The sequence below is a fragment of the Styela clava genome, chromosome 14 (assembly GCF_964204865.1).
Source record: "Styela clava chromosome 14, kaStyClav1.hap1.2, whole genome shotgun sequence".
In the NCBI taxonomy this organism is placed as follows: domain Eukaryota; kingdom Metazoa; phylum Chordata; class Ascidiacea; order Stolidobranchia; family Styelidae; genus Styela; species Styela clava.
In genome coordinates, this window is record NC_135263.1 from 12,323,636 (window position 1) to 12,384,583 (window position 60,948).

At 33.8% G+C, this 60,948-nt stretch overlaps 3 protein-coding genes across 7 annotated transcripts; all 3 read right to left on the minus strand.

Annotated features, from left to right (window-relative positions):
* Positions 1 to 1,909: 1,909 nt before the first annotated feature.
* Positions 1,910 to 6,539, minus strand: LOC120340630 (glutathione peroxidase 3-like). Its single transcript, XM_039408936.2, has 5 exons — positions 6,249 to 6,539; positions 5,807 to 5,959; positions 4,859 to 5,062; positions 4,057 to 4,181; positions 1,910 to 2,299 (listed from the first exon to the last, which is right to left on the minus strand). Exons 2-5 carry the CDS (start codon positions 5,846 to 5,848, stop codon positions 2,218 to 2,220), a joined length of 453 nt encoding a protein of 150 aa, XP_039264870.2. The 5' UTR covers positions 5,849 to 5,959; positions 6,249 to 6,539; the 3' UTR covers positions 1,910 to 2,217.
* A 3,520-nt stretch (positions 6,540 to 10,059) lies between these two features.
* Positions 10,060 to 13,542, minus strand: LOC120340631 (glutathione peroxidase 3-like). The gene is made up of 5 exons (XM_039408937.2): positions 13,324 to 13,542; positions 12,895 to 13,044; positions 11,939 to 12,142; positions 11,462 to 11,586; positions 10,060 to 10,440 (listed from the first exon to the last, which is right to left on the minus strand). Exons 3-5 carry the CDS (start codon positions 12,086 to 12,088, stop codon positions 10,326 to 10,328), a joined length of 390 nt encoding a protein of 129 aa, XP_039264871.2. The 5' UTR covers positions 12,089 to 12,142; positions 12,895 to 13,044; positions 13,324 to 13,542; the 3' UTR covers positions 10,060 to 10,325.
* A 6,755-nt stretch (positions 13,543 to 20,297) lies between these two features.
* LOC120340606 (SEC14-like protein 1) lies at positions 20,298 to 44,825 on the minus strand. Of its 5 annotated transcripts, none has more exons than XM_039408909.2 (20): positions 44,628 to 44,825; positions 44,071 to 44,220; positions 42,014 to 42,145; positions 41,463 to 41,591; positions 39,940 to 40,101; positions 39,424 to 39,517; positions 38,812 to 38,921; positions 31,872 to 31,979; positions 31,308 to 31,389; positions 31,133 to 31,221; positions 30,318 to 30,388; positions 29,780 to 29,797; positions 26,000 to 26,187; positions 25,241 to 25,359; positions 24,855 to 24,986; positions 24,559 to 24,661; positions 24,051 to 24,124; positions 23,659 to 23,742; positions 23,243 to 23,418; positions 20,298 to 22,878 (listed from the first exon to the last, which is right to left on the minus strand). In XM_039408909.2, the coding sequence occupies exons 1-20, from the start codon at positions 44,688 to 44,690 to the stop codon at positions 22,785 to 22,787; spliced, it is 2,178 nt and encodes a 725-aa protein (XP_039264843.1). In that variant the 5' UTR covers positions 44,691 to 44,825; the 3' UTR covers positions 20,298 to 22,784. The 5 variants fall into 5 exon arrangements, with proteins under 5 accessions (XP_039264843.1, XP_039264841.1, XP_039264842.1 ...); XM_039408907.2 differs by having other exon boundaries at positions 29,759 to 29,797; XM_039408908.2 differs by having other exon boundaries at positions 29,780 to 29,800.
* Between the last annotated feature and the right edge of the window lie 16,123 nt (positions 44,826 to 60,948).

A 60,948-nucleotide genomic window follows, 5' to 3' on the forward strand; every position in this document is an offset into this window, starting at 1 on the left:
AATACACAAATAAAAGTGAATGCGCAATAGTATGTTCAATGAGCAGCAATCAACAATGAGTATATATCCTCACTGATTAAAAAAATCTAACTGGAGGTGCATGAACTAGTTGAAACCATAAGGGATAAGTAAATATGTAATTTCGGCAAATGGGCAACTACGTGCCGTACTGAATGGTGACCGTACATTTGAACCCACGTACATTTGAACCCGTGTGTATATCCACGGGTTTAATCTATATGCGGGTGCTAAAACCCATGGGTTAGGGTTAGTATGGGTTCAACTATCCGAAAAACAAAAAAATACCATAGGTGCAATAGCATACAGGTGCAATTGTCATGGGTTCAAATGTAATGGAACCGTACTGAATTAATAATTTCGTAGTATTTGACAAAGGCTGGCTTTCCCACATGTACTTAACAGTGCGATGACCGGGTGTAATATACAACAATAGTATTTACCTTACCTTTTTCCGATTTCTTTTTACCTTAACTTTCCAAAATATCATTAAAATCGACAACAACTGTCAAAGCAGGCACGAACACCATTCGTGCTACGCCTTGAAAGCAGCACACATGCGCTCGTTTTCGTCTCGTCAAGTATGTGCATTGGAGCGTGCTATCGAATACGATCTTCGGACAAAAATGCCGGAGTTGCGCATCATGTTGTTTAATGTCATTGCCTTAATGTACATACTATAAGGTCTTTCGATCGAGTAGTTTCGTTCAATCAACCATAACATTTGTTCGAAATAAAAATTGTTCGTTTTTGTTACTTTTCCGCGTATCAATAGTATTTGAAACTTTCCGTCCTAAAATAAATTTACTCTCTGTAATATCGGTTCTTGAATATCGATATGACAAACTGTCACAATTAAATTGACGTGTATGTATTGGAGTCTGATAGAAAGCTTCGGGATAACCTACGTGTGCCTCCGTAAACTATGCAGAACAGAAAAAGGTTTTTAAAAACTTATGCTATGTGGAAGTTACTTCCAGCTGCCTATTTCCATGGCCGAGTTGGTTTCATTCGATGCGCGATAGCGATCGAGACTAGAGCTAAGATCTGAAGCTCGACCAGGCCGAGTCGGGCCTAGATGTCAATCATTACGTTCGGATCGGGAGGGCTTCTCTATCGCTGACTTTTAAATATATGTTTATAAAAAAAATATATACTATAACTGTATACACTGTGCTAAACTCTTGCAACGACAATTCAAAGAACTCCTACATAAAATGTGAAATTTCGGGTTTGCTTCGGGCCTGCAAATCCAGTTAATTAGTCGGGCTCGGGTCGGTTTTAATATCCATGGGCCTGGGTCGGGCCGGAATTTTCAGGCCCGATCTTACCCCTGATCGAGACTTGCAGCTTTCGGCACGCTCGCAAATGAGTGTTGAAGGGTTTGTTGGCTGTCACTGGCACCTTCACTTATGAGCAGAGCTGTGGTGGAGTCGGATTTTAACGGATTGTTTTTCAATTGATATCAGAGCAAGAGCTTCAAACTACCCGGAATAGGAATTTCAAAATTCTAATGATGCTAATCGAAGTCAATATATCTGGCGGAAACTCTAGAACATTTGAGGAGATGGGAAATGGAGATGTAACGGAAGCTTGAATATGTCATACGTATACGCAGAAGTTTCTGTGATTTTCTCAGAGTTGCGAACTAGTCGCTTTTTTTGTATTACTCTGGATCGGAATTAAAACTTTTGTCAGCCAGCAGTCAGTTGTTTGATATTTGACCTGGATTTGAAGTCGACTGAATATTTTTTCCGACTTCCCACCCATGCTTTTTAGTGAGTTTTCTTTACCTACCAATCAGTTCTTCGTGCTGAATACCTATTTCAAAACGACATAATCACTGCGACTTCTCAATGCATCAATACGATAGAATAAAACAAAATGGATCTTTACTCTCCAATAGAATTTTATTCAGACAAGTATATCGTACAATTACGTTCAGCACCACAATGTAAATTGCGTTCGAATGCACAAGAACACAATTTTCATTGTTGTCAGAATCCAGCCAGTGTATAACACTTTCAGCAAGAATCTTCATAATGATGAGAAACATAAAGTTTCGATATCGAGCCTATTGAACAACAATATCAAATGAGAAATTTACAAATATCTTTGAAAATAATATGTCAATCACCGACCCCTTGTATTTCATGATAAAAATATTTATACGGTATTGTAAAGCAAGGAAGGAATGATTCAAGTAGGCGTGTCTTCGGCAAGAAGTTCGTTGATGTAACTCTCTATGGAAATAGGTGAGACTCCTGGAGCAAATCGATATCTGCAAAATGTGAAAAAGCCGAATGTCAGATGAAGCAAAATATGAAAAAGATAGAACATTTTGCCTTAACATATTTCTAACAAAGTTTGTTCGATGTACTGAAGTCAAAAACAACAATCGGTGCTCCCGAAGTATGCGAACCAAGATGGCGGACATCGGAACGTAACATGGGTAACAGGTTAGGGTTAGGCGATAATTTTTTTCCAATTTTCCTTATTTTAGTCCTATTATCAGTTTGAAGACTAGCCAAGAGCCTCCCGTAGTATTTATACCTAAAATTATGGCCTAACCCTAACCTAGTACTAGGGATGGGACGAGTCCGGCATTACAGAGATTCGACGAATCCGAGTAATAGGTCAAGGACTCGAATCGAATCCTCCGAGTCCGTGACGTCATAATGTAAAAGTAGAAAAACACGTTTTTGACCATATTACAGCATCGCGCGCTCACAAACATACGTCGTAGCTCATATTTTTTGCCTAATGGTTCCGCAGATAGCTGTTGGATCAATTTAAAAATATATTTTTATTTTTTTTTTGGCGACCATAATACAAACGTAAACGTGGGTCAATGTGCGCCTTGGCTGTGAACTGGATTTCCAGCCCACCACCTTGCGTCAATTCTGGGCGGCTTTAAAAATTCTCACATGTCAATATAAAAAATAAAAAGCTTTTGACTACAATGCTTCCCATAATTCCAGATATTTCAAGCCTTAAATTTACTATGTGGCGTGCGCAAATGGTAGAGAGATGCCACTCGTCGTCAATACATTGATTTCAATTTAGTAGTTCATGTAAACGTTCTAAAACGCTCCATGCTTTCCATTGCTCCCTTATTATAGAAAGGATTGCACGTAATAAACTCGATTTAAAAGAGGTATCGATGAGATTCCCCATTGAGTTGATCCAGAGCATGCTTCATTTTTACGCGAATCAAAAACTCAAAAATATTGCGCTAACACATATTTTATTGTCTATCAAAAAGAATGGATAGTTTGAAGGCGACTGGCACAACATCATTGTTATAAGCGATCAATAGTTTTTAACATGCGTTATATTATCTGGATATCTGTTGTCGCTTTTATTAGGAGTGTTTATAGTACACGTGAGGGATATTTTTACAGATTTAACCTTGAATTTTAACTCGTTAAGGTATGTAGTGAGATTTATAGAGGCAACAGTACAAATATAGGCGTAAATTAGTAAAAACAGAATTGATTATCGACTCGGTAAAAATGACGTGGACTCGGAATCGAATCCGAGTCCAAAAAATGCGTGGATTCGACTCGAATCCAAGTCCGGATCCGAATCCCGGCCCATCCCTACCTAGTACACATATTACATTCCGATGTCCGCCATCTTGGTTCGCATACTTCGGGAGCCCCCAACAATCTATTTTGTGGTCGTCCCGAGAACAGATTGTATTCCCTACGCAAATATGCGATATAACGCAAACCGCAAAACTGGTAATGATGCATGACATGGCTTAGCATTACGTATAGTCGACTTAAATTTCTATGAAACACAACAAGAAAAGTCGCAAAATTTTCCAATAGTTCTTTACATCCTGGAGTTAAATTTTGAAATGAGCAATTTTATTAAGATAATGACTGGCTAACTTTGTTAAACTGATTACCATATTTTGAATTCTAAAAAAAAATTCGGGTTGGGTATAGTGCCGTAAATATCTGGAGGTGGTACTAATTACCGATATGCTGTGCTCTGATTATATATATTAATTTTTTTATATACACATACCTTGGTTTTCCAGTTTTATCAATTAGAAATTTTCCGAAATTCCAGGTAATGTCGCCAATTACAATTGGAGACCAGTATATACCATCTTTCGACCCAATTTTGCTCTTGACAGGTGGACATGTATCCTATAAAAGGAACATATTAATATGCAGATAACAATCTTAATATATCTTAATGTTATTTCATATGCGAGGGTTGATACACCACGCAACATGTAGACAAGGGCTCCCATTAATCACTTTTATTGGTGCCGATGAACACGAAATTACGGTCAAGACAGATTGTCATTTGTGAAGAAAAGTTATCACGATGAAAATCATTCAGCCAAAATTGGCAATAAGATTTAGATACAGCGTAGCTATATTAACAATTGAATTCATGATTGCAAATCGATATTGTGTTTCTAAAAGATATATTAGATCTTTTGTACAATGTCGCTCTAAAAGAACACCCCCGCCAACCCTTAAATAAGAAAATTAGTAATTATCCAGTTAGGGTTAGACATACAGATTGCGCTGAAAATTCACATTTTCAAATCATTTCTATCCCTAATCCCAACTAGATAATTACTAATTTGATATTTTAAAAACGTGGCGGGGGTGTTTTTCTCAAATCTCACACTTTTGTATTAGTGGTGGGGTCTTTATACAAAAGATCCGTTAATTTTAAAGTAGCAAATTGAAATGTAAACAATATCCGCCGTAAACAATATATTCTCACGACAAGAGGTTGCTACTATCTTCAGACACCTATTTCTGGGCACTAGTCCTACGAAAGATACGAGAGTAAAGGTGCAACTAACCTTCAAAAAGGTGAACAGTGGGTGTTCGTTATCTCCATTGACATCGATTTTATCCATAATTTTAAACTGGGAGTTAGGAGTCCAACCCTTTCCAGGTCTCACGTATTTATAACAATTGAGTATTTCATTAGGACGTCCCGGTTCTTGCATACCAAACTGATTACAGGGAAATCCAACGGTGATGACATTTCTGTTGTTAAATTTCTGAAACAGAATTATTGTCAGAGGCAATGACTTGACTAGTAGGAAAGACTTGGTGGCGGAGACATTTTTTCGGTATGATTTTATAGGTATTTCGAACTTTTTTTCATTTGCTGTTATCAAATGTCTGAAGTGTCCGAAAATGTCCAATTTTTATCTACATTGAATGGAAGAAATCTGAATTTTCCAATATATCAAAGTATACTTGCAACCGCGTAACAGTGGTTAACTTATTTTCGACTCATTTCAAATAGGTTATACATTTACATCCATATGTTTTTCCGCAATCAAAAAGTAGTTACACCAGAGATATTAAACAAGAGAGCAAGCAAGAAGCAATATTCAAATGTGTGAACGTGAACAGTCAGTATGAACAAAATCTTCAACGATTTTTATCCTAACAAAAACGTGAACAACGGCGGCAATGTAGTAAAACGAACCTTATTTAGGTTTGAAAAACCAGCGACAATATCTCGCAGTAGTTACCAACGATTTCTCGATGCTCAAAAATGACATCCAAACAACATCTACTGTATACACGAAAATTTGAAAGCCAAACAATTTCCCACTTTCGGGTTCCAAAATGTACTCTATCCATTAAGTCGTAAATAGTGAAGTTAAATGAATTGAATAGAGTTGAAGCTTAACAAACAAAATTGTTCATCGTTTTTTTTTAAAACATAAACAAACGTCAACGAAGAGAAATACTGGTAAAGTAATTAGAGACAGAAAAAATAATCTTCTTACTTCTAAAAGTGCATTCTGACCCCCAAGCTGGGTCGATGTCATTCCTCAGAAGCACGCGGTGTTAGTTATCAACACCACATTGCCCAAAAGAAGACGTAAAGGATATACTGTCTCCCCATCCAATTCCTTCACATTGAAATCATATATCGTCCTCTAGATATAAAATGAATTGCAAAGTTTTTAATTGGTGCATTCACAGTGCTACTAAAATAATAATAACAAAACGATCCATATGTGCAGTTCGTTTCCAATAACAGAGTGCGGAAATAGATGCTTTTTATTTAGGTTGTTCCTACATTACGGCATTGGTTTTATTATTCAGTTATGATTTCATTAAAATCGCATTACCCCTCATTCATAAGTACCTCCGTTAAAACGTTAAAGATTAAGTGAGTTCCGTGGTCTAAGTAAAACATATAAAATATTTATTAAATAAACTCACACTTTGCGAATCGGCGCACTTAGACATCTCCATTGCGTACACGAGACTGATAAACCCGAACAACAGCGACAGCATCGTGCTGCGCGTCATGACGCCTTCAATAAATTGCCACAATCTGCAATTAATAAATACAACACGAACTCAATTACTTTCCGTTCGTTGAAAGCAGTTTGAAGTCGACAGCTACAAATTTCATCTTAATCTATCTAATGAACTGAATTAACAGACTTTGCGCTTCATTTTGTTCGCAAACTAATACTTCCTTGATTGCATGAATGTGGCACAAACAGAAAAGACTTAGCCCGATTTTGACAATATGGATGCTTATTGCGTATTATGGGTTTTGAGTCTGTTGGAATGAACGGTCACGTTTCGCTAACAATGCGTTTCACTTTGTTGAGGATGAATCTAGCGCGCCGTTGTGAATGCTAGATAACTCAATACATAAATAATTACATGAGGCCAAAGACTTGGGAGAGAGAGTGACAACTGATTTTAATCAACTGGTTAGGTGTTTATCCAATGAAATGCTTACACTTATCACATATTTATTACTAAGAGAGGCTCTGCTTGATCAAATTGCTTTCATGACAAGTGATCGGCCCAAGCCAACAAAACGGGTCACGGGACCAACTGAAATGAAACTTTACAGCACTAGGGTTCGTAAAGACCATTATAGTGTTAAAACTGCTACTATGGCGTCATAATCTTTTTTAACAATAATAACTCCACGCCCCCAACCAAATGGCCAATTTATGTTGTGAAGAGAAAAAAAATTCGTTTTTTTAATATAGCAGAGTCTTGAATTTTTACCAATCAATTTATAGCTCATATGCCTACTCAAGGTCCAAAAGGCATGTAGCCATAAGCCGTTCAACACCCGTGCTTTTTTTACTGAGAATTTTAAGTATTACTATTATTGTTATTAGAATTTAGAGAATTAAACCAGACTGCAAAATTAATATAATTTTCTGTGATATTATTTTAGGCGAATTATTCCAGTATGTTTACATTGTTCTCAGAATATTTCGGCTAATTTGCCAATGCCGATACCAAACGAGTACGAGTATATTCCGAAAATTAAAACAGTCAAAGCTTGCTTTATGATGGGCATATATATTTATAATGGCGGTCACTGGCACCTTCACTTTTGAGCAGACCAGTGGTATAGTTGAATTTTGACTTGTTTTTTGAACTGATATTGGAGCCGGAGCTTCAAACTACCCGGAGTAGAAAATTCAACTTTTAATGATACTAATCGAAGTCAATTTATCTGACGGAAACTCAAAAACCATTGAACTGATTTGCAATGGAAATATAAAAAAAGCTTGCATATATGTCATACGTTTCTGTGATTTTCTCGCCAAAGTCAATTTTTTTGTTAGTCTGATATCGGAGTGAGAACTTTTTGTTAGTCAGTTTTATAAATGACTTAATTTGAAGTCGACTGAAAATTTTCCCAACTTCTCGCCCATGCTTTTTAGTGAGTTTTCTTAATTCACCTATCAGTTCTTCATGCTGAATGCTTATATAAAACGACCTAATCACTGCCACTTATCGATGTATCAATATGATAGAATAAAACAAAATGGATCTTCACCTTCTAGTAAAATTTATTTAGACAAGTATATCATATAATTACGTTCAGCATCACAATTCATATTAGGTTCGAATGCACAAGAACGCAATTTTTTATTTTTGTCAGAATCCAGCCAGTGTATAACACTTTCAGCAAGAATCGTCATAATCATGAGAAACATAAAGTTTCGATATCAAGCCTATTGAACAACAATATCAAACGGGATATTTACAAATATCTTTGAAAATAATATGTCAATCACCGGCCCCTTGTATTTTTTGATAAAATATTTATACGGTATTGTAAATCAAGGAAGGAACGATTCCTGTAGGCGTGTCTTCGGCAAGAAGTTCGTTAATGTAACTCTCTATGGAAATAGGAGAGACTCCTGGAGCAAATCGATATGTGTAAAATGCGAAAAGTCGAATTTCAGATGAAGCAAAATAGGAAATAGATAGAGCATTTTGCCCTAACAAAGCTCCGAGTGTTCGATGTACTGAAGTCAAAAACATCAATGTTTTTTGTGGTCGTCTCGAGAACATATGGTATTCCCTATGCAAATAAGCGATATAATGCAAACCGCAAAACTGCCAATGATGCATGACATGGCTTAGCATGGCGAATAGTCGACTCGAATTTCTACAAACAACAACACGAAAATTCGCGAAATTTATTTCCTATGGTGTTTAGTTCAAAAGAATATCACTAACTGCATTGGTAAGGATCCAATAAATGTGAAAAATAATTGTACCAAGATTGCTGATTATGCAAATTTGACAATGATAAATTCGGAATCAGTTTTTGATCAAAATATATTGTTCACGATTTTATTGCAAATTCAATGTCATCCAAAAAGTGAGCACTTGATACTGTTTTTTTTATGATATCTCAGAGTAGAATTTGGACATCGAACTCACATAAATGACATTTGATAACGGAATCGGGTTTCACTAAATTACTTACATAGGGTCGAAGCACACTGCATATCTCTTGCAGCAGAGCGATCATAAAACTCTCTATTATTGAATATTTCTTGCGATACCGGAATAAGATCACGCGAAGTTGCTTTGTATCCATTCATTGTGACGTAACAAGCTAAAATTATAACCCCCTCACGCCAAACGTCAGTCTGCGGTTAATCGGTTAATTTTACCTGGTTACCTGTTAAAGTGTTTTTATCTGAAATTCCCAGCCTTAGGTAATCAACCATAACATTCCTTCGAAATAATAATTATTCGTTTTTGTTACATCCCAACCTATGATATTTGCAACTTTCCGTCGAAAAATATATTTACTGTAATATCTGAATTGGAATATCGATATGACAAACTGTCATAAATAAATTGACATGTATTGGAGTATGATATGAAGCTTCAAAAGAACCTATGTGTGCCCCAGTAAGCCACGAAAAACACAAAAGAGTCGAAAACTTATGCTATGTAGAAGTTACTTACGGCTGGCTATTACTATGTCCGTGTTGGCTTCATGTCTTGCTTCATTCCATAAGCGGTAGCGATCTCAAGACTTATAGCTTTTGGCACGCTTACAAATGGGAACTCCCGTAGTATGTTATTCAAGATGGCGGATACCGGAACGACGTACGTATACCAGGTTAGGCCATAATTTCAGGTACAAATAGTACGGAAGTCACTTGGCTAGTCCCCGAACTCGTAGTAGAACTAAAATAAGGAAAATGGGAATAAAAGTATGGCCTCACCGCAACCTGGTACACATACTACGCTCCGGTGTCCGCCATATTGTTTCCCATACGGGAGCACCTACAAATGAGTGTCGAAGGTAAGGGCCTAACTTCTGAGTGGAGTTGTGGTGAAGTCGAACTCTTGAGCCAGAGCTTCAAACTACTAGGAGTCGAAAATTCAAACTTCTAATAATGCTAATCGGAGTCAATATTTCTGGCGGGAACTCAAGAACCATTACAGGATTGGCAATGGAGTTATATAGGAAGCTTGTATAGGCCATAAGTACGCATTGGTCGTTGTGATTTTGTTCAGAATTGGAAGCCAACGTCGATTTTTCTATCACTCTGGAATCGAAGTCAGTTGTTTGATATTTGATTTGAAATCGAATGAATATTTTCTCCGACTTCCCAGCTCTGCTTTTTAGTGAGTTTTCTTTACCTAATCAGTTCTTCATGCTGAAATTATTTTAAAGACAACCTAATCACTGCGACTTGTTGATGTATCAATATGATAGAAAAAAACAGAATGTATCTTCACCTTCTAGTAACATTTTATTTAAACAAGCATATCGTATAATTACGTTTAGCATCACAATGTATATTACGTTCGAATGCACAAGAACGCAACTTTTCATTGTTGTCAGAATCCAGCCAGTGTATCACACTTTCAGCAAGAATCGTCATAATGATGAGAAACCTAAAAAGTTTCGATATTAAGCCTATTCACATGGGAAATTTAAAAATATCTTTGAAAATAATATGTCAATCACCGACCCCTTGTATTTCATGATACAGATATTTATACGGTATTGTAAAGCAAGGAAGGAACGATTCCTGTAGGCGTGTCTTCGGCAAGAAGTTCGTTGATGTAACTTTCTATGGAAATAGGAGAGACTCCTGGAGCAAATCGATATCTGTAAAATGTGAAAAAGCCGAATGTCAGATGAAGCAAAATATGAAATAGATAGAACAGGGTGGTCCAAACCCTGCCCGCGGGCCACACGTGGCCCGCCGCTTCATTATATGTGGCCCGCGTCACTTTCGGAGAGTAACCAAAAAATCGCATTTCGTGTTGTTTCGTCATAAAATTAATCAGAAAAATCTTTTGACATATTGTCATCACTAATGTCATTAAATAGTTTAATGGCTAGCTGGGGAAACTAGCAAAGTTGAATGATGTACTTGGCAGTCTATATTGTTATCTGGCTTTCTAACTTTTTGGTCGGGAATATATGCTAACAATATACGCATCATAGAAAACTAAAAATCGAATGGCTATGCCTGATAACTATGTGATTGCACAATAAAAGTGTTTGTTTTGTATTGCACTGTTTACCAATTCTTGGCACTATTGTGGCCCGCGAACAATGCAAAAATAATTTTGTGGCCCGCGGAGCCGACAACCTTGGACCACCCTGAGATAGAACATTTTGCCCTAACATATTCTTAACAAAGCTCAGAGTGTTAGATGCACTGGAGTCAAAAACATCAATGTATTTTGTGGTCGTCTCGAGAACAGATGCTATTCCCTATGCAAATAAGCGATATAATGCAAACCGCAAAACTGGTGATGATGCATGACATGGCTTAGCATTGCGTATAGTCGACTTAATTTTTTAGAAAGAACATCACGATAATTCTAGAAAATTTTCAATAATTCTTTACATTGAGTTTAATTGAGAATTGTAAGTCTGAACGTGCGTCTGGTTCAAGTTTAAAAAAAGCAATTTTATTGAGATCATTACTAAATTGCCATTTTGTAGGCTGCCAGCCACCCAGGGATGGCTAACTTTGTTAAATTAATCAAAATACTTCGAATTCTATACGAAAATTGTTTTGGGTTTGAATAGTGTACACCCGTAAATATCTAGAGGTGATACTAATTACCAATATGCTGTGCTCTGATTATATTATTTTTGTTTTATATACACATACCTTGGTTTTCCGGTTTTATCAATTAGAAATTTTCCGAAATTCCAGGTAATGTCGCCAATTATAATTGGAGTCCAGAATATACCATCTTTCGAACCAATTCTACTCTTGACAGGTGGACATGTATCCTAAAAAAGAAACGAATTCATATGGCATATGCAGATAACAATCAATATATCTTAATGTTATTTCATATGCGAATGTTGATACACCACGCAACATGTAAAAAAGTTTGTAGATAGCCCACAGCGTAGCTATTGACAATATTGTGGTATTATAAAGTATTTTGGATCTTTGTACAACGCCCCGCCAATGCCCAAAATAAGAAAATTAGTAATTATCCAGTTGGGGATAATTATTGAAATATTCGGATTCCGCTGTAAACAATATCTTCTCACGACAAGAGATTGGTGCTATCTTCAAACACCTATTTCTGGACACTAGTCTCAAGAAAGATACAAGAGTAAAAGTGCAACTAACCTTCAAAAAGGTGAACAGTGGGTGTTCTTTATCTCCATTGACATCGATTTTATCCATAATTTTAAACTGGGAGTTAGGAGTCCAGCCATTTCCAGGTCTCACGTATTTATAACAATTGAGTAATTCATCAGGACGTCCTGGTTCTTGCATACCAAATTGATTACAGGGGAATCCAACGGTGATGACATTTCTGCCGTTAAATTTCTGAAACAGAATTATTGTTAAGGGCCATGACTGGTAGGTAAGACCTGGTGGTGGGGATATTTTCTTGGTATGATTTTATGGTTGATTCGAGCTTTTTTCATTTACTGTCATTAAATGTCTGAAGTGTCCGAAAATTCAATTGTTACTCACATGGAAAGGCAGGAATTCAAATATCCGGTTCATTGGTTAAGTTATTTTTGTATCATTTTAAAATAAGTAATACATTTGCTCCCATATGTTTTTCCGCAATCAAGAAATAAGGACGCTACAGATATTAACAAGAGAACAAGTAATATTCAAATGTGTGAACGTACAGGCGGATTGGTCAATGTGAACAAAATCTTCAACTTTTTTTAACTCAACAAAACATGAACAAAGGCGGCTATGTAATAAAAACGATCCTTATTTAAGTTTGAAAAACGAGCGACAATATCTCCAAATAGTCACCAACGATTTCCCAATGCTCAAAAAATGACATCAAAATATTATCAACACAAAACAAAAATATGAAAGCCAAACAATTAACGCACTTATTGCCTGACGCCTATTCGGCGATACATTTCCCGCTTTCGTGTTCGAAAATGTACTCGATCCATTAAGTCGTAAATAGTTTAAAAAAAAAGTTAAATGAATTGAATAGAGTTGAAGATTAACAAAGGAGTTTGTTCTTCAATTTTGATTTAAACATAAACAAATTTTAAAGATGGGAAATACTGGTAAAGTAATTAGAGAAAAAAAAATAATCTTCTTACTTCCAAAAGTGCATTCTGACCCCTAAGTTGGGTCCATGTCAATCCTCAGAAGCATGCGGTGTTAGTTATCAACACCACATTGCCCAAAAGATGACGTAAAGAATATACTGTCCCATCCAATTCCTTCACATTGAAATCATATATCGTCTCCTAGATATCAAATGAATTGCGAAAATTTTAATTGGTGAATTAATAGTGCTACTAAAATAATAATACCAAAACGATATATGTGCAGCTCGTTTTCAATAACGAAGTTCAGAAATGATTGCTTTCATTTAGGTTGTTCCTACATTACGGCATTGGTTTTATTATTCAGTTATGATATCATTCAAATCGCATTACCACTCGTTCAAAAGTACCTCCGTTAAAACGTTAAACATTAAGTGAATTCCGTGGTCTAGGTAAAACATATAAAATAAATGAACTCACACTTTGCGAATCGGCGCACTTAGACATCTCCATTGCGTACCCGAGACTGACAAACCCGAACAGCAGCGACAGCATCGTGCTGCGCGTCATGGCTTTCTCAATATACTGCCACTCAATATCTGTAATTATTAATAAATACAACACAAATTCAATTACTTTCTGTTCGTTGGAAGCAGTTTGGAGACGACAGCTACAAATTTCATCTTTATCTGTCTACTGAACTGAATTAACAGACTCTGCGCTTCATTTTGTTCGCAAACCAATACTTCCTCAATTGCATAAATGTGGCACAGACAGGAAAGACTTGGCACGCTGTTGACAATATGGATGCTCATTGCGTATTATGGGTTTTAATACTGTTGGAATGAACGCTCACGTTTCGCTAACAATGCATTTCCCTTTGTTGAGTATGAATTTAGCGCGCCGTCGTGAATGCTGAATATATATCTCAATACTTAAATAATAATTACTTGAGGCCGAAGCGTTAGCCGTAGGCGAGAGAGTGACAACTGATTTTAATCTACTGGTTAAGTGTTTTATACAATGAAATGCTTACATGTAACACATGTTTATTACGAAGAGATGCTATTCTGCTTTATCAAATTGCTTACGTAAATGTTATAAGCAATCGGCTATCAGCCAACTAAAATGTTTACGACTTATTGGACACGTTAGTGGACATAACGATCGTTCAATATTATGTTGTTGTTGTTGTTGTTCTCATTTTTCTTGTTTTTTTGACACGATTTTAAAAAGTCGCTTTCTCTTTGATTACTGGACCAATTGCTTTGAAATTTTCAATAGTTAAAGATGGAATTTTTTTCTAGATGGCTATTACTTTTATTAATTTCAAATATTTCCGTGATCAGCGAACAGGTTCCGTTTCCGTGGTTAAGCCTGCTAGCAAGTTACCGTACCACAGTGAATTTCAGCGTAACGTGCCCATATATTTGAGCATAGATCTCTTGTTCGCACTAACGTTCCTAAAGCCCGATATAGTGTTAAAACTGCTATTATGGCGTCATAATTTTGTTCAATAATAATCACACGCCTCCCCAACCTAATGGCCTGAAACTATTTTCCTGATTTTCAGTCATAATCACCAGTCAACCTATAGCCTATACCTAAGGCCGAAAAGGCATGTGGCCATAAGCCGCTCAAAACCCGTGCGTTTTTACTGATAATTTTAATTATTACTATTATTGTTATGAAGTTAGAGAATGAAACCAGACCACAAATAAACAGAATTTTATAGGATATTATTTTAGTCGACTTATTCGGATATGTTCACATTGTTCATTTTTCAGAATTTTGGGTTAATTTGCCAATGACGATGTCAAACGAGTACACTCCGGTATTCGGAAATTTAAAACAGTCAAAGCTTGCTTTGTGATGGGCATATATATTTACAATGTTGAAAAAAAAAATTTCGTTCAATCACCCTGTACTGTTAGTAATGCTTTATTCAGAGAATTTAATTTATCGCACTTGTTATTGTTTTTATACAAATAAATACTCCCATTTATCTTGCAACACCGTGATTATTGTTTGTGAAAAATAATCAAAACTTCTGGCTTGTTACGCGATGTGGCGACTTTTTAAAAACTACATAGCAAATGTGATACATTTCAACTCTTTCCCAATACGGAGATCAACAATATTAGCGAACTCAGTGCAAATCTCGAAGGTGAAAACCGGGTTTATAATACGTTTGATACACAGGGAATGTCTTTTGTCTCTAGTCCAGTGTTTCCCAACCCGAGTCCGCGGTCTCAAATGAGTCCGCGGAGCGTTTGAATGAGTCCGCAACGAGCCAGAAATTCACTGCAGGCCGCAAACGTTTTTGCGATCACGATTTACGTTAGAATTTATATAAAACAAAGCAAGTTTATTCACATAACATTAATCGATTCAATAATTACTGGCTACTGAGTAGGGATGGGCATAAATTCGAATATTCAACTATTAGAATACCAATTTACTATTCGAAAATTTGGTAACAGGTGCGTCGATTAATCAAACGATTGGATTTCACAACTTGCGGATTTCCAACGAAAAGACGAGACGGCACACGCGTCGTCAGATACCACGGTGGTGTTTCTCGCGAGTTAGAACAACGGGGAATAAATTTTTAAAGGTGTCAATGGTGGCAACCCAAATTTTCTAAATTGAAAAGCTGCAATATTTATACTAAAAATAATACGGAGAACACCATAATTTTGTTTTATGATGATCCGCGACCGATTAAAAACGCTTTTTCAGACAATGAAAATCGCAAAATTTCGGGTGCTACCGTAGCATACGTACCAGGGCATTTCCCCTTAGGATTCTTTGCTTTATTGCCTCCACATTAGTACGTACAGTACTGGAGCGCCGTAAGTGTTGTACGAACAGCTCACATTTGTCGAATTCACAAAATTACGAATTAGAACAAAGTATAATCAGGCACTTTACCACGCATTTTTGTGTCCACGGATTATCGTGACATTTTCTGAGTGTTATTGCATTTATTTCGCCAACACAACCGAAGATTAAAATGCGACGCAGATCACAATTAATTTATTATTAAAGCAAGGCGATGAATATGTATTTTTGATTTACTAATATACTTTAAATATATTTTTAATAAGTACTAAATCAAGTTGTACTTTCTGGAAATTTATAGCAGTTAGCAGGCGATAACAAATTTGCAAAATCGTGAAAAATATGTATCAAAACTAAATATAATCGCGCGATATATTCTCAAATTGATATGTTCGCAGATTGCTATGCCATTTTAAAGAAGTAATGCTTTCATCCTGTCGTAAGTCGACACAACCGCGAGTTATCATGAACACAATTGAATAAAATAGAAAGACATTTCAAACTTTCGGCGTTGTCATGGATTGTCATTATTGGGCAACAGTAAATCCATTCATTATACACTAAAAAAGTCGGTTCTTTTAACGAACGCGTAATTGCAGAGAATTCCCGATTTTGAAATTCAATAAAATTCTGTTGTGTTTGGTTTTATTGCTTCTTCACACAGAGTGCGGTTGCAATAAACGCACATTGAGTCCACAAAGGTTTTCGTCGATGAGAAAATAGTCCGCGACCAAAAAAGGTTGGGAAACGCTGCAGTCTAGTCTATACGTTTCCGGTTCTTTTAATTTGCAATATGTCAAACGCAGAAGCAAGCACGACCCCGTAAAACTTTTGTGAGTGTTACCAGCAAAACACTCCCAGTCAACTGAATAGGACCAACATAAAATGTTTACCACTTTTCGGCACTGACGTTCGTAAAGTATAGTGCTAAAACTGCTAGCTACTATGGCGTCATGTTTTTTTTATTCAAAAATAATCACACGCACCACCCAATTGCCTTAGGCTCAATCTATTTGCTTGATTTCCAGTCGAAGTCACCAATCAATTTATGGCTCATAGGCCAACTTAGGGTCCAAAACACATGTAGCCTTAAGCCGTAGTAGTATATATATATTTACGGTACAACATCCGTGCGATTTTTTTCTGGGAATTTTAATTATTACCATTATTGTTATGAAGTTAGAGAATGAAACCAGACCACAAATAAACAGAATTTCATAGGACATTATTTTAGTCGACTTATTCCGATATGTTCACATTGTTCATTTTTCAGAATATTTTGGCTAATAATTTTGTCTTTTGTTTCTAAGTATAAGTATATTTGTCTCTAGTAGTCCATACCCTTCATCCAACTCCACTATCAAACAGTGAATCAGACAATCGTACAAGCTATCTCGCTTTGAAATATGAATCCAATCACGCCTTCACTAAGCATATATACATAATAGTTTCTAACATTTGGCATAAAGCAGCAGGCTACGAGAAATCTACCAAAACACACATTTCCGATTCTCGTTATTTTTTGCAATAGCTCGACCACAGAAGATAGCATGACCCCATAACGCTTTTGTACGCGTCGTTTTATTTTACTACTGCATAGAGAGGTGCTAGCTGTGGTATAGCATCGACTAAAAATTGATCTTTATCGTTAAAATGGGGCCCTGAACCTTTCATTGATTGTAAAGTTTAGCATTTCTATGGCGCAATACACAAGTCGCCCGTCTGAATTTGAAGCTTGTTTCATGGGTCACCAATGCTATTTTTTTCTGCGTGGAAGCTCGCTCCGCTGATTTCTTGATATGGATGGTAATCCGATGAAAACAATATATATGTTTCGTCCTCGGGCCACCGCAGGGGTTAGCAAGGTTTTCGGACAGGGGGCCAAAAGTTTTGCCCATCCAGACAGGCGGGCCATGCAAGTATGAAGTAAAAGTTACTTTTTATGGACAATATTTACGGTGTTACAAAAGCAAAAGTGGAAAACGATAAGCCCTATGCTAAAACCTAATTTGATCGCAATCCCAACAAATTTCTTGAGCTATTTTTTGCTAAAACACGAAATTTGCTTGTTGCGTATTATGGGTTTTTAGTCTATTGGAATAAACACTCACGTTTCGCTAGCAATGCGCTTCCCTTTGCTGAGTATAAATCTAGCGCGCTGTTGTACATAAATGATTACATGAGGCCAAAGCCTTAGCCGTAGGCGAGAGAGTGATTTTAATCTACTGGTTAAGTGTTTTATCCAATGAAATGCTTACATGTATTTATTAGCAAGAGAGGCTAATCTGCTTAATCGAATTGCTTTCGTGAGTGCTACCAGCAAAACACTTCCAGTCAACTGAATAGGGCCAACATAAAATATTTACGACTTATCCGCACCGACGTTACTAAAGTAATGTTAAAACTGCTACAATGGCGTCATAATTTTTTTATTCAATAATAATCACAGCACCACCTAATTGCCGTAGGCTTGATCCATTTGCTAGATTTCCATTCAAAGTCACCAATCAATTTATGGCTCATAAGCCTAATTGGGGTCTAAAACGCATGTAAGCCGTTCAACATCCGTGCGTTTTTTTCTGAGAATTTTAATTATTACTCTTTTTGTTATGAAATTAGAGAATGAAACCAGACTGCAAAATGAATAGAATTTTCTGGGATCTTATTTAAGCGAATTATACCGATATGTTCACACTGTTCATTTTTCAGAATATTTCGGCTTATTTGCCAATGGCGATATCAAACGAGAACCGGTATTCCGAAAATTCAAACTGCCAAAGCTTGCTTTACAGTGGGCATATATATTGTCAATGTTAAAATATATATTTTGTTCGATTAGCATGTACTTCTAGTAATGATTTATTCAGAGAATTCAAGTTATCGCACGTGTTATTATTTTTATACAAATAAATATTCCCTTTTATCTTGTAATACCGTGATTATTGTTTGTGAAAAATAATCAAAACTTCTGGGAATACAACTTTCACGGCTTGTTACGCGATGTGGCGACTTCTTAGAAACTACAAAGCAAATGTGATACATTTCAACTCTTTCCCAATACGGACATCAACAATATTAGCGAACTGAGTGCAAATCTCAAAGCGAAAACCGAGTTTATAATACATTTGATACACAGCGAATGCCTTTTGTCTCTAAGTATAAGTATATTTTTCTCTAGTCTAGACCCTTCATCCATCTCCACTATCAAACAGTGAATCTTAAAAACAATCCTGCAAGCTGTCTTTTTTTAAATATGAATCCAATCACGCCTTTACTCCGCATGCCTACATAATAGCTTTTGACATTCGGCATAAAGCAGCAGGCTACGAGAAATCTGCCAAAACACACGTTTCCGGTTCTCGTTATTTGCAATAGCTCGAACGCAGAAGTAAGCACGACCCCGTAAAACTTCTGTACGCGTCGTAATTTTTTAATTACGGTTGTATGACATTGACTAAAAATATATCTTTATCGTTAAAATGGGGCTCGTGGATCTTTCATTGATTGTAAAGTTTAGCATTCCTATATGACGCAATACACAAGTCGCCCGTCTGAACTTGAAGCTTGTGTCATGGGTCACCAATGCTATTTTTTTCTGCGTGGAATCTCGCTCCGCTGATTTCTTGGTATGAATGGTAAATAATACACATTCCGCTATTTTAGCTCTTACAATTGGCGTTCGACAAGGGCGAAAAATGGGAGCAAAATAGTAGACTATAATCTAAATAAGAAACAAATGGTATATTTTGTGAGTGTTTAATTCTTAAATTAAAATCATTCTCGAATGCGAAGTTGGTCTTTAGCCAAAATAATCTGAGGTTTTGACGCCGTGTTGTATGGATGTGAATGGGTGCGGTCCAATTTCAACATGATCTCTATCGCACCCTATTTCTGCGATTGCCCAACTCAAATCTCAATAACAAATACAAAGATATCAGAACTTATAAGGACACAATTGAGATGCCCTTTCGGTCTCAAAACTCTCTCTTCATTAATACAAACCCTGTCATGCCTATATATAATAAATTCGGTCCTAACGTTAATGTACTATCAAACACGGCAGGAGATTAAATCTTGATTGTTCGATCAAAACAATATGTTTCGTCCTCAGGCTACGGTCTGCAGTGCCAGTTAAACCAGATTTACGACTAATAATAATAGTTTTACCCGAATTACCAAAATTCAATAACTTGATGATTTTGCCTACAGGCTTATAACAACTAAAATGACCCCGAATGTTTATATCTAAACAGAAAATGTTCAAGATAGTTTGTGTAAGCCAGCGACCGACCGACCGGCGGTGGAATAACCATCTTGTGATGAGCTAAACTATCCGTATTCTTACGCACACAATTCTTCATCAACATCCCATTCCGAGAGACTGTTGAGCGCAGGATAGCGTTAGACGAGCCAGTCGTCCAGTGTTCGTAAAACCGGAATGCGTGAATGTAAAATAAAAGATAATGAATTTTGTTCATCTCACCTATGTTTAAATTAAAATATATCCATCACGACATCCAAATTTGTTGAAAGAGTTTCATTCCTAAAACTAGTGGAATTGGAATTCACTAAATAAACCCTTCCACCGAGACAACAAGTTACAACAGGTATTTTCATCATTGATTCGGTCAGTTTTAATCATAGTGATTGAGATCACCAAGAACATTTCCACAAATAAAAACAAAACAAATTTAATCCATGAAATCAAATAAACTGCAATAGTAATGTACATTATGAGAGTTAAATCGCAAAAAAAAACTGTTGAAAAACCTGGCCAACTTCATACAATGAATATAGTTGAGGGCCAATTTAAAACCCTGTCTTAACATGTACGTGCCATAAGTAGAACATAACTAAAATGTTTGTTTAACTACGGCACATACTTAACAAGTTATAACACTTGGTTGGTTTATACATATTCAAAACACACAAGTGTGGTGGCAATATTTTCGTATTATCGTGGTTAATTATCAGAAACAAAAAATGTACAAAATTTTTCAATAATAATATTGAAGATAATAAAAATTCTTCGAGTATGGTAAAATATAGACCACTATCTTGATTTTAATTTAGCTATTTGTCTAAAAAGGCCACTCGCGTAACATATATATATACACAGAGGCGCTGCAGAATATATAGCTAATAAGCAATATCAAGAATAAAAAAAATTTAAAATTCATCAAGAAAAAGCTTGTGAAGTGACTTCATCCTTAGGTCCATGATTCTCAATCTGATGGTCGCAAAATTTTTGAAGTATTTTTCTCAAGTTTTAAGAGGAATATAACTATACAAAATGCCAGAATTGAATTTATCATTATCAAGTTTATCGTACTTCTTGTCTGCTGTGGTTACATTACATAACTTCTGTTGAAATCCACGGGATTCGAGATTTTGAAAATAAAAAGCTGAGAAACATGAAGTTGTTCTTTTGTTAAATATATATCAATATCATATAATCTAAATTATAAATAAACCCCAAGAAACACAGAATACTGAGAAAATTAACAATTGAAATATTTTTAGTCACATCATGTGTAGAATAAGTTCTAACAGAATATGCTACCATTCAAAAACACAATGAATAATCTGCAAACATGAATTTGAAAGAAAAAAAATGAAATCAGCATTATTCCACTGCCTATAAATCAAATTGGTGAATAAAAATTAACAAATTTGACTCTTCTGTCATGATTTGCATTCATTATTGAAGCCCCAAAAAAATTTGATTCCAAATTTCCTTTAACATCTGGACAACTCAACAATTTGTTTTAAACTTAAACACCATAATTTGTTATACGTAAAAAATAGATACAATTTAAATGAGGTCGGAGATTAGAATACGACAACCAAAACAATTGCAATTTACAGCAATCAAAAAATTTCCTTGATTACAATTATACCAGAGCATTTCCGCTCAATTTCTTTTCTCCGAAGGAAATTCCATTTTCGATTTAATTCAACCTGTCAAAGTATTCACAGAATATATTCAGGTGTGATATTTTAATCACGAAAAGTGTAATCGTCATAATAAGTGCTTCAATTTTGTACAAATAAAACAATAATAACAAATGAATTAAAACAGCAGATGTACTTAGTGAGCAAAATTATGCTAGTCTTCAAAATACCATATTACTCAGCTTCAAAAGATAGCCAAAATTGGATAAATTCCAAATAAATATTATTAAATCTGGAATATAGCAGATATGTTCTCAATTTAGTCTTTTTTGAGAGGAAAAAATTGCTGGATTGAGAAAATTATGCCTATAAAAAAAATGTTTTGGCAAATTTTACAATTCCAAATGAATGGGGTGAACCCAAATGATAGTCGGAACAATGGATATTTTGTCTTCTTGAAAAGCATTATTCTATATTATTTTTAGAAGAATAAAATTTACTATTTTTAATACAATATACCAAATTTTCAGAAGAATATTTGAATATTGCATTTTGGACCACTATTCTGTGATATTTTTAAAACAAGATAACTATTTTTCAAAATATTTGAATATAGCATTCGTCCAGACCAGAGGTTCCCAAACCAGGGGTCGCGACCCCAAATTGGGTCGGAGTGATAAGTAGGTAGGGTTGCAAACAGGTCATGGGGTCGGTGAGTTATGGTAGAGATGGATGTACAAAACATCTAAGATTTGACAAACCATGTTAAATTTAGCAGTTTGTACCATGGCTTACTGTAAAACAGGCCCATAGGCATCGCTCTATGCTTATGCTATAGAAAATGTAGGTGAATATTGTGACATCACTGTTTGGTTTTAGCTTATTTTACTTAAAACCACCACATGACCAATCTCAAAAGTCCAGTGAAAGAAGCTCTAATGTTCCATGAAAAATATATATATTGACCTGGGGTCGCACTGGACACTTGAAAGTTGTCCTTGGGGTCGTCCTGAAAAAAGCTTGGGAACCCCTGGTCCAGACGTTCCATCTGAGGAGACTTATGGTTTTTTAACACTTTTGAAGTGTGTTCATGGATTAACAAGAGTGTTGTACTCATATTTTGAATGTTTAAGTTGTTATGTTGGAAAACATCAATATGAAGAAGAGTGGAAGAAATGAGAGTGAGAAAGTACAATATTCTGTTATCGTGAGATTGAGGATCCGGCACTGGATTGAGTGGCGAGTGAGAGAGAAGAAAATGCACTCTGACATGATTCCAGACTTGACATCGAACCCCTGAAAAGGTGAGAATATAGTTGTTAAAAACTATTCATCCCTCAAAGAATTAGCTTAAAATTAACAAAATAGCATTTACAATTTCAAACAATTATCTTGAGGGGAAAAAGCTGATCACTAATGATGAGTAAGGAAAGAGTGAGCTATGGCTTTTCTATTGGTAGCTATTCAGGTCTGCCAGTTATCATTTCCTCTCACCACATTTACATATATCACAATTAGTCTATCCATCCACAGGTTATGACGGCTTTGTTACTCACACTTATACACTGTTCGATGGTTAGGTTTTTGACAATCAATGAAAATCAAAATTTTTTGAATACAATGCAAATTACGGTAACTTCTACAAACATGGCTGACTTACTTGAAATCTTCAGAATCGAGTACTTCATGATAATATAAAACTTTGGCTTTAGGAGTGTGAGTAACCTGATATAAGACATCAGTTACAACTGGCAGTGTTGATGTAGGATTGGATGGAGCAGTATGAAGCTTCCATTGCAATATATAGAAACCTGGTGCTCTGGCAATATGAGATCCCTGGAAAAAAATAATATATGTAAATGACCAGAAAAAAAATGCATACCTATATTTTCTTCTGAACCAAGTACATTAAAAACAAGATTTCTGTTTTTGTTGGATGAATAAAATTTGTTACAAATTTTTTAATTCATTTATACAACAAATATATTTTGACTCCTTGCGCGGCCCTATGAAGTTTGCGCAACAGGGAACTGGGATTGCAATATTTCTGTGACAGAAAGTTGAAGGTAAAAATACCTGTATGCTTTCTCCTTCCCTGAACACAGGAGATTGTTCAACAAGACTGTAATCTCTTCCTAGTGTCATGTTTTTGCTGATGATCTGAAAAAGCAAATAAAATACGTTAATATTCAAATTTTTTTTTCAATGGAATATACACAGAAAATATAGGCGTAGATGATTGATCAGTTTGGTTCTAGTTTGGCAGTCAGCTTGATTTTGAATTTAGAAATAAGATGGTCACGCAAGCTTTGTATTATGTGATAAGATAAGATTCCAACAGAGAGCTCATCATTTCTACAAAAACAGAACCCAGCTGTCGCCAAATAAGCTGGGGCAAAACGGCCACACCTAAACAGATGCGCCCAAACGTACCCCACCATAAAAATATAAAAACCAGAAGTTATTACCTGAGTACTTATCGCTCCATTGTTTGACAAATTACCAGCAAGAATAGATTGGGTCTCTCCTTCAATTATAGGACCTGTATAACAATAGGCTTCGATGGTTATGTACAGTACTACAGTACTTGCATGTTACATGTAATAATTTCCAATATATTGATATTGATCTACCAAAACGCATTTAAAACAATTATCATACTTCTTATTTAAGAGAAGTAGCTTAAGGCAAGGTGACACATACTCGCTTAAAAGTTACAAGTACATAGATATGTTGTGATTTGTGGTACATTTAAAGTCAAAGTAGTACAAGTAAATAAGATCATAAGAACTACGGTACATGACAACGAATTCCACATGAACGAAAATTATTGGATAAAACTATTGGTATATTAAATTCTTCGTCCAGACTTTACAGTAAACAGATAAGGATCACAACCAACTGAGTATTGTAATTAAAACTTTCTTGGAAGGAATACTTCGGAGGTTTATTCTTTAGCCTAATTGTTATTTTTACCCAAACGCTTCTTGCTGTGGTAGAGAGAGAAAACAACATCACATTTCATGATGTCAAAATCCCAAGTGATGACACAGTCTTTAGTCGGAACTTCTAACATGACCTGTTGTAAATAAAATGGAAGGTGATATAGAACTAGAGCCATACCATTCTATGGAAATGCTTTAGTCTGAAGTTTTAGTTATTTAATTACATCTGTCATATTAAATCAATAACGACAACGATCATTCAAAAGCTTATTAAATTTGAATTTCTGAAACCAATTTTGGACATTCCATACAATAATATAGACAAACCTCATGAGGAGAACCTTTCATACAACTTCCAGTTTTATAGATAGATTCTTCCCATAACTGCATTCCATCACCTTTCTCCCATTCAGCTCTGTACAATGATTTGGGAACCGGCCCACCTTCTGACATATTGCACTGAAACAGATAATAAAGAAAATAAATAAAATAACAGACTGTCATAAAACAGATTATTCTAAACTATATACTAATGCTGTAGTTGACTATATCCTATTGATTTTTATGGCATGTATAGAACAAAAAATAGTGGAATCGATCCTAATTGACATTAGAAATAGGAAAATTACGACAGTGAATCTTTGAATATCTTTTGACAGCAATGGGAAGGTATGAGAAATAATCACCCAATGCAACAATAAGTATCATTTTACCTCGCAAGGTCCCCCAAGGAAATCTGGGATGAATTCTTTAGGCACATAATCAACCAAGCCGCCAGGACCAAGATAATCTGTACCACTGTACATCATAAACTTAGATCTTGTCTTTTCATCTGTAAAAAAATTTTCATCTTCATGTAATCATGTATATGATAATGTATAATAATGCAAGAATTTACACTCGGTGGAAGAGAACTATAACTGTATCTATTCTACTAACCAAATTGTAATAAATACGGGTCGTGGGGAAAGATACATCTCTGGAATCCACAGATTAAATGAAATTTCAACTCAACCCCCAAAACTGAAAAAGCCTGATTCTGATGACAAAAAATTTGGCACATGCAAGTTTCTTCAATTATTTGTTGCTTCGCCAATTTAATGTTTTTTCAGTTAACATCAAAACTTTCCACTTTAATACAACAATTAGTAGTTTGAGAATAGGACAAATTTAAAATTTCTATCAAGTTGATGTTTTAATTGGTAACAGTAAGAAAGCAAATTGTAATAATCTATTAGGATGGACTTAAAAACTGACCAAACTATGAAAAGTATAAAATTTGGAATATAGCCTAGGAAAAACGACTGGGTCTGGGCTATTTAAAAATTGCTCCGGCTCCAACAACTGGTTGGCAAAGATTTTGACTACAATAATACCAATACAATATTTTATTAGAATCAGCCTAAAAATTGACAAAATACCGTATAAGAAGTGAAAAACAGCCTAAAATTCCAATATACTTTATATCATACCAATGAAAGGACTGATTAGTGTCCAAATGACTGGAAAAACTCTCGGTGCTCTGACAATGAGTAAACGAGCCATAGTTTCAGGATAATTGTTCTCAATTACTTCAATGATCCTGAGCAGTGCCTGCACTGCCGGACGCCATAAATGACGCATGTTAAGTCCTTCCAAGTCAACAATGCAACTCCAAGAACTGTTTGAAATATAAGAATCATTATTATACAAGAAATATTCAAAATTATGTTTTGGCAATATATGAAGTTGTGAATCATTCAAAATAAAAGACGTAAAAGATTTATGAATCAGGCAGATGACAATAATATGATCATAATGTCTTATTTGTAACATTTTTTTTTTATTAAGCTGACGCGTTCAAAAAACTTCGGTTTAACAAATTCAAAGACATAAATAGTGAAGTCATATGCAAAGTCATTTGCATATGTATAATATAGTGCCAATCTACTTTTTTATTTATTTGCATGGTATGTAACCAAATAGTGGACCATCAAATTAATTTGGATATGGAAATTTACTTCCTAATAGAAACATTTTATAAATTTAGAATAATTCTAAATGAATAAAAATAATAGTCACAAAAATGGTGACTAAAGAAAACAGAGCCCAGGTCTTTTGGAACATCTTCCAGAGAGAACATAACTTTTGTGCAAAGATTAATTAAAACTTTTAGTTACAATAATACACAAACAGGAGTTAAAGTGTTAATAATTTTTATTTTCACGAACTAATTGATGGGCTCTGTTTCTTGATTCAGCCTGTATTACACAAAAAAAATCGACAGTCAAGTATTGTATATTTTCTTCGAAAAACAAATTTCTCTATCATGTTATTGAAGCATGCAATGAGATCCATGCAAGTTTAAACTATTGCTTATTATATACCAGATATAGCACATTACCAGGCATCTCCCTTGAGAGAAGTTTCACAAATTATACAACCCAGACTGTTCACTTCCAATAAACCATAGCAATATCATTATTAGTTTATAATGGAAAATGTAATTTAATTCAATCACTATGTCGCTAAATGGGACCAATTTCAAGTTTATCAAATCATGTTTTATTAATGTATTGAGCTGCAGAGATCCATTACACTGAGTGTGAATTGAGGCGCAGATGGACTGTTATTTGCTTTTACAATTCATAATGCTTGAATTCTCATAAATACTATTAAAAAAAAGCGAAGTAAACTACAACTAATACACCATATTAAAATATAGATAAGTCTAGAAAGGAATTATAGAATAAGTAAGATTTCTAATAGGATACACCCTAAAAAGCTCTACAAAGTGTATACAACTAAAATACTAAATAATTTGTGAAACTAGAAAAATATAAAAACATGCCATAATGTATTACTGTAGTGGGGTGATCATAACTTACAAGCTCGGCACAGTTACTAATGTAAGAAGGCGATCATGCAGGAGTGATATGTTTTTTAAATAGTTGTACAAGTTCATCCAATCAGAAATTTGCCGAAGGAATGGCAAAATCTAATAATCTACTATTCCTATTCCAAGTACATTCAATAATGATTTCGCTAAATATTCTCGATTGTGGAAAATGAGACAATATTGGTTCATGTTATGTGGTGTATATCGATGTATAGGCTATTCAATTGGGTCTGAATTTAAAAAAAAAAATTTCGTTTTTTTTTCTAGTTTTTAGAAATTGAATGAAGGCAATTCTGTTCATAGCCTACTACATGACTTTGATTGACAATTTTTGACAATCTACTATGACAATTTTTAAATAGAACTATTATGAAGCCAACGAATTTAAGATATCAAAAAAAAAAATTTCAAATTGATTCAAATTCAAATTCTTTCAGAACATCTTGAATTAGACATTGCCTATTATGGTCCAGGGATAAACCAGCACACCTGAGTGTAAAAAAGGTAAGTAAAATAAAAATAAAATTCACTTCAAAAATTCACCCCCACAGTAACACCAATCTTTAAAAAACACAAACTTGAAGTAAATGTATACTAGTTTTGTAACAGTACAATACATAACCAACTTAAATAATAATTAGAAATTTTTAAAACTTTCAAATCAATCTTTATATTTCTGCGAAAAAGACAGCGATGCTCAAATATATTGAGAATTTCATAAAGTCGTGGTTGTAAAATATGGAAAAAGCACAAAATTTGAGGTCTATTTTTAGTGACCATGGATGGGGCAGAGAAAAGATTTGAAGAGGAATAAAGTGATAGTCTTCTAGCAACTTTTTCCATCTTTAAAGAATAAAAATTCAAACGTGATTGTGCCAATAATTTTGGAGAAAGACGATTATTAACCACAAGTCACGACAACAATTTTGCAAAATGATTCTAGGGACAATTTATGTCCAAAAATGCAGATAAGGGCTGGTTTGAGGTGTGGAAATTTCATTATGGTAAAAAAACTTTGCTCTGGGCAATGTTGCCATGAGTTACAAAACTTAGACTAGCTAAAACCTAGACTACAAAACTTGCTGTTATCTCATATCAATCTATAGCCATATTTGATAGAGTATTAAGTTTTGTAAATTCTAAAATCTAGATGCATGCATTACAAAAACAAATAATGAATAGACAAGAAGAAATTTATGTCCGGCTGACTTTGAAAGTGTGGTGAAATGTGAATTTTGTTTGACTGAATAAGCTTTTAATTCAGTATGCAACTGAAATTTTAAAGCAAAATTGCTATTACTTGCAATCAGCTTTTCCATTGTATTGAAAGTAAAGGCGAAACTCAGCATGATACACTTAATGGTCAAGCTGCAGGAAATATTAATCATAATGATCAGAGCCCTTTGTGTATCTCAGACAAAAAGCTTTTAGTCATTAAACTTTTCATGACCAATCAAGCATGTGTTATACATAACATAACATTTATTGTTGGTATATACTTGGCTGAGTATATCATTACCATGCACAAGGCTGATCAAGGATAAAAAGAAAATAATATGATAACTAGATTTGACAACTGAGGCAGAACAGGAATGATGTCATACTTGGTGAAATCATCAGTTGTTAGTGGTACATGCATGTTTCTGCGCAACAAAAACTTTCCATGATACAAAACAAACAAGGCTGCTAACTGTAATTTTGTAATAACTAAAACAGGAATAGCGGAAACCGAATAATTTCGTTTCAGAATACATTCTGAAATATCATTTTTGAATATAGAATAATTCTAAATTTCATAATAATTAACTGAGGAATTTAAACAAATTGTTGCAAATTCATAGAAATGAATTGGTAAATGTAGAATAGTTGAGGAAGACCTTCTTTCGATTGTCAAAATCCCCAATCGGATGTCTAATGTATAAACTATCAAACTTTGAATGAAACTATTTATATTTTTCCTAAATTTGAGAATTTATGAATAAATAAACATTATTATTTTTTAATCGATTCAACCATCCTATCAGACTTGAACAAATTGATCATAAAACAGGTCAAAATAATACTTTTTTTATGGTAATTGATCTAAGATTTGGGATTTGTTAAAATGGTATCGAAACTTTTTCAGAACAACTTATAAATGAGGGATACTTAACGCCGTTAAGAAAGTATTCACCATTTCGCGGATGCAACAAAATTCAACACCATAAGCAAAAAAAAATTTTTGACTAATCGATAGTTAACAGCCCTGTTTTTCAAAACATGATGCACATGATGCTATGATATACAATGCATTCCAGACTAAAAAAAAAAGATGGAAACCAAACGAGACATTCGACACCGTTAGCAAATTCACCTGATATTACATGTACTTGACCTTCTCAGAGAATGAGTCCTGCTGTTTAAAATTGTGCGTTATTTTTAAATTGGGAGTAAAAATTGTTCTGCTACGCAAGTAGCCCAGCTGCCAAGCTTTACATGAGAGCACTCATAATTATAAGCATACATTTATTAGAAGACATCCACAAACAACCAGAAAAAATAAAATTTGAAAAATAATTAATAAGGTTAAATAATTCTGTACAATGTTTTGTTTAATTTACTGATTAGAAAATATCAGTCTTGGCCATCTAATGCTAAAAATAAGCTTAGTGCCATGACAAGGTGTAATAAACATTCATCAGCAGCCATTATCAACGATTATTTCAGCAGTAAATAAAAATAATAATATTTTTTACATTTGAAAAGTCTACGATGCAAAATTTAAACAATATATACTTGTTGTCATCTTACATACAGCTTTATAAACATTATAGTCAGTATTAAGCAGCCTGCATAAATAACAAGAAAGCTATTTGCTATAAAGTTGGATCGAATGTCCAAACAAAATAAATAATATAAAGGCAGGCATTTACCTCATTGGTTTGTTGAGAGTATCAGAAGCCTCTTGACACTTCTGAAGACCTTGTTCCATTATGTAGAGAACCTAAAATAAAGGAAGGATAGCTAATATAACAATATCCGTTAGCGTGTATCAGGATGTCATAATAAATTTCAAATCGATTCAAAATTGGTTACATTCAATATACCGTGTTTCCCCGAAAACAAGACCTAGCCTGAATTTTAAAAATAGGACCTAGCCAATAGCGGGGGATTATTTTGACTTATTATTTATGAATATAGTGATTTGCAAGACATTACAGAGGATGATGATATGGTCATAATCTAGGTTTAGCATTATTTTAAAATAAAAACTTTTTTGTATAATTGAATATATCTCAATTCTCTACTTTTGTAATTTTGTATTTGATAAATGAAAATAAAAGACATCGCTTCCGAAATAGGCCCTTGAGGACTTTTTCGAAAGAAAATTGAAATAAGACCGTCTTATTTTCAAGGAAACACCGTAGTAAATTCTGGATTCAGTGAATAATTCAGAATAGCTATAAATTTGTTATTTTAAACATTCAACATCTCATGGTCAGACAAAAAATAGACTACGGTACATTTATCTTTTGAAAACAGTAGAAAATGGAAAGCCATTTGAATCACATATTATATTAACTTTTCTACATTTTCAAATACCAACTTATTGAATATACATGGACTTCTATGTCTTTTTTGTTGAACATAACTCCATATTTGAAATATTAATTTCAAATGTATTTGGATTATGGGAATTATTCAGTTTTAGTCATCTCTGCTTATTACTCAAATTAGATTAACTAACCTGTTTTAGAATTTGATCTTGTCCAAGTGCTTTCAAAAGTCCTTTTGTATCCATTTGTCCGATTCGCAGTATATATAATGGCCTTCCCTCTAAAATAAAGTAAAAAAGATACGTAATAAAGGTGTTTAGGTGAGTAAATCTCTATAAACAAATAACACAAGGTCAGTATACAAACCGTTGTCATGGTGATGCCAGCATCCGCAATAATAATCTTTGAATATACTTGGTGGATTCCAGGTTTCTAACAATCTGTCAACCTAAAATAGGATGAAATAGAATTTGAATATAGATAACTTTAGATTATTTTCCATGAAATACTTAGGCATTGGCACAAAATTTTGATATTGGCGTTACTTGCTAGGCTGTGGGTTCGGAAGTTTGGCATGCTTTCATTGGTATTAGACAGAGCTGTAGTAGTATTTTAAAATAGTCGAGAATTGGGACGAGAGCAATGTTAAAATTTGGAATTCCCCGAAGTCTGAAGCGAAATTCAGGTTTGTTATGGTGATAATCGAATTCGAAATATCAGACAGACACTCTCAATAAGCAGTAAGTTAACTGAGCATTTCCAATAGAAAATTCAAGAAGGCTTAGTTACAATGATAGTAGAATTTAAAAAATTAAAATTTATCAAGTGAATTTATTACACATTAAAAATATTGATTTAATTCATTTCGGACACTCCTAGTTATATTTTTCGTTGCTTATCATATAGGATACTGTACGATGAAATATTGACCTGGTGTAACTTCCTCCAAGATAAACACTGGCATAAAAGTTCTCTTGCTTTCTCCATGTGAAAATCTCGCGCTCGTAGAAATCGTAGAATATGTTCGTCCCGAGGAAGCTGGAATATAATGTAAAAATATAATGCAAGTTCTAAAATATAGAAGTGATTTGTAATACATAATAACCTTACATAATAAACATTATGAGAATTGTGAATATGACCATTTCACGTCATACAAGTTGGTTAACTGAATTTGTGTTTTTAATCGGTTATTCGACACAAAGTAGCGATGTGGAACAATTTTACTAAATCATTGTCTTGTGGTTGTTGTTAGGTCAACCTATTGTATTGACACAAAAAAAACATGAAACACAGTAAAGCAAGTGTAACATACATTAAATCATTTTGAGTCATGTACAGAATGACAAAAAGAAAGGAACCCAAGCCATTTGCAATCAATTTTAGTGAGAACATAACTTTTGTGCAAAGCGCCCTAGATCACCCAAACTTTTGGGGACAATCACAAACCAACAGAAATCCAATCCAAGTGTTCAAGTGTTGAATAAACTGTTCATTTTCATAGAAGTAATGAAGATATTTATAAGTTTTTTATTCGAGTTACTCTATTGAACACTATAAACTTGTTTATTATACAGTTAGAATAAAACATATTGCTAAATACTTTTTCACAATGTCATAGGATGTTATCCCAAAAAAAAAGAAAAAACAATATCGCACCCTACATTGAACACCAAACTTTTATCTAGTTCTGAATTATTTAAAAAAATTCAATTATGCTAGATTCAAAGCATACAATCAAATTGTTTTTGTGTCAATATTTCTCTGAAGCTATATCACCCTGCGAAAGCTAAACAATGTAAATTCACACAGGAAGAGGATATGAGTTAACATCTGTAACATGAAAAATAAAAGGTGGAGTGATGTAGCCTAATCAATATTGTAAACAAACATGTTCCCATATTGATGATGTTGGACATTTATAAAAATGGTTAATAAAAGACAAGAATATCCAAACACAATTCTAAGTTTTTTACCATTATTCGTTATTTTTTAAGCGAAAAAGAAATTAAACTTTCTATTCCTAAGATGAAGAAATGAAAATATTGAATAACATTAGCTTTAAATCATTTTCGAGAGTCAATTCATTTTGGATATCCCTGGCGAAAAATCAGAATTGTATGAAATAATTCATTATTTTTGATCTATTAATAACCAGAGAATATATGAAAGAATTTTGCATGTAAATTCCTATCTGTTTGTAAAGTCATTAAAAATTTTGGTTTACTATTATTACTTAAGCTCTTTTGATGTATAGACAATTTCCATTAACAAAGCATGAGCTGACAAGAAATAGACGTGTGCAAGATACATTGTTGACATATTGCATTTACGACCATCCCTATGGGTCTATCATTATTCTCAATTATATAATACCTATCATCGACTACAAAGCTAGCAAACATTACAGCATTATCAAACATGAAAAGTAAATAAAATTAATTTGCTGTAGGCTGTATAATAATATACCTATAATAGACCAAGTAAGACCAAGTATGGCACACAAAAAAATTGCCCAATTTATAGACGGCCCATATAAGATTTATACTTAACAAAAATAGAGGGGGACAAAGTACCAAACCAGTCAGGTATAACAAACAAAAAATAAAAACACCTGAAATAATTCACAATCTTTTTTGAACTTTGTACTATGCTTTAAGTGTTATGTAACAATTCTAAATTAACAGGGATTTCACCGACTGGCAGTCCAGGTGAAATTATTGCAACAACATAAATATGTACTGGTTGACGCAAAAGAAACAGAACGCAGGTCATTCGGAACATATTCTAGAGAGAGCATAATTTTTGTGCAAAGCGTCCTAGATCACTGAAACTTTTAGATCCAATCATACACAAAAAAAGTTCAAATGTTAAATAAATTTTCTTCACTTTTCAAAGAGGTAATTACAAAATTTATAGGTCCTGTTTTTTATCACCCCCCTTTATCCTTTTGTTTCTCATTTGCTCAAATGTTAACTGCCTAAAAAGAGCTAGTATTCATGACAAAAAACTCATAAAAATATTTTTATTAACATATTAGGTAATCTTTATTCATCTAAAGTATTCAACTGAAATGTATTTAGAATCGATTCTATTGAAGGTGTAATCTAGCTCATTTATTCTCTAAGGCAATGTTTTCAACCAAGATTCCAACACATTCTAGGGGTCCCCCAGTACATTCCAGGGGTTCCGCAGGTTTCCTTTTAAATACGAGCGTCTACAAAAATATATGTATGCTGTCTAAATATAATCAAACACTATATAGATCACTTTGTTTTGTGAGTATTTGGGTTGTTCATATATTTTTTGTAGTTTATGGCTTATGCAGTTCATCCTGGGTCCTCTGGGATATTATTTCCTTGGGGGAGAGGGGGGGGTACACTTTAGCCTTATGAAGTTTTGAGAGCTTAGGGCTATCAAGGTTAGAGAGGTTCATATAAAAATATTGATCGATGTATAAACTGGTCGAATAATTAAAAAACAGTGACACTTCATTATGATGTCAATCATTGTATAGATCGAATCATACATAAAACTTTTGATTGTTTATTGATCTGATGTTGATATAATTCAGGAAACTGTATTTTTAAATTGGGAACAGAAGTAATCAACATAGTATTGAAGAAGAAGAAGAATATCTGCATAAACAAGTTTATTATGTTAAAATGAATATTGAAAAATATAGCAAATTATAACAAAGAACTAGATGGAATTTGTATTATCATAAGTGGCTGTGATGACACTAACTGGATATTTGACAGAGTAAAAATTGTTAAATTTGGATGATTCAATTTGATTCGTATTGATAAAATTTGTCCAGAATTACCATTCATATAATTTTTCGATTAGGAGAAAAATTCTGAAAAAAAAATTTGCACGATGTCAATTTGTAAAAAATGGGCTTAATTATAAAACAACTAACAAATTTGTTTTTCATAGTACATTTTCTGAATAACTTGAAATGCAAGTTAAATGTCACCATAATTTTCGACATCTCTTAATAAGAGAACAATCTCTCCACAATCCACAAGTTCATATTTGAATGGCGATTGTCATAAATCTCAAAATAATATTTTCAGAGTCTAATTTATATAAAATAATAGGGCAACTGCAAAACAAAACCATGGAAACATCGTTACTAACAGCTGAAATGAGAAAATCGTACCACAAAACATTATTTTAATAACTCAGAATGTCTGCATGTACATTAGACTTATAAAATCGATTCAACTTTCAGTTGCGTGACCTACGGTATATCATTACTGACATATGTAGAACAAAAATAGACATAATATGACTTGTATGACCTGCGTCACACCATAACTTTTACACATATTATAATCATCTTTACTCGCCATGTATCATTCAACAAGCAGTATGCACTATTTGTGAACTTAAGGTTTGTCATTATGGCATACGGCTTTATATTGTCATAAGGTTATAATGAGGAACTAATTTGTATTCTAAATATATTTGTCATTGTCAAAATTTTAAAACAAAAAGATCGGGTAGCATAGCTGAAATTGAATTTTGTAATAAGTTACAAACAAAATATTACACATGAAAGGTATCAAGACAAAATAGCGAATGAATGAATGAAAAAAATTACAAAAAATTCAAATTCTTTTACAAGATGGATTTCTGATCAAGGTTTGAAGCAAATTTATTCACCAATATATTTGAATAAAAAGTCAGAGAAATTTGAATATTAAAAATACATTTCTTTCTCTTTTCACAAATGTTTCAACGTTTTGGGTTGAAGCACTACAAATATAATTCAAATAATGTTTCTATACTTCATATGTAATTTATATATTATAAATTTCGGGCCTACTAGACAAGAAATAATGTACAATTTCTGAGTTAACTCATTAAATTGATGCAATTCACCACAGTATATGATTTCTACTTTATTAAACATTTCGACTTTAACAAAAAAACTCCAAATCTCCAAAATGGAAATATGTCAATTTAAATAAAACTCAAATACACAAAATTGTCATTTTCAGAGATCCCGTATTTTGAAAATAGTTTGAAGCAAATCAGTCAAAAACCTAAATTTAGCTATAGATTGTGTCATGCTACTCACATGTCATCAAAACCATATGATTAAAAAAATGATGCATCGACATCAAAGCAACGCAAAACACAAAGAAAATAGCGTATGATCAATTATTTAGTCATTTCAACATAGATACTTATTTGTATTGTAATATTTGATGTCAGAGATTACTACGTTGTATATTATATAATCTTAAATTCGTCAACATAGTGGGTAACAACTTTATGAAGAAAATGACCATTTTAGGGGTCATAAACTTTTGAAAATTGTGATGACTCCATGGACGGAAAGGCTACAATTTACGTGCAAAACTGATTTTCGATTCTGTGGACGTCAAAGAGATGTCAGCTAGGTTAATCTAAGTTCCCATTATAAATGAATGCTGTTTCATTAAAGATACTACTTTTTTATTTATATTATATACGTGTGCGCAATTACATTTTTTTTATGAAAATTTAATTCACAAAACTGCACTTTAATAAACCAGGAAGTAGGAAACAAAGTTCATGGTGAAACTTACTGGTATCTAATCCTCATGTATAATAAATGTGTTGTATTGTATTTTAATTTTTATTTTAATTTCTCATTCTAATGTATGCAAATATGATTTTGTGAATGTGTATTGTTTCATCATTTCCATTATTCAAATAATGCTGCTGAAAAAAATGAAAAAATGATAAGCTAATGAAACTCTAAGTGTATAATAAATTTATTGTAGGGTGATCAATTTAAACATTAGATATGTCAAAATAACGTGTTTTTTTAGTATTCCAATATTGATGGTTTTCAAAAAAAGTGCATTTGCAGGATTCGAATATTCCAAATTGTGTTTATTTCCCCAAAAACATTATATTTTTGAGGCAAAATTATGTTTTATTTTCTATTTTACACAGTAAAATACTCATGATTTTAATACTTCAACAGATTTATTTGAAATATTGGAAAATCAAAATTGATCCCAAGATAGAAAAATGAAATGTCTGGAAGTTGTTCATTTATTTAACTTAATTTATGTAATTTTATTATAAAATGATAGAGGTGAAAACAGCCTTTATACAAGACTTTTATAAGATGATTTTAACTGAAAAGACTGCTCCATTTCCAAGAATTGTTTACCTGACTAAAACCGTCCGACATGACGTGATTGACGTCAAGCGTACGTATGAAGCGCTCACAGCTCATTAACAGTAATATTATATGAAGTTTACACAGGTGAAGAAAAGACTGCTGTTTTATATACTGATCATACATGGGTATGTACATTGTAAATAGTAAAATAAATTAAACAGAGTGTGAATTGAGTATATTCAAACCAAGTTTGGGAAATGGATGATCGATGAAAGTAGTTTTCATAACGGACCAATACCACAGAAGAGCAATACAACATTTTTTATCGACAGAAATGTGTTATGTATTTAATGAACTTTCTCATTATTGAGTACTAAATTTCTTAAGCATTTAAGATGTTAATATCAATAATTGACCACGGTGTTCCCATATATCATAAAAAGTGTTCCCATAAATCAAAAAAAGAAAGTAAACTTCAGAGTGAAATATAGGGCGATATAAGAATTTCAGGAGATTTGAAAATTAATTTAATACCCTTCTAGTGACTTCAATCATCTTCCCCTTGGTGTTCAATAAATAGCGAGAACCCAGCGTCAGACTAATTCATTCTCTCTATCTCAAAATCTATTTTGACATTATGAAGTTTGAATTTAGAAAAAAAAGCATGAATATTTTATAATAAAACCGTATTTATAAAATTTGATAAATGAATGTTGTCGATTAAGTGATTATAATGCCTGTTTCGTATTACACAGGACATTGTAACATAAGCGTAAAACGTACTGTGTGGCTATTAATAATATAAAATTCAGACTCAAATCTTGTGAAAGTTCGCTCTCATGATTCAAATCATAAGATTTTTAAAGCAAAAAAAATCTAAAATGAATTTGAAAAAAAAATGAAATTTCTCAATAAAACAATCTGATCATATTATAATTGCTGTTTTCATATTGTAAGTTGGATTAGTCGTTTAAATTGACATTGATATTTAATAATATTTGACAATGATATCTTTTGCATCAGGTATGTTTCACCAATGTAGATTCTATGGGTAATATTTTATGGCATTCTCTCATTACTTATTAATGCAAAAATTTGAATTCCCCTATTCCCTCATATCATAAAAAACATGTTTTTTTTGGTAATGACAAGACAGTTGGCAATAAAATCATCACTCAAAAGTACCAGCCTATGAAATTTTAAGTAGTTTTCTTACAGTGACGCACTACAAGTCCAAAGATCAATTGGAAAGCGCAAGTGTGAACATGATTAAAATGTATCGCAAATAACAAAGATATCAAGAGAATTCTAATCTATAAAATTGAGTAACCAGGTCATTGTGGGGTTAACATAACTTTTGCTCAAGGCGTCTTAAAATACAGAAGATTTTCAGTACAAGTATACAGGAATAGATTGTTACAAGTTTTGAATTTTCGGCGGTGTGTTCACCTAATTTACATCAAGTTGTTTAAATGGACTGACACCTATGGGCAGGGGTATATTCACTTGGCTAACAAAGACAGTCCCTGAATTCGTAATAGAACTAAAATAAGGAAAATCTGAATACGATTATGGCCTAACCCTAACCTGGTACACACACTACGGAAGTACTGAATTTTCTTCATTTTTATTGGAAAAGATGAAACTTTTTTTGTGTATTCTGGGAATTTTGTGTGACCCAATATGTTACTCAAGCTACTAAAATATGACACACAATAAAAGGACATCAATGTGACCTACCTTTCCGTTATGTGTGTCAGATAACCAGTTACGCAATTGAATGAGTTTACTTTCTTCCAATGGTCTTAAAATCCCCAATTTCCTCTCAATGTATTCTTCCTCGAGTTTGTCTGCAGAGCAAATCAAATGACTCATTTATGAGGAGATTATTGCGGACGAATTTTATAATTCGCCTAACAATTTGAAAAGGGAAATTTTAAATTTAGGTAAAAGTTAGAAAAACTTGTGGCTAAATGGAAGAAATATATCAGTCTATACAATTATAATGAAAAATTGTTGACATTATCCAAATTCAATAAACGACTCGAAAAAAGTATTCCTATACCGTTTTTCATTTTTTTTCAATTTGAGAAATATGATTGTACGGCACAGCAATCCCCTGCTTAGAATAGTGGTAGTTATTCTTAAACTATTCTGTAATATATATATATAAAAGTCATAATTTTAGTTGGTAAATATTTATTAAAAAATATGAGATTTTACGTCGACTGGTTAATACATACGGTAATAATAGTAGAGAGTAAATCTATAGAGTAAAATAAACTATACTGAGCGTTCAAAAAATATAAAGTTTTTCCAAAATCAATAACAACATAATAAATTATTACTTACCGTCAGCAGCTCCACCAGCTGTTCTTTCACTACATACTGTAAATTCAGCATCTCCACTTGATGATGAAGTACGACTGAGATTATTAGCAGACAACTATTGAAAAAAAAATGAAGTCAGAATGTCCATTAAATAGATAAAGAGATTTGAATAAATTACAGTTACGTTATATGGAAAAAATTCTCATGCATTTAAAGTGGTCATTTTGATGAAGTATTATATACATTTTTAATGAACAATACGTTCTCCATTCGATAATTTATACTTTGAATAATTAATATATGAAACTGCTTAAAAACCTTGATAGTTTTTATGCAAAATATCGGAAAACGAGTAAAAATTACAAATTTCTTAAAGAATAATTGTATGAATTTCTAAAATATACTCGTTTCTAAAGAATTTAAAGTACCGGTATTTAAGATAAATTTACAATCGTTTGAAAATTTTTTTTTACAAATCATCGAACTCCATTTTCGCGGTCTAATTTCCGAATTGTGCTAAAAATAAACAGATCATACTTGAGCTCCTTGTTCGGATTTAGTAAATCCAGTACATTGTGGAGTTTGTTCTTCTGGGGGCGGAAGACGAGCAAGATGAGGATTCTTTTCAGCCCATGTTGGTATATGCGTAGTACCAGAAGTAATAATTTCGTTCAAGTAAAACTCGATGATTTCTTTACCCTGTAATTTCAAATGTGTATCGTTAAGATAATATTTGGCAATAAATTTTAACTCAATGAAATCAAAGGACACTAATTCTGAGTTCTATCTCTGCTGTATTACGAAAAATACAATATGCTCGTATAAACCATATTTATATACATCCAGATATTTGTACACAATTAACGGAAACAGTAAATATAGAACATTTGAACATAATACAAGCTTAAATTTTTTTCAAACTAACTTGCTGACTGCATTGTTAATCAGTAAAGTGGAAATAATAAGCAACAAAACAGCAATCATAACAGAGAACTAATTCTATAAACATTTAAACAGAAACAGCAAAATTTGAAAAAAAAAAAAATTTTTTAGACTTTTCATTCAATTTTAAAATGCCTTTTACTCTGAACAAGGGTCCACAGCTAGAACCAGTTCGGCATCGCCTACCCCAGCGGTTCCCAGAGGGTGTCACTGTCCCCCAAAAATTACCAGAATTGTGTTAAACATAACTATTATATGATCGAATATTTTACATTTTGTATTTATTATAAATGTTTTACTGTTTCTTATTTTAAATGCTGTGTATATGAATCAATGAATTCATTTTACTTTTTTATGTCAATTACTTTTCGTTACGTAGTGTCTGCCTTTATTGTTACGTAACTATTACGTGACAATAGAAGTAGACACTACTCACTGCAATTTCGCGAGCTGCATTTTGTTTATTTTCCAAACCGAATTTAGCGAACAAATGTGATTATTTTCCTATTTCAAAGGAAAATCAGGCAGAATTGAGTGAAAATAGTTTACCTTTTGTCAATTTTTCTTAAGCCTACATGTTTACAAACTTTAAATGATATAAAGTACACATTAACGATCAAAAAAGTGAGTTTAATTTGAGGACAGCAATTTTTTTCCATGTAAGTGCGTAATGATTTTTTTCCCCTAATAATTTGGCGATGCAGGAACAAAAAGTTTGGGAACCGCTGGTCTACAATTCACACCCTTGATGAGCTGGTGGAATGAGATCCGAAATGAAATTTGATCACAAGCCTAGAATGAATTATTAGGATCAGGTTACATTAGTAAGGCTACTATCTGACAAAGCAATGCTTTTACGAAGCAATAGAGTCGTGCTATGGCAGCGACGGCACGTCATTTTACGTGCCTCAGTGAACTGAGTAAATAGGAACACCTAAAAGATGGTCATCGCAGGTTCCTTAGAAACGAAATTAGTAAATAAATGGGGTATGGTGAAAGTCCATGTAAAAGAGACCTTCAAAGTTAAACCATATTTTAACATTATTTTTATGTGATGGCCAATCCCATAAGAAATGAAATAGGGTCAATATAATATAGGTAGGGTAAAAGTGAAATACCTTTTTAATGTTTGAGGTATATTGCTTCATAGCAATTTTTTCTACACTTGATTCAAACCCCCAAAAAGATCTAATTTCCATTTCTGCAGTTTGTTCAAAACACGTCCAATTTGGATTCTCTGGATGAACCTAAAAATGATAAAAATAAACTCATGTGATTTGGTATAACACACACATATTCTAGAATTTGACACTTTGAATAGGTCCATTATGCATTATTAAAATCATAGTCTAGGCCAAAATTTTATTTTAAAAGGTTCACTAAACGTTTACCGTATATCATAAATATGCCCATCAGTGAAAATGAAAAAATGGCATGACTGTTAAATTTGAATTTATGAATTCAATTTAAAAATAATTGAAATTTAAATAATAAATAAGGGTCTACTGTGAATACCGTTCACACAAAAAAAAATTTGATATAAATTTAAAAAAAATAAATCATTTTAAATAGAAATAATCTAAATTTTGATCGAACTAATTTCTTGACAGATATAACACATAAAAAAATTGAAAAAAAACAACTCTAAACAATATTTCAAAAATCTTACAGTGTACTGGCAAGTTTCCTTGATGATAACTCTACTTGAAAATGTTTCATTGTAGGCAGTAATCCTCAATTTTCTTTCCCTCCAATCAATGGCATTCTTCTGTACAAAGTACACATAATCCACTCCAACCATCTGTTTAATAATTAAAACAAATTATTGAGTTTTGCTCTAGTAATCTGTAAAGCTTAGAAACTATAATGATATAATATCGGGTTATGCGACTTGTATTCTTGTTATGTAATGCTGCATTAATCAATGTTTCAACACCGTATTAACAGATAAGACTTACATTGATATATACTGGAATACATTGGCTAGTATGATATATAAGAAATCAAGCATTTATATTTAGAAATACTGTATGATCATTTCAAATATGGCGTCCCAAAAGTGTGTGTACCAATATGGAAGTAACTTAATTTTGTTCGCCTATTTTACATTAAGTCACTAACACAGACAATCCCCGAACCCATACCAAAACTTAAACAAGGAAAATCGGAGAAAAATTATGACCTAACCCTAACCAGGTACACACTACGGCAGTACCCAAAATATTGCTTTGAAAATTCTGACATTCAAAATTCCAATTATAAGCGAAATCAAAACCTATAAGGCTATAATATAATATCCATTTTTAAACCATAAGCTTTTATCTTATTACACATATAATTTATCACATAATAAAATTTATATTTTTATCATACATAATGGGTTAATTTTTCTCCTTTCAAAATAATATTAAATTATAAAGAATAAAGAGCTTCAAATTGTCATCTGTATCACACAGCTCAAAAAAACTGTTTTTATATATTTTAATCCAAAATTTTGTGTAGACTTGTCTTCAAAAGTGACATTAACTAAAGTACTTAGTTATTTGATTTGTACATGGACATGTAAAAGCTGTGTTTCAGGACGGAATACACACATTGGAATCAAATTAAGATTACTCCGATCATATAACAGCGAAAATCAGTTTGAAAATTATTAGTAAGAAAAGGATAATATGACATGGCATAATATAAATCATTTATTTCATCATGCTGATTTATAAAACCCTATAATTTAATTCAGTAAGTGTATTATCTGGTTTAAAAATTTAATTTGATTCCTAAATAGTTTATCAATATTTGTATGAACAAAGGCTGGAATGGTCAACTCAATCTTGCTTTCCAAACATAAAATAAACTTTACAATGAAGTTATCCGGGTGTCCTAATGTGTTCATTATACAATGTAGCCATTCAACAGATAGAATTCAATACAATGCCTTTGGGCAAATTGTGATGACAATGTCCACTTTGGTAAAGTATGAATTACCTCATTAAACTTTTTTCATTTCCTGCTTTAAGCAAGAATAAAACATTTGAATTTAGTTTCCATATAATCTAAGTGGATATAGCTAAAGTTTGAAAATTTAAAATATAATATAAAGTAAAATAATGGTATTTTCAATTGAGTGTATTTGGAATAGAGAAACTTAAAAAACAGTTCAATAACCTAAATCCATTATGTAATCATATGTAAAAGTCACGACAAAATTACAAATGGCAATACTATATTCAATGTAGGCTACTATATTCATGATATTCAGATTAATTCTATTGATTTCATAGATTTTGGATAACAACATACTCCTAGTACCCTTGAAATATAAATTTCAACTGATCAATATTTGTTAACATGAAACCCTTACAAACGACTCTATTAAAGATTTAATTATTGCATGGCAGTCATAGTCATTTGATTTCCTTTTTAAAAATGTTTTTTAGACTTGGTTCTATTATATATACACTGGCCATCTGCATAACTTGAACTCAAAATGATCACAATCGAAAACAGTGATCAAACATCGGCATATCCCAAACATCAAAGTTTTTATATTTCCACTGCATCCTCAGCTGAGGAAGACTGACCTTGGTCAGACGAAACGTTTCGAAACAGTGTGCAGCAAGACTCCTGAATCACTTAGTATATTTTCCAAGTTTAAAAATCTATATGATATAGGATAGCTAATATTGTTCAGAAAAATAAACCCCTGAAAACATAATTATTGATTACCCTTTTTAAAAGTCGCGGAGCATCAACATTCAATTTACATCTTCTTTCTACCGTATGCTTAGATTCATCTTCACTTTTTTCATCGCTCAAAATATCGCAACCAACAAAGACTGGAATCATCTTGCATGTTGGAAATCTTTTCTGGTATGCCTATGATTCAATATAATTGAAATCTCATAAATTTATAAAAGTGTAACTAGGCTGGTTAAAAAACAATTTCGAAACATTGAAAAATGTTTAACACTAATAGTAATTATTGGTAGAAAATTTTGACCCTTATTTAATACAAGAATTGAAATAAATTAAACAGTCACATATCTGAGAATAAACAGTAACAATGATGAAAATAATTGGAAAATTATGAGGGTGATGTTATATTAGCTTTTAAAAATTTTGAAGTTTTATTCCATAAAACAATTTAGTTTAATTAATATAGATAAATTTATAAATATTCGAACTGTTCCACAATATTATTTGAGGTAAAATGATGTTCAATTAGTAGTACATAACAAAAAATGAATAATGATATAAAAAATAACGACCAAAATGATACTTACAGCCATCACCATTTCGAATGGATGTTTATATATTCGCACTGGTGATTGGTATTTTTGCACCATCTTGCTTGGTGTTTTAGAACCGCTGACAGAACAGAACTGACAGAACTTGAAATTTAAATCAAATGGTTAAATGCTCGAATAACACTTTTCGTTATAGTAAGAATAAAAATTTATTTGGCTGAAAAAACAGAAACACATTTAGTTGTGACTGCAGGATATATATATATGGTGTCCATAAATCCTTAAAATTGTTTTGGCCTCCACAGATGTTATAATTTAAATATCTTTATAATAATTTAACTTCTGTAATTTAGTGTAAAACATATGATACCATATCAATGTCTAAAAATACCTACACTGTGCCTCTAGCTCTACTCTGGTATTATATCAAGGTAAAATGCGAAAAAAAAACACGGACCTGCCGCAGTAAAACAAAACTTTAGAGTGCGACGAGTCGGTAGCAACCAGCGACTTGAAGCAATGACTAAAACACCAGGCACTGTTGCCGTGATGACGTAAAATCAGCTGATTCCAGATAAACCAGAGATTTTATGAACGCCTGACCGACCTTTGACACTTCACTTTATCTTTACTTCGGGAGCGTTTTTGCGACTCGTTTATTAATAACCGGTTGAGTTATTCAAACAATGGAAATTTTAACCCAATTAGAATTTAATATTTTATCTCAAAATATTCAAGTAATTTCGAACTGAAATCACTGATAATTAGTTTATTCCTCTTGTGGCACAGTTAAATAACCGATTTTTGAACATTGGAGATGAACTGGTAAGTCAAGTTATTTCGATTTTCCATAAATTTGCCTCAAAATAACGTTAATCTGAGTTTTTCTATTTATACCTAGGTTACGAAAACATGATGTAAACTAACGAACGAGCCCCAAAATCACAGAAACAGGTTCATGTTTTGATTAATAGTACATGTATGAAATCTATTTATGCAAAATAGTATCTAGGTTTCGCGTTTTGCATTTTAGCATCACGTTGCAGTCAAGTTTTTATTATTACTTTATGATACATGTAGAAGTAATAAAGTTAGTAGTATTGGATTTCGAAATACGCTTCCACTTACCGATATATTGTATAGGCCTACAAGTGGTATTCAAGAATTAAGAACAGTTTCCAAGTTCGAAGTTGTGTGATCCTCTATCTATCTTCATTTTGGGTATTTAAACCGTCTCGAACCGTCTCAAACGTAAGGTTTTATTTATGAATTAATATGAGTTTTAACTTTTTTTATTGCTGAAGATTTGTGATTTCATGGATGTCAGTACACAAAACAAGAGAGCTACGCCCAAATATATGGACACGTCTGTTCGCAGTACAGTACGGTTTACCGTACCGTCGATCAGCGTAAGGAAAAAATCGTAGCAAAGTACCGTGAGGACTTCGGTACGAACCATCGACGTTCGATGGCACGTGATCAAAAAGAAGAGGAGGGTCGGCTATGCGTCCTCAGAACGTTCGGTGACGTCATAGCAAACAAAACAAATTTCACAGAGCTAACAGAAATAAATAAAAGTAATAGCCTTCTGGAGAAAAATTTCATCTTTAACCAGTAAAAATTTTGAAGCAATCGGTCCAGTAATGAAAGAGAAAAGCGGTTTTTTAGATTTTCCACTAGATGTCCAAAAAGTGTCAAAGAACAACAACAACAAGACCAACATAATATTGTATTGAAACGATCGTAATGTCCACTACGTGTCCAATAATCCAGTTTCAGTTTTCGGTCCGCGGTGTGAAAACGTTAGCAGCCGCAGATATAGTCGATATGTTTCGGCTTATGTGTTTTTTTCTTCAACGAGACCTAATTACTCCATGTCTACTAGAAAATGTGCTCTTCGCAACGTGACAATCCTTCGCGCGTGGTTCCTGAACACTTTTCGCAAGGTCCTTTGACTCAACTCAAATTCACAAATGCTGGTCCAAAGTCAAATGTGTAATGATGCCAATAAACAATTTTCACTTCAGAAATCTTATTGCGTTTATTTTGCTGTTCTTCTATAGTTCTTCTGCACTATCTTCCGCAAAAATATCGGAAAATCGTACTCGTAACCCGCGGGCAGTATCCCCTGTATTAAGGTGTAGGACCAGCCATCGGCCATACAATCGCGCGTAGTGCGACCCGGCAGCATGCCACAGGCTCACACCAAATATTTATTCAAAAGTTTTCGATACATCGTTATATATGTTGAAAATTTGAGATACTTTCCCTCCTACTCATGGTTTACGTCAAAATAACACACCAGTACAAGCACTGCAACAAAATCAATTATCCCAGAAAAAGTCAGTGTAAGACATTATAAGGGGCGCTGTGGGTGCCGAGAAAGTTGGAATTTTAGGAGATGTTATCTGTCAAAATCAACTCAAGGTTTTCGTTTTATTATTATGTATATAGGCCTACATATCGTGTATTCTGTGTTTTCTTTATTAGTATATATATATTCAAGAGTATCAAACACCGTGGAGTAGATGGCAAATTCAACAAGTACACGTCCTTCTTCATTATTTGTCCAGAATCAATATGAAACAATAAACTGATTTGACAACTAGTACACCATTCTTATTATCAATCTTAATTAGCCAAAACAAAAGAACAGCTACTAAAGACGAATACAGCAAATAACATTTAAAATGGCGCCGCTATTTAAACGTGGAAAACAATAGAGACAATGCTTTATGGTCAAAGTAGCATGCTGAAAATTTTTTTCTCTCAATATGTCCTTGCGCCAAAACAAATACATTCGTACGTTCTTTAATAGCACATAAAAAACGATAAGTAAAAGTAACAGCCTTCTAGAGAAACATGTAATCTTCACTTACTGAAAATTTCATAGCAATTGTTCCAGTAATCAAGGTGAAAGGCGATTTTTTCAAAACGATACGAAGAAGACCAACAAGAACAAGATTACCAAAAATATGAAAACGATTCATAGGTCCACTCACGTGTCCAATGACACTTCATTTTTCTATTCTCGTATTCCAGCAATAATGCATTCATAATAAGTTTTGTTGAAATACTTTTTACCATTTTTTCAATCCTCGTCATTCCTTTTTATAAATTATCAAATAGAAAAAGGACACTCAAATTTTGATATGTAGCGTATCATTAGAGCATTTCACAAAAACTTTACGGTTTACCTTTTCGGCCACCATCGACTACATATCATCCTTGAGTGTCTCATACCATACAAACATTAAAAAGGCACATTCACCCCCTACGCTTAATCTTTTATCTCCCCATATCTACTTTTATCTATAATTATCAGCTTGTCTCTCACGAGACAAATAAACAAACGTAGATAACAGTTTCACGTCTCAGTTTCTTGGTGCGTTATAATTAATCAATTGCGTGGAACTGAAATTAAAGTGGAGTAAAATAGCAATTTACGCGCAATCCCATACTTTCCAAAACCCGCATGTTTGTTCCATTCCATGACGGTTCCATTACTTTTGAACCCAAGTAATTACACCTGCATACTATTGCACCTATGGAAATTTGCACCTACGGATATTTGAACCCATACTAACCCCAACCCATGGATTTTAGCACCCGTATATAGATTGAACTCGCGAATATACGGGTGCAAATGTATGGGTTCAAATGTACGGTCACCCGCGATTCATTTGTACGGCTTGCAGGCAAGTCTGCGGGAACGAAATTAAAAACTTTTTAAATCAATCGGAATAACAGATGACTAGACAAGCGAATATAAGTGACGAATAAGCGAAGAGTTTGCGAATCTCCCGCGTATACGGATGGTTGGTCAAAGAGCGCTTTTAATATTCACTCTTTTACACGCCGCATGCTTTACTTTTATTGTGTTATTGTCGAGTTGAGTGATAAAAGGGTTAACCTGTCACCTCGGGAGAGAGACTGGCGTGTCGATCAAAAGAGAAAAAAAGGCACAAGCGTCTCAATATATCAGTTGTGTAAATTGCATAGGTCAAGGCCGGCCAGGCAAATCACCGAAGCTCAGAAAGTTTACAAATACGCAATGGCAAGTCGTCGACAGTTTGGGTTATTTGATAGTCAAGAAGTGTTCTTTCATATTAGTAGTGAAGAATTCATATTGGACAGTGATTCTGAGAATGACAATTTGGATGCAACTGATGTTTCTGAGGAAGAAGATATATTTGGCCCGGCAACTGACGATGAAGAGGACTCAGAATGTAAGTATCATTTTTCTTATTCTAGTTTGCGTGTACCTTTACTCAACTGGTGAAAAATTTTCTGTGTGGCCATTATATGTCGTGTATTATATGATAGTATATTATCGCAATGAGCATATATACAATGAGTGGAAACTTGCAAAGATTTGCTCATTGTGGCATTGTTCCCTGCATTTTTTACGTCGTCCAGCTAAATGGTTCGTTGCATATTAAGAAAACGCATTGCTCGTTGCCAAAATCCCTTGCTTCAGCCGAGTCGGGTGCGAAATTGGCCGTATTGAGGTCTTTAATTTTTTAATACATATTTGGTTTTGGGTTTCGAAGTATGGTACGCTGAAAGCATACAACTATGAGCATATGCTTATTGGGAATGCATATCTATTAGACAGAAAACGTATCTACAGAACAGAATATGAACCAGTCGCCGAGAGGAGTGCGGTTTTTTATGTTTTTATTAATTGATATAACATGGGATTTACAAATTTATCCAAGGGGAGAAGAAAGCCGAAAAGAAGGTCTAAATATATGGCGAACCACGGCCTCTCTCAATCATAGCTCTGTGCTCCATATGCATCACATGGCTCTGCGAGCTATTCGTTTACTTATTAAAAATACTGATTTTAACTATAAATTACTCTGGGATATCTTGCCATTGAAAACAAAAGCCAGAAATTGGAAGAATAGCAGGGAATGAAATTATGAAATGTGTGTATTATGTAATGGAGAACCTGAGTTTGTTTCACATATTTTCATGTATTGTAAATTTACAAAAAATATTTATGAAGATTTTGTTTTAGATATATTAAAATTGATTAGAATACATTTTGTTATCAATATGATTCTTGCATATTATTTAATTTTAACGATCCTTTATATAGTCATATAGATACTGTTGATTTGGATGCAATTATACTTTTGTAATCAATAGTGAGATATAAAATTTTGACCATGAGAAATTCTATTATATTCGAAAATAAAACACCACATTTTGCCTTTATCAAAAAGCAGATAAAAATGGCCATAATATGTAGAAAAATATAGAGAATTATAGAATAAACAACTCATTTGAGAGGGAATTGAAAAATTTATGTAAAGCATTATTTTAAAAAGAAAAATATAAGTTTAGGATATGTATTTTATATTTACTAATTTTATTTTTATTGTTTTATATCAATGCATTTATTAAAATAACCCAATTATGGTATGGATTACTACTGGAATTGAACAAAATAAATACTGGATCATGGATTCAAAATGGAATATGAACTTATTTATATTATATACCGTATATTATTTTATATTTACCGTAATTAAAATCACTCATTGAGTGAACGAATGAGCATACTGTAATGCTTATTGGGAATACATACCATCTATTAGGCAGTAAACTTATCTACAGAGCATAATATGAACCAGCCAAGTGGGGACCTGGGATATTGTATTCATTGATATAGATAGAGATAGTTTATTTTGAAAAGTCCACAATCTGACAATACAAACAAGTAAAAAATGGAGAGTTCTGGAGAGCGAGCAAAACCTTTAAAAAAGTTTAAAACACGATGAGTATCATGTGCCAGCTGTGTTATAGCAAGTAGTAATGTGTAATGAATTTAATTCACTGTGGTGAATGAATTGCTATCTTTTTATTTGTTATGAGCACACTTGCTGGAACTCCATAATCTATTATTTTATTCTTTAGTAACACTTTTTATAAAAATATCAAATTGTTTATCATACTTGCATCCATATTTCGCCCTAAATTCCATTCTATGACACTTTCTCTGTATCCCAATATCTATATACATGACCACATTATTTATTTTTTAGTAATACTTCATTTAAAAGTATCATAATGTTTATTATAATTGCTATTTCATTCCATGATACTTGCTCTGTATCCAAATATCTATATGTATATGAGCACTTTATTTATTTTTTAGTACCGGTAATACTTATTTAAAAATAACCTATTGGGTATCATTGCTATTTCAGTATATTATTAATATTTTGCCTTAAAATTCATTCTATGTTACGTGCTCTGTAGCCGAATATAGATATGTACATGAGAACTTTATTTCATATATATATCTGCTGGAGAAGGGTCAAATCCTGATCATGTATTATTGTGTGTTACTATCCTCCAAATCACTTGCCAGTCATAATCAAGTATTATAATTTGATGTGTTCAAATTATAGTGTATAAAGAAATCTACTCATGATTTCATTACTATTATCAAATGTTTATAATTAAAGTGCTATAATGATATAATTTTCCCCATCTTTGCTTATAAAAAATCCATGTCCTATTACATTCATTTTTAGTAGACAAATTTTCCAAATAATAGGTATCCTCGCTAACCCATTTTTATGCAGTTGATATGCAATACATGTCAACTTATCAGCTGAATGAATGATGATCTTAGGACAAAACATGATTATTTAGTACTTTCCAAATCAAAAATTCTTGTGAATAATGTATATAGTGAATAAGGTACCGGTATATGAGAGGTATTGAAGAATTTAACACCGAACCTGTTAAATGACTCGAAATGTTGTAACGTTGTCTCCCAGTCAAACACCTGAGCATCTGTTTTTTTTTTATTATAATTTATATATGTTCATGGTTTGATGAACGAAATAAACTCTCTCCCTCTATTAGTTTAAAATACTGACTTCTGGACTTGGCTAATTTTATGCATATCAAAACTTGTCATTTATTTTGTTCCATCCATGTATTTTCCACATGTTTTTCCAATAAAACATACTTACGCCTTACTACTGTTATTTGTAGCTTATTATTGTTAGCTAATTATTTTTGAGGTGGGGTGCAAGACTTCACAATTCTAAAGAGAGGGTGCGGCTTGAAAAGTTTGGGAATGTTTGTATGTAGTAGACCCTAACCTGGTACACATGGTTCCGGTGTCTACCAACTGGGTTTACATACTTCAAGAGTACCTTTTTGTATTACAGTTGTGAAACAGAAAAAGCTGAATGTCGGTCTTATTCCATCTGTAAATTTACCAAAAACTTCACAAAGAATGAACAATGTGTATTATCGATGAAATGAAAAGTGACATATAAAAAATACAGAAGCTGTAGAAAATATTTTGCATTACAGAAAAATTAGTTCACATATTAAATATTTTACATTACAAAAAAAATTGTGCTCCAGAAGTATGTGTACCAATATGAAGGTAACTACCGTAATTTTGTTCGCCTACTTTATATCAAGTTGTGTAAATGGACTAAATTCTATCGGTAGGGGGATATTCACTTGTGTAACACAAACAATTCCCGAACTTTTAATAGAACAAAAATAAGAATCGTAACCTAACCTGGTACACATACTACGAGTACCGAAAAAACAGCCCACATAGTAAAAGCAGTTATGGAAATACTTTACATTACAGAAAAATTAATTCACATAGTAAATAGCAGACGAAGGAAATATTTTGCATTGCAGAAAAAATAGCTCACATAGTTAATAGCAGTCATGAAATATTTCTCACTATTGATTACAAAAGTATAATTGCATCCAAATCAACAGTATTTATACGACTATATGAAGGGTCGTTAAAATTAAATAATATGCAAGAATCATATTGATAACGAAATGTATTCTGATCAATTTTAATATATCTGAAACAAAATCTTCATAAATATTTTTTGTAAATTTACAATACATGAAAATATGTGAAACAAACTCAGGTTCTCCATTACATAATACACACATTTCATTTCCCGCTTTTCTTCCAGTTTCTGGCTTTTGTATTCAATGGCAAGATATCCCAGAGTAATTTATAGTTAAAATCAGTATTTTTAATAAGTAAACGAATAGCTCGCAGAGCCATGTGATTCATATGGAGCACAGAGCTATGATTGAGAGAGGCCGTGGTTCGCCATATATTCAGGCCTTCTTTTCGGCTTTCCTCTCCCCTTGGATAAATATGTAAATCCCATGTTATATCAATTAATAAATACATAAATAACCGCACTCCTCTCGGCGACTGGTTCATATTCTGTTCTGTAGATACGTTTTCTGTCTAATAGATATGCATTCCCAATAAGCATATGCTCATAGTTGTATGCTTTCAGCGTACCATACTTCGAAACCCAAAATCAAATATGTATTGAAGAATTAGAGACCTCAAGTCAAGTTAATACTGCCAATTTCGCACCCGACTCGGCTGAAGCAAGGGATTTTGGCAGCGACCAATGTGTTTTCTTAATATGCAACGAACCATTTAGCTGGACGACGTAAAATGCAAGGAACAATGCCACAATGAGCAAATCTTTGCAAGTTTCCACTCATTGTATATATGCTCATTGATTATCGTAATACGTATGTATGCACACATTGAGAACTATTTATACTTCACAAAAGTCTTGGGTCTGTAAGTGCAAGGTGCAAGTATAACTAGATAATGGCGTATATATGCTCATTGATTATCGTAATACGTATGTATGCACACATTGAGAACTATTTATACTTCACAAAAGTCTTGGGTCTGTAAGTGCAAGGTGCAAGTATAACTAGATAATGGCACATGGAACATTTAACAACATCGAAAGTTTCATGCGTAGTGACGTATAACCAGATAGCTACCAGCGAATGTTAAAAAATTACAACAGATAATTTGCGAAAATTGTATATATATATAATGTTTTCTACCAAAAAAACGAGAAGTATTGGGAATGCATTAAAAACGTCGAAAACCACTGTTCTAACTGGAGAATTCTATTGAAATCTAACATTGGAATATTTTTATTATATTTACCTTTAAGGTACACCTAGCACTTCAGCCAGTACCTCATCGCCACCGATTCGAAGGCGTAGAATTCTCACAACACGAAGAAGCAGGAAAAGTTATCGCCTATCAACTACTAGATCTCGGAAAACTTACAATTGGGAAAAGTCATTCGCCGGAAGTTCTCCATCGGCTTTCGGCGGTAAGCGGTCTGTGTCCAGTCGTCACTTAAATAGCAGTTCGAGTGCACTTGACTGTTTTCTACAATTTTTTAATACGACTGTGATTGAGTTCATTGTTCAAATGACCAATCTCAATGCTACTACAAAACTACATGGTGAGTGTCTAATCTGTTAATTTTCTGCAAATGTAATATTTATCGATCCATTAACAGCTATATAGATACATATCATTGATAGTTTGCACGAAAAAAAGTTGGTTCATCTACATTTCCCAATTATTTCACAGAGGAGTCCATCAAAAACAACACCAAGGAGAAAGCTTGGAAGCACGTTGACGCGGAGGAGATGTATGCTTTCATAGGATTGGTCATCCTTATGGGAATCATACGTCTTCCAACAGTCGATATATATTGGCAGAAGAAAAATTGGATCATAGATGTACCGAGTTTTAATGAAGTTATGTCAAGAAAACGATTTCGAGACATTTGGCGTTATTTACATTTTTGCGACGAAACGTTGGCACCAAGTGCGGAAGACACCAACAAAGACAAGTTACATAAAATTCGAGGACTGCTATCGCTCATATTGCCTTTATTCCAAAACTCCTATACCCCAGGTAAAGAAATTTCTATCACTGAAACCCTGATTCCCTTCAAGGGTCAAATCTGTTTTCGACAAGTTACAGAATCTAAGCGAGCACGTTTTGGAATCAAGGTTTGGGCATTAACCGAATCCTCGACTGGATATGTATCGAGATTGCAATTTTATTCTGGTAAAGATCCGACCTCAAATTCAGAACTAAGCTTACCTTCAAATGTCGTAAGTTATCTGATACAACCTTTCGAAGGCTTATATCACCACCTCTACGTTAACCATCTATACACCAACCCTGAACTCTTCGAAGATCTTCTTTCAAAAGGTGTATATGCCTGTGGACTGTTTAGAAGCAATTCTATATTTTTTCCGAAAGACATAATCGCTAAGAGCACTGGTGAATTAGCGAGAGGAACTAGCGACTGGAGGACTTCGGGACAATTATTGGCACAATCTTGGGTTGATAATGGAGCGTTATATTTTCTTTCTTCAATCCACGAACCCGAGTATGAAATGGCGCACGCAGGCAAGAAAACAGTGAAACGAAAGCGTGGACGTGGGCAAAAACTCGGATCAGTGGAGGTGCCGTGCCCCCCTGTTGTTTGTGATTACATGACTCACATGGGGGGCACGGAACTTTCGTGTCAAATTAGAAAATACTACAACATGACAAGACGATCAAATATCTGGTATAGGCGAGTATTTTCGTATTTAATCGAAGTTGCAATTCACAACGCCAGAGTTATAAATCAAAACGTATCAGGGAAGCGATGGGATGGTTATCAATTTAGAGAAGAGCTCATTACCTCCCTTATTGGTAGCTACAGAGCTTCCCGGCGAACCTCTCATAATACGTCCGTTCCATCTCTCCCCAGACTCTGCAATGTGGGTCGCCATCTCCCATTGCCCACACAAACTCGGTTAGTATGCCCTGTATGTTCTAAAAAGAACAAAATGGCCCCTGCTGCCGAAAGGACGACTCCTTCGAGAAGCCGCGTGAGATGTGGTGAATGCAATGTTCATCTATGTGTCAGCGATGGAAAAACTTGCTTTCGCGATTGGCACACCAAAATTGAGTATTGGAGATAGAAATTACTGTTGCATTTTTACTTGCCATTTCATGCATGCATTGTGGATATTTTAAACGAGAATTTTCATTCTACGAGGGTTCTATTTAATTCGTGTAGTTATTTTACCGCCACTGTTTTTTATATCGTCACTCAGTGATTTGAAAATACTATGAATTTTTTATTCAACTTTTTGTGGGTGTTCGAACGCTATGCAGACAGTATGTGTGTAGCGACAGAATAACTTACAGGGCATAGATAAAGAGCTAGCATGTTTTAAAGAGGTTTACCAGAAATTACTGGACGCACGTGCACAGGCCAACAGATGCATTTGGTCAAATGACAAATGTTCCTCAGCGATTCAATACGATACTATGTTCCATAATTTCCGGTGCATGATATGACACAGGGACGTGGTATTGGAAGTTGGAAATGTAAAAAAATGGGGGTTGAAATGTAAAAAATAACAGCAACTTCCTGTGTCATACATAGCAATTTTTCGTAGCTTGAAATGCTTTTTAGACCCTCAAGAATCGTGAAACACACACGTTTTCAGGCGTTCAGTCGGGCCCGCAAGTTCTTTCGATCTAACCTGGCAAATAGAAATTTCAGAACCCTTCACCCCCCTTTGAAAAATTCTGGCTACGCCCCTGATATGACATACTCTTTTTATTGTTGTATATACTCCTAGTCTCTCGTCAAAGACCCGGCCACTGGCTATATTATCACGCATGTCGCGATTGGCTTACACGCGAAAACATAGGCATCTATCCACGTTTTATACTCAAAACACCGTTAAGGTCAAATAACACTAGCAAATGAATAAATACAGGTGAATACAAGAATTAAAATATAGTAATAAAATTAAAATACCGCAATACCGGTTGAATAACAGCTACGGTGATACGGATTAAATTCGTTTACTATTCTATGTACGGTAAATACAAAGCCGCAATCTCGCTAAAATGTTGAAAGTAATATTAAGGTATGTCATATGAACCACGACATAGTATCACGATGTTCTCAATAATTGAAGAAAACAGCCAACTTACTGGGTCTAAAAACGATCCCGACCCGTGAGAATAAAAAAAAGCGTTCGTCATAGCCCATAGATCCTTTTAAGTTTTAATAATTTAAGATGCATTGTATTGCCGAACACCAATATTCGTGTGTTTTATTCCTTTGGCGGTTTGAAAGTAGCTTTGTCGTTACTACGATCACTTAAAATGACATTTACTTACGAAATTCTTTCTACAACGCTGCGTAGAAGATTTGTTGAGATGCTATAATGGTGGACTTGAATTAGCTGAATAAAACCATTTATTTTTTTGCTGCTGCTTCGCAGTAAAATAATGTACAAATCTCCCGCGTAAACGGATGATCGAACACAATGAGCGCTTGAATATTCACCTTTTTGCATTATCTCGTGTGCTTAAATACTTGCGTTCGTGTTGAGTTACGGTGATAAAATGGTTAATATCCCTTTACAAAAGAGAGAGAAGCGGTGACGTATCACCCGACGAAAGAAAAAGAGAAGCGTTATAATATATCAGTTATGTATAAACACGTCGTTCAGAGCCAGTTCGACCATATTTATCGAAACTCTGAAAAAGTTGTCTCGTTTTGGATAATGGCGAGTCTACAATCTGGAATTTCAGATAGGCAAGACGTGTTATGGCAGATTGAAAATGAGGAATTCATACCGAATAGTGATTCCGATGATGACGACTTAGATGCGTCTGATGTTTCTGAGTATGAAGAGTTATCAGAGTCCAGTACTGACAACGAGGAAGACTCAGAATGTACGTGTGATTTTTTTTTAACTATTTAAGACGATTTCTTTCGAGATGTAAAGACATAATATTACACTTACTTCACAGGGACACCTAGCACATCAGCCAGTATTTCGTCGCCGCCAACTCGTAGGCGTAAAACTACTCCCGAACTCCAAAACTCTCCCACAACACCGTTGAGTAGTAAAGGTTATCGTCCCACAACACCGACAAATAGGAAAGGTTACCGCCCGTCAACTCCAAGATCTCGGAAAACTTATGATTGGAACAAGTCATTTGCCGAAAGGTCACACCGTCCTTTTAAAGGTCAGCGGTCGGTGTCCAGTGGCCTATTGAATAGCAGTTCTAGTGCGCTAGACTGCTTCCTTCAATTTTTCAATATAACTGTGATAGAATTCATTGTCCAGATGACTAATCTCAATGCTACTCGAAAAATGGATGGTGAGTATCTAACTTTTTTTTATTTACTTATCGATCCACTGGAAGGTATATAAATAAGATTCATTTATTTACATTCCCAATCATTTCACAGAACAGTTAGCCAAGAACAATATCCAGGGGAAGTCCTGGAGAAACGTTGATTCGGGGGAGATGTATGCTTTCATTGGAATGGTCATCGCCATGGGAATCATCCGTCTTCCAACACTCGATATGTACTGGCAGAAAAAAAACTGGATCTTAGACGTGTCAAGTTTCAATAAAATAATGACAAGACAGCGATTTCGAGACATTTTGAGGTATTTGCATTTTTGCGACGAAGCTATGGCGCCAGGAGCGGAAGACCCTAACAAAGACAAGTTATACAAAGTTCGCGAACTGTTAACAATCCTATTGCCACTATTTCAAACATGCTACACACCAGGCAGAGAAATCTCTATCGATGAAACCCTAATTCCATTCAAGGGCCGAATTAATTTTCGACAATTTATAAAAACCAAGAGAGCACGTTACGGAATCAAGGTTTGGGTATTAGCCGAATCCTCAACTGGATATGTGTCGAGATTGCAATTTTACACTGGTAAGGATCCAATGTCAAAACCCGAAACCGGATTAGCTTCACGTGTCGTAAGGTATTTGATGGAGCCGTACGAAGGTTTATACCATCACCTTTATGTTGACAATTTTTACACCAGTCCCGAACTCTTCGAATACCTTCTATCGAAAGGTGTATACGCTTGTGGAACTTTCAGAAGCAATCTCATAAACTTTCCGAAAGATATAATCGTATCAAAAATTGGTTCAGTTCCGAGGGGCACTAACGACTGGAGGGTTTCGGGGCAATTATTAGCACAATCCTGGGTGGATAATAAGGTGGTATACTTTCTTTCTACAATTCACAAACCCGAATATGATAAAGAGTACGTGGGAAGAAAGACCGTAAAAAGAAGAGCTGGGCGAAGAAGAGAATCTAGATTTGTAGAAATACCGTGTCCACCTTTACTTAAAGATTACAACGCTCATATGGGGGGCGTGGATCTTTCGGATCAAATGCGAAAATATTACAACTTGACGAGACGATCGAAGATATGGTACAGGCGAATATTTTCGTATTTGATCGAAGTTGCGGTTCACAACGCAAGGGTTGTATGCGAAAACCTATCAAGAAAGCGACGGAACGGGTGTGAATTTAGGGAAGAGCTTATCACGGCCCTTATTGGCGGCTATAGAGCCTCACAGCGAACGTCTCGAACAACGTCTGCCCAACCTCTTCCCAGACTCTGCAATGTAGGGCGTCACTTTCCATTACACACAGCAATCAGGATGGTTTGCCCTGTATGTTCTAAAAAGAAAAATATGGCACATGCTCCGCAAATAAACTTCGCTTCGAGAAGCCGTGTAAAATGTGACGAATGCAATGTACATCTTTGTATGAGTGAGGGCAAAACATGCTTTCGCGATTGGCACACCAAAGTTGAGTATTGGAGGTAGAATTTGATGACATAATTTTTTTTCTCGGTATGTTCCTCGTGTTTTTTTGTGAACAAATTTTCGATGTTGCGATTGCTTTTTCATGGTTTCTGTTTACTATATTTTGTGCAGTCTTCTTACCCACTGTTTTTATATCGCCTGTGATCTGATTTGGCTATTATTAATGTCCATTAAATATTCGTGATTGATAGCGGTACTATTTTAATTTACTAAGCCTATACACTTTTACATCGTTACCTCTCATTTGCTGTGCTTTATAAATGCCATTTACAGGAAACAAGGTGCGTGAGTGGCATCGAATGAGACACAGTCCGTCAACCGTTCAAGCTTGCTTGGACTGACATAAATATAGCTTACAAAAAGGTATAGATCGATTGCCCGAAAGTACAGTACTCCTGGATATGCCGTAGGGAGCGTAGATAACCTTGTAGTTACCGCTATACAAAAACTACACCACCTTGACCAATACAACAAAAATAAAGAAAAAGCTTACATAGGAAGATTAGACATCTTTAAGCATACACTGAAATGATCTACACTTAACAAATGAGCTCGATCACATTTTTATACTATTGCTACTCTAATGCTCGTCGTCAATAGTTTCAACGAAATCAAGATAACGTTTTGTAGTCAACCATTTCAATCAAATTGGCTAGTATTTGCTGGCTGGCTGTATCACTCAGTAACCAAGTATGTATAGGTAAACACTTAACCATTTAACTTCGAATCGCCAAACATTTCATTAAATGTAGCTTGACTCGAAAAAATGTTTTTTATTAATTTTAAATTAACACTTTTTGTCCATATATCATATCCGTGAATCGAAGTTATTAAACTGGTTTGGAAAAAAAATATTGTTACTAGTTTGCTCAGAGAAAGCAAGGTCCCGATCCCTGCCCCAGATTAAAAAAAAACTCAAAATAGTTGCAGAATAGAGAAGATTACGTGAGCGCGGATTAAGGAAGCTACAAGAAATAAAATATAGGTTAAGTTCACTGCAGAGATGTCATTATATATCGGTAGACACGACACCTGAAGCAATTTTAATAATCAACACTGTCAGGGAGAGAAGGAAAAAAATGTCATAAAGCTTTGTATTTCGAACAGAAACTTTTGGTATCGAGCTGCTGAAATTTTATTATCAATCTAAGGAAAGCGGATGAGTTGTGGAAAGTCGTTCCTCCCTTTGATGCCTGTTTTATTGTAAATTTATGTTAGATATACATAGTCACGTAAAAGGAAGTAAAACTCGATTTTTTTTGCGATAAAGTTTAGGCGTAAAATTAAAAGGAACATACAATTTTAGAGAACGTATTTTTCATATACAATTGGTGCGAAACGTATACCGTTGCTTCGTCGACATAACCAAAACAGGCAAATTGAGTGAGGATTCAACTTGTCGCGTCACATTAATTAGGTTACGTGAAGCGCAGGTATGGGCTATATTACTAGAAACTGGTGTATATGTTTTTATATACACCATCCAGATAAGAATCACGATTAATTATAATAGAATATAGGAACATTTTTGTCATTCTATGAATGGTTTGCAAAAAAAATTTTTTTATATATATTTTCTATTCGTTTGAAATTAATAGTATATACCGATGTCAAATTAGTTCGTTTCCGAAAATAGAACCTCAAAAACTTTTTCTACGATCGATAGTTACAGTGTATTATCTCCGGGCCACATCACAATTTTATCCTATTCACTGATTGGTTGCATGACTTTCCCGTGTCGCAAATTTATTATATAAATTGTAGTTACGTTGTAATGGAAAATTAGAGTAAGGTTAACTATAGCCTAGCACCTAG

Bases quoted from the DNA above. Each gene is read 5' to 3' on its own strand.
- LOC120340630 (XM_039408936.2), bottom strand. From the start codon at position 5,848: ATGACATCGACCCAGCTTGGGGGTCAGAATGCACTTTTAGAA. The intron at 5,063-5,806 runs GTAAGAAGATTA...ATTCTGTTTCAG, and splicing joins GTCAGAATGCACTTTTAGAA to AAATTTAACAACAGAAATGT. The intron at 2,300-4,056 runs GTATGTGTATAT...CACATTTTGCAG, and splicing joins GATAAAACTGGAAAACCAAG to ATATCGATTTGCTCCAGGAG.
- LOC120340631 (XM_039408937.2), bottom strand. From the start codon at position 12,088: ATGCAAGAACCAGGACGTCCTGATGAATTACTCAATTGTTATAAATAC. The intron at 11,587-11,938 runs GTTAGTTGCACT...TTTCTTTTTTAG, and splicing joins CACTGTTCACCTTTTTGAAG to GATACATGTCCACCTGTCAA. The intron at 10,441-11,461 runs GTATGTGTATAT...CACATTTTACAG, and splicing joins GATAAAACCGGAAAACCAAG to ATATCGATTTGCTCCAGGAG.
- LOC120340606 (XM_039408906.2), bottom strand. From the start codon at position 44,690: ATGGTGCAAAAATACCAATCACCAGTGCGAATATATAAACATCCATTC. The intron at 31,390-31,871 runs GTCAATATTTCA...ATCCTATTTTAG, and splicing joins CTTGGAGGAAGTTACACCAG to GTTGACAGATTGTTAGAAAC. The intron at 30,389-31,132 runs GTTAGTTAATCT...CCTTTATTTTAG, and splicing joins AAGATCAAATTCTAAAACAG to GTTCTCTACATAATGGAACA.